This window comes from Mytilus galloprovincialis, chromosome 8, assembly GCF_965363235.1.
Source record: "Mytilus galloprovincialis chromosome 8, xbMytGall1.hap1.1, whole genome shotgun sequence".
NCBI classification, from domain to species: domain Eukaryota; kingdom Metazoa; phylum Mollusca; class Bivalvia; order Mytilida; family Mytilidae; genus Mytilus; species Mytilus galloprovincialis.
In genome coordinates, this window is record NC_134845.1 from 72119558 (window position 1) to 72191646 (window position 72089).

General features: G+C 33.2%; 1 protein-coding gene across 1 annotated transcript; it reads left to right on the forward strand.

The window, feature by feature from the left end:
- The first annotated feature begins 9628 nt into the window (after positions 1-9628).
- On the forward strand, positions 9629-57347 carry LOC143042518 (sterol regulatory element-binding protein 1-like). Its single transcript, XM_076214873.1, has 14 exons — positions 9629-9793; positions 11631-12217; positions 15011-15385; positions 19358-19469; positions 19707-20009; positions 22713-22897; positions 31950-32205; positions 32691-32857; positions 35947-36109; positions 43085-43412; positions 44990-45155; positions 47166-47339; positions 53283-53385; positions 56839-57347. The coding sequence occupies exons 1-14, from the start codon at positions 9715-9717 to the stop codon at positions 57054-57056; spliced, it is 3216 nt and encodes a 1071-aa protein (XP_076070988.1). The 5' UTR covers positions 9629-9714; the 3' UTR covers positions 57057-57347.
- Positions 57348-72089: the final 14742 nt, after the last annotated feature.

Below are 72089 nucleotides of genomic sequence, written 5' to 3' on the forward strand. Positions count from 1 at the left end.
CATTGTGACCAAATTTGCCCCAACTGTTCAGGGTTCGACCACTGTGGTCGTATAAAGCTGAGGCCTGCAGAGCACCTGGTTTATACTAGATACCCTAATGATGATTGTGGCCCAGTAGTTTCAGTAGAGAAGATTTTTGTTAAAGTTAACGACGGAAGACAACGACGGACACCAAGTGATGAGAAAAGCTTACTTGGCCCTTACGGCCAGGTGAACTAAAAATGTGAAGCATTCAAGGGTGAAGCTAGTGGCCTGATGAATGAAAAATCAATTATATAGAAAAACAAATGTCAGAAATCAAATAAAGTTTTGTTCATCCTATTTTGCTTATAAAGACTGGTTTTTTAAAAGTTAATAATGTCACCAAATCATTTCTAAAAAAGAAAAGAACAGTTATATGTATTCTTATTGTTATGCTCAGTTAATTATTCTCTTGCATTAAATAGTGTTTCAGTTATTTTCATATTTAGTTTTGACTGAGATATGCTAAAGCATCTGTATTTTTTTTCAGGTAACTTCTTCTGTGGCTGCATAAAATGATTGTGTGGGATAACTATAACAAAAAAAAAATGTAATTCACACAAAATTTGTGTATGTTTGAGAAGATTATTGAAGTCACCACGGAAGTTTTCACAAACCAACAGGAACAATATTTGAATGTCTTCACTGCCTAGCAAAATTCACCAGGAAATATGCAGCCAAAAAACATATTATGTACAACCAAACACCATAAAAAACAGCTACATGCACTCAAGACTTCATGGAGAAAACGACAACATCTATATCCACAGCAGGCACTATAGTCAAATGGATTACACCGGTAGAATCCCGCACTAAACAGGAAGGAGTAGGTTCAGTAAGACCCCTTTTTTGGCCCCAAAATATAGAAGTTTTACAAAATTGTGAAAATGTAATCTTTTGGCTATTTACTGGAAAAGTAGAATGCTTCTACATAAATCTGGGCTGTTTTTGACAATACAATGCACATTTATCGAGTACTAGTATCATTAAGTCATGCTAAATTACTGAAATCTTCACAATTTTAGCATTTTAGTTAAATTTTAGACGGTTTTCGTCTTAAATGAAGTGGCCGCATTTGTGTTCATCCATAATATTGAAATGAAAGTTGTATTTGATGATACTCATAACATATATAAAGGTTGAGAATGAACACAGATGCTGCCACATTCAATTTTGACAAAAACCATCTGAAAAGTGATGTTTTTTGGCATATTTGATAGATTTTTCATATTTAAGCTTGAATCGGAGCGTTTTTAATGACTAAATCAGTTAAAATCTTTCACATAAACTATTAAGTGAATCAATTGAAATAGACACTAAGGCGTTTAAAAAGTGTCCAAAATCTTTCGTTAGATGAACCTGAAATTTGAGGCCAAAATCGGCCCTTATCGGACCTACTCCTTTAGATTTGTAGCAGCACCATCTAAATACCAAGCATCAACTCCGGTTAACACACAAAAGACACCAGAAAAATCATCCATAGATGAACTGACTAAGAAGACTGTAACACCTCAGTGATCCAGAAGATTCAGATGATAATGTAATATGTGTGATCAGGACCGCAGAAATACAGTACAAACCTCTATGGTTATTTAGTGGAAGAAAAACAAACGTACACGACTACCAATAGCTATAAAACATACAAGGGACCAGTTCAAAGCTCAAGCCAGCAAATAGTATACAGATATAACTCTCTGAGGATAATTGGATGACACAAGTATTAACAGTAGGAGGAATATATATCATCTTCACCAGTGAAAAACTGTAGACAATAACATTTTTATTTCTACATTATTTTATTTTGAAAACTTTACAACTTTATTAACATATTCTTTTAACTCAATACATTCAATACATAAGTAACCCATAATAACAGAGGCAATAGATAGAACATTATAATTATGATGTAAAAAACTTGATACCATTTTTTTGTACTTGAGATATTTCTTTTGTTTGTACCTTGTCCTGATGACACCAATTTCGGCATCTAATCAGCAAAACATGTATATTTAAAAAAAATTGCAGATCACTAAAGTGTTGTTGTCAATCTTGTGGTATTCAATGTAGTGTAAAGGTTAATTCTCCATTTTCAACAAGATCGGAAGTTGTAGGTTAGCTTATATCTCTTTCTTTTTTCCATTAAAACCCATATTCTGGTAATCTGGTACCTACCTATGTCCCTTATTATCTAGACAGATTTTTTGTCAATTTTGGATAATGAAATGTTTTCCTGGAATTTAGTTTTGTAATGACGAGTTCATGGTTTAAATCATATCTATACTATTAAACGAGAAGACCTCATTATGTTTGTTAAATCTCTTCCTTCCCCAATAAATTATGCACTGGCTACGGTTACATGGAAATGTAACAATAATAAAAATATTATTGTTACATCGGAGACTAATTGCCGGAATGCAAAGTTGGGCAAGGAACTGATTAACTCAAATGTAACAATAATTAATGAGGCTACGGTTACATTGTGTTATTGTTACATGAAAAACAGCAATGTACGCTAAATTTATTAAATTTAAATCTTCTTTAGCTGTGTTGCTTAATTCTTTCATATGTACTAATTAATACTTGTAATAATGATAATTAATAAGTATTATTATTGTACAAATGATGTTTAAGTAGTTTTACATATTAATCTTAAAGGTAATAAAAATACCTCAGATTAGCAGTGTCAAAATTTAATTAATGCGAAAAATATAGTTTGTTGTTGAGAACTGGGGCTGATAAAGTGTTCACTTTTTGAAGTATTTAACTGCACACCTTCTCTTATTACTGTCATTATATTACTTTGAACAATGGATGAAGAGATTTATTTTACCAATTTAGTTTTGGATGAAAAACTTGGGATGCGTTTGAAACGAAAATGAAACAATATCAAGACACAAATTTCATACAGTTCTATAGCTATAGCTCTATACAAAAGCAACTCTAAAAAATTAATACATCAACTGAAGCAAAGTTTGTTAACTGCTAAGTTGGATACTGAAATCTGAGGTAAACCTAACATCCGTAATGGAGGGCAATGCAATCATATTGAAAGACAACATGAAACTACACCACATGCTTTCAACCAAAAGATCGGATGAGAATATCAACATTTCGAGAGTAAAATAGTATTTCTCACCGAAAGCATGGCAAACATTAAAGACCGACCGTGCAAGGGCTGTATAGCCAGTCAAGGTCGTTAAAAACTTCCATTTTTAGATTAAAGATTTCCTTATCTTCTAAAAGGAATATCGCAGAATTGAATTGCATGGTATGCGATACAGACGTTCACAGCGGAGGGTAGGAGGGGTCCTGATCCCGAAATCCCGGGCTTAAAAACATGAAGTCCCGAGGTCCCGAATTAAAAAAAAAATAAATCCTGACATCCCGAAAGATCAATCTCGATATCCCGAGCTAAAAAAAACACGCGATCCGCATCCCGAAAAAGGTCCTGCCCCCTTATTACTGGTGTGTGATGGCTGCTTGGACTGGATTCGTCAAAATGATGTGTCGGACTTAAACATGCTCCAAAAACCACTTACTGGATATTTATAAACTGTCAATGTAAATAAAAAAAAATAAAGACATTGTATGTATTGTAAATATAAAATAAATGTCTTTAAACTTTTATTATTTAGTACATATTACAAGTCCCCATCGTACATTGCTGTTTTTCATGCAACAATAACGCTATGTAACCGTAGCCTCAATAGTTATTGTTACATTCGTAATTAATCAGGTCCTCACCCAACCATGCATTCCGGCATTTAGTCTCCAATGTAACAATAATATTTTTATTATTGTTACATTTCCATGTAACCGTAGCCAGTGCCAATAAATTAATCATCATGCCTCAGTGTCCTATAGGTACCATGCATATATAAGTCACATTTGTCATCCATTCCTATGATTATTCAGTTTGGGTTATTTTGGGAGAAAAACGAAGAAAAAGACGACCAGATATTGTTTCTGTCATCAGATCAACTTCTAAGTCATACCCAAGACTTCCGATTTTTACCTTTAAAAGAGGGGGTAAAGGATTATTTTTTGTGCAACGTGTTTTGCCATTTTTTATTTCATGTGCAGCCGTGAAAAAGGTTTGTTATTCGCTGTGTTTTATGAAATCAATAAAAAGATCAACGTGCAAGAAATTTTTAATTGTTCGTTCATCATGAAATGGCAATTTTATTTCGTGTTCTTCCTTGCAGATACTGTCCTGGTATCTATGGTGAGCCTAATGTGTAACTGTGTTATATATTTGTTTTTCGTTCATTTTTTGTCGAGCCTGCAACTTTTGTTGCAGAAAGCTCGACATAGGGATAGTAATCCGGCGGCAGCGGCGTCTACGGCAGAGGCGTTAGCTAACTTCTTAAAAAGTTTATATTTTAGAAGGTGAAATGCTTCATACTTTGTATATAGATGCCTCATGTTACGAAGTTTCCGTCAGTCACATGTCCAATGTCCTTGACCTCATATCATGGTTCAGTGACCACTTGAAAAAAAAAATTCAGAATTTTTGTGATGTTGAATTCTCTCTTATTATAAGTAATAGGATAACTATATTTAGTATGTGCGTACCTTGCAAGGTCCTCATGCCCGTCAGACAGTTTTCACTTGACCTCGACCTCATTTCATGGATCAGTGAACAAGGTTAAGTTTTGGTGGTCAAGTCCATATCTCAGATACTATAAGCAATAGGGCTAGTATATTTGGTGTATGGAAGGACTGGAAGGTGTACATGTCCAACTGGCAGGTGTCATCTGACCTTGACCTCATTTTCAAGGTTCAGTGGTTATAGTGAAGTTTTTGTGTTTTGGTCTGTTTTTCTCATACTTTATGCAATAGGTCTACTATATTTGTTGTATGGAATGATTGTAAGGTGTACATGTCTAACGGGCATATGTCATCTGACCTTGACCTCATTTTCATGGTTCAGTGGTCAAAGTTAAGTTTTTAAGTTTTGGTCTTTTTATCTAATATTATATGCCAAAGGTCAACTATATTTGGTGTATTTTTGTGTTTCGGTCTATTTTTCTTAAACTATAAGTAGTAGTTCAACTATATTTGTTGTATGGAAGCTTTGTTAGCTGTACATGTCTGCCTGGCATGGTTCATCTGACCTTGACCTCATTTTCATGGTTCATTGGACTCTTTGTTTAGCTATCTTGGTTAATGGTAAGTCTATGTGATAATTGTAATAAAGCTTTACTAGAACACACCCGCGAAATCGCGGGCATCCAGAGCGTAGTTTAAAGTATGTAAAGTGTTGTTGGAAGAATTTTGTAAAATATTGAATGACTGGAGAATTTCAGCAAAAGTATCATAAGTCATATATAGGTTATTTGGGACAGGAAAATGCTTTTTTTTTTTTTTATCCCTCTTCCTTTATTTCAAAAATTTCCAATTTTTGGTTTTCTATCAATTTCAATATGAACATAGTTTTCATTTAGTATGTTATGAACATTTAAGTAAGGAGACTGTAATTCAGTGGTTGTCGTTTGTTTATGTGTTACATATTTGTTTTTCGTTCACTTTTTGTACATATTTTAAGGTCGCTAGTTTTCTGGTTTGAATTGTTTTACATTGTCAGTTCGGGGCCTTTTGAAGCTGAGTATGCGGCATGGGCTTTGCTCGTTGTTGAAGGTCATACGGTGACCTGTAGTTGTTAATTTTTGTGTCATATTGGTCTCTTGTGGAGAGTTGTCTCAACATGGCAATCATACCACATCTTCTTTTTTTTGTAATCAATGAATTTTGTAAAAGATTTAATGACTGGAGAATTTCAGAAAAGGTATCAAAAGTTCACATGAATATTTTTAGCGCTTATCTGTATATTATGAACATTCATTACTATATAAATATAGTGTATTTACTTTCAATTCTAAGTTTACTAATCGATCCATGGTGGTCATTGATATAGTATACAGACCCTCTTTATTTAATAAACTCTGTGACCGCCGTGGATAGTAATCTTGAAAATGATAGCAGATAGAATTCTGAAAATACACTTTATTCTTTGTATATGTATGTTTAAAGTATACAGAAAAACGCAAACCGGAAGTCTAATATGACTTAAAATTTTGTCCAATGACGGGACAATATCCGGATGCCTTTTTTCTCGTTTTTCTCCCAAAATAACTCAATCTGAATAATCATATGAATGGATGACAAATGCGACTATGCACTGTACCTATAGGACACAGAGGCGTGTTGATTAATTTATTGTGGAAAGGAGAGAAGCGACACCAAAAATGAGGTCTTTTCGTTTAATAGTATAGATACTTAGGACTATCAACATAATATCAATGATTAGTAAAGAAGGCGAGACATTTCAGTGTGTGCACTCTTGTTGTACATACATTATGCCGTTAGTTTTCTCGTTTGAATTGTTTTCGATTTGTCATTTCGGGGCCTTTCATATCTGACTATGCGGTATGGGCTTTGCTCATCGTTGAAGGTCGTATAGTCACCTAAAGCTGTTACTTGGTATATCGATGCCTCATGTTACGAAGTTTCCGTCAGTCACATGTCCAATGTCCTTGACCTCATTTTCATGGTTCAGTGACTACTTTTAAAAAAGCTAAGATTTTTTGTAATGTTAAATTCTCTCTTATTATAAGTGATAGGATAACTATATTTGGTATGTGCGTACCTTGCAAGGTCTTCATGCCCGTCAGACAGTTTTCACTTGACCTTGACCTCATTTCATGGATCAGTGAACAAGGTTAAGTTTTGGTATTCAAGTCCATATCTCAGATACTATAAGCAATAGGTCTAGTATATTCAGTGTATGGAGGGACTGTAAGGTGTACATGTCCAATTGGCAGGTGTCATCTGACCTTGACCTCATTTTCATGGTTCAGTGGTTATAGTTTAGTTTTTGTGTTTTGGTCTGTTTTTCTTATACTTTATGCAATAGGTCTACTATATTTGGTGTATGGAATGATTATAAGGTGTACATGTCTTGCTGGCAGGCGTCATCTGACCTTGACCACATTTTCAAGGTTCATTGGTTAAAGTTAAGTTTTTGAGTTTTGGTATTTTTTTCTAATAATAAATGCAATAGGTCAACTTTATTTGGTTGATGGAAATATTTTATGATCTATATGTCAGTCGCACGGGTTTTATTTGATCTTAACCTCATTCTCACGGTTCATTGCTCAGGGTTAAGTTTTTGTGTTTTGGTATGTTTTTCTTAAACTATTATGCAATAGGTCAACTATATTTGTTGTATGGAAGAATTGTTAGCTGTTCGTGTCCGCCTGGCATGGTTCATCTGACCTTGACCTCATTTTCATGGTCCATTGGTCAATGTTTAGTTTTCTTGGTTAATGTTAAGTTCATATGACAGTTGTAATAAAGCTTTATATTTACTGAGGACTATCAACATAATATCAATGATTAGTAAAGAAGGCGAGACATTTCAGTGTATGAAACTCTTGTTAATTTTAGTTTCTTGTGTATAATTCAGAGATTAGTATGACGTACATTATCACTTAACTAGTATATATATTTGTTTAGGGGCCAGCTAAAGGACGCCTCCGGGTGTGGAGTTTCAGTCTCGCTACATTGAAGACCCATTGGTGGCCTTTGGCTGTTGTCTGCTGCTCTATGGTCAGGTTGTTGTCGCATTGACACATTCCCCATTTCCATTCTCAATTTTATACATTTATCTTAGTGATATAGTAAATTGATAGAGTCAAATGTCGCTTAAGAATAGAAAATGTGCTTGATGAATTATATCTCAACCCTTAATACTATGATAATCGTTATCATAAGGCAAAATTTTGGTAGGGAACTTCAAACATCCCGGCCTGAAGAGGCCTTAGCTGAGATGTGGTAATGATATACATGGGCGGATCCAGACATTTTCAAAAAGAGGGTTTCCAACCATGAATTCGAAAGCATTGGTCGTCATAAAGAGGTAGTCCTGGTCTTAACCCCCTGGATCTGCCACTGATATGAATGTTTAGGGATCGAGCTACCATTTAATTTTTAAGGGGTGGCTTTGAAAAAATAGGCAGGACAGGAGTTCTGAGTAAAAAAAATTAGGCAGGATGAGACACTTAGGGAGCTACCATTTGATTTTTATGGGGGGGCTAGGATGAAATTTGAAAAAAATAGGCAGGACAGGAGTTTTGAGTAAAAAAAAAACAGGATGAGACACTTGCAAAAAAAAAAAGTCAGGATAAACTAAAATAAAAAGCAGGACCGAACAGAGTGAGAGAAAAAAATGCAGGACATGGGGGTGCTAGGATGAAAAATTTTGTCCTGCATTTTTTTTCTCAAGTTGTCCCATCCTGTTTTTTTTTTTACTCAAAACTCCTGTCCTGCCTATTTTTTTCAAATTTCATCCTAGCCCCCCCCCCTAAAAATCAAATGGTAGCTCCCTAAGTGTCTCATCATGCCTAAATTTTTTTAGCCCTCCCCCCGATAAAAATCAAATGGTAGCTCCCTTAGCAAAAATAGTCAGGATGACAATTTATATAAAAAAAGTCAGGATAAACTAAAGAAAAAAGAAGGCAGGACTGAATAGAGTGAATAATAAAAATGCAAGACAGAGATTAAAAAAATGCAGGACAACATTTTTCATTCTAGCCCCCCCCCCCTCCAAAAAAAAAAAATCAAATGGCAGATTCCATACTTTAAGTGGTGCACACAGACCTGAATATAGAATAATTTATAATTTCATTACTTCCATGTAGTATTTACCACTGAACATATTTTAGAAATACTCATATTATGTACTCTTTTTAGTTTAGTTCTAAATTATTTTCAAAATTTGATATTTTGATAAACAGAATTATCAACTATGTAGAATGAAAAATATATATTTTTCTGTAAATGGTAATAGAAAAGATTTCTCAGAAATGGTGCTAAAAATTAGGATAAAGCATAAAAGAGGGGGAGGACAGGGGTTACCCTTCTCCCTTATCCCACCCCTCTTCTCCTTTCTCCTACCCCTGTTCTCCTTTCTCCCATTAGAATAAAACATCTCCTTTTGAGATATTTTTTCTTGAAATATTAGAAAATTTTTAAAAGAAGAGATATTTTATTTTTTCTCCTTTCTCCAACTTTTTCTCCTTTCTCCCAGCCTTCCTCTCCTTTCTCCTACCCCCTTTCTCATTTCTCCCACCCCCTTTCTCCTTTCTCCTACCCCCTTTCTTCCTGTCTCCCTTACCCCTGTCCTCCCCCTCATAAAAAACAGCTTAATTTCAGCTGGAAATAGTTACTGATTTATTATGTCCAATGCTTTAGGGCGCCTGTATTTTTAATTTTCATCTGAACGGCACACATTACCATATGTTATTAATGAAAATATGTTTCCCTTTAATGCCATAGATTTTTTAGTTAAACGAAGAAGTTAACTGAAACTGGAAGAGTGGGTCGAGTTATCATGAGGCCGAGTTGTCATCCATCCAAAGCACGTCGGCATATAATGAAAAATTTGCATATAAAAGATAGGTGAAGGTCGTCATTCGAATTTCTCTGGACTTATTATCAAATTTTTATGACAAGTCTCGAGATAGTTATGAAAGTTTAAAGGTCATGTTACTAATTTATGACAAATATCTGTTGACGAAAAAATCACCCCATCTCATACTACATTTTTATTGGTTGAAAACTCGTGGCGCTATCGAACAACACGAAAAGGAAAACATGGCAATGTAGCGAAGAAGTAACCTCATACTGAAAATGGAAGGTTTACAAGAGAATGGAGTGGAGATGATTTCTGAAAATGATTTAGATAATGTTGCATTAAATGATATTGATGGTAAGTGGTTTTACATGCCGTCTATTCAACAATTACCTGCCATTGTTTACTTTTTTGACTATTTTGTAGGGTTTTGCCATCTTTTGCATGAACTGTTTTTCGTAAATCAGCTGTTTCAGCAATCTATGTATTGCTGTGGAGGGTATCCATACTTTCTAAATTTGGGTGACACTAAAGATTTGTTCAGGACTTGTAAAATCAGAGGGGAAGAGGAAGGGGTGTTTCCCTTCAGTCCTGTCACCTGCGTTTTTTCCCGTTAAATTAATTATTTCATGATTTGTATATTCAGCCAAGGATTTGTATAGTTCACTATACAAATCCTTGCTTCAGCGTAGTCCAAATAATTATGACATCTTGAAAGGTTATTACATTTTTTTTCTATAAGGCGTCGAAGAAAAAGGTGATGCAAGGCGTCAAAAAAGAAAATATAATAGCCTTTCAAGATGTCATAATTATATATTTTGGACTAGATTCATAGGCGGATCCAGGGGGGGGGGGGGGGGGCTGGGCCCCCCTTTTGTGGGAAAAATTTGTTTGATTATATAGGGAATCACTGAAGCATGACTGGAGTGCCCCCCCCCCCCCCCACTTATGAAAAGTTCTGGATCCGCCACTGAGATTCATTTTCAAAATTTTAATATGAAACAAGTAACATATATAACGTAACAGTACCCAAATTGCACCTATTTAGCAAAAATAGCAGTGGAAATCTTAATACTACTAGCAAGTTCAAGTCTTCTTCAAGTTCTTGTTGGCTGTACACATTTATTTACATGAACTGTAATGAGGGTGGTAAGAGGTTATTTTCGTGCAACGTGATCGCCGTTTTTTATTTCACGTTCAACATGTTTTTACTTTTTTATTTAACTTTCAGTCGTGCAAGACGGGTGCCTCATTCAACGTGTTCTGCTTATTTAATTTTATGTGCATCGTGATTTTCAAAGTGTAATTTTGCGTGCTCGGTATTTTTCAAATAAAATTCAAACACTTGGCAGGGATCGTCAAGAAATACTTTTTTAAAAGCCGTAAACCAATTATATCATAAATGTGTATACTACATGTAAATCGGGAATATCAAGTAAAACAGAGTAAATATATACAAGAAGACAGTGACTCAGTCACAAAAGGTTCAAAAAAAGGTATTCATTTTTCGTGCAACCTTCTTTACAGAAATTATTTCACGTTTTTTTCGTGCAAGCACCCCCCCCCCCCCCTTTTACCACCCTCTGTAATGTGAAGCAATTATTATAGTAAAAATTTTATCAGGCTACCTGCATTTTTAGGTAATCAACAGGTTAAAGGTGTAAATTATTGTCAATGATTGTATTTGTGTTGAATTTTGAATATAAACAACATTTAATCTTCATTTATTTTGTTATTTTATCTGCCATATAGTAAAGAAGACACCAGTTACTCAATACGTAGCACACTGCACCATACACAACATATAATGTAATCGTGGCGCAAATTAGTGGCTCTGTCCTCAAAATTTAGTCAACCTCTGATTCACCCTTTTTCTACGTCTACGTCGATCAAATCATATTTCCCACAGGAATAGAATGTAATAAATTGAATATGTTGAGATAACAGGAAACCTTAACACTAATCCTCGTTGTCAGTTTTGCTGTAGAAATGGAGTATGATCTCATAGACATGTTTAACCCCGCCACATTTTTGCGCCTGTCCCAAATGTTATAAGACTTCTACCCAATACTTATTACCACAAAACTTTCCGAAATCTATTATTTTTATTGTACTGTATATTTTTATTTGTATTGCTGAGCACATGCACAATGAGTTTGTTTTTTTGAATTTAAAGAAAGATTTTGTTTTGCAGATATTGTAAAATATATGTTCCAAGATGATGCCACTAACAATGATCCTTTTGCCAACCAGCTTAATAGTGGAATAAAACAAGATCAAGATTTTCTTAGTGAGAGTCAAAATTTTAGTGATTTGTCATATCTGGATGATCAGCTTGGCTTATCAAATGTTTCCGACAGTTCAAATGTACTCCTAAACGATACAAATCTGCTGTCAGGAACAGCAGACAATTTAGGACTATCCATTGACAATTTAGATCTTTTAGAAGTAGACATTAATAAACAGCCTGTGGTTAACATTTCTCATCCAACTCTTCAAGTCCAGCAGGCAGCATTGAGATTGCAAAGACAAGCACAGGTTGTTGCCCTTGCCCAACAGCAGTTGAAACAACAACAGCAAGCCCAATTACAACGACAACAGCAGGCTCAGTTACAACAACAGTTGAGGCTGCTGTTGCAACAGACAAGCAGTCAACAGCAGCCATTGGGTGTGATTCAGAATACTCAGCAGCAGACCAGTCAGAGCATCATTCAGACACAGCCACAGAATATTGTACAACAACAAACCATAAGTCCTGTCAATTTGCAACAACTGCATCAGGTTTGAAAGTTTAACGCATTTTTAAAATTTGAATTTAGAGTAAATCTACCGAAACAGAAATCTGGTTCAACATTAACTTGTCTACAACTTGCCCTTCTGCAAGTGACCATGTCCAAAAGTTAAAACCAACACATTATAGAATATATATGCCTTAATTTATGCCCCCCGCCAAAGCAGAAGGAGCATTTAGTTAACTCCCCTTCTCTTAACTTTAGTTTGCCTCAACCTAATGTTATAAAACTTGTACAAAATTCTTATTACATGAAAATACAGATCAAATTTAAATTTTGGTGGCGTCACTTCAACTGTTTAAGAGTTCTAGATCTGTTCCGTGTTCAATTGGAAAAAATGCTGAATTTGTCGAGCCTGCAACTTTTGTTGCAGAAAGCTCGACATAGGGATAGTGATGCTACGGCGGCAGCGGCGTTAGCTAACTTCTTAAAAGGTTTATATTTTAGAAGGGGAAAGACCTAGATGCTCCATACTTTGTATATAGATGCCTCATGTTACGAAGTTTCCGTAAGTCACATGTCCAGTGTCCTTGACCTCATTTTCATGGTTCAGTGACCACTTGAAAAAAAAGTTCAAAATTTTTGTAATGTTGAATTCTCTCTTATTATAAGTAATAGGATAACTGTATTTAGTATGTGCGTACCTTGCAAGGTCCTCATGCCCGTCAGACAATTTTCACTTGACCTCGACCTCATTTCATGGATCAGTGAACAAGGTTAAGTTTTGGTGGTCAAGTCCATATCTCAGATACTATAAGTAATAGGGCTAGTATATTTGGTGTATGGAAGGACTGGAATGTGTACATGTCCAACTGGCAGGTGTCATCTGACCTTGACCTCATTTTCATGGTTCAGTGGTTATAGTTAAGTTTTTGTGTTTTGGTCTGTTTTTCTCATACTTTATGCAATAGGTCTACTATATTTGTTGTATGGAATGGTTGTAAGGTGTACATGTCTAGCGGGCAGATGTCATCTGACCTTGACCTCATTTTCATGGTTCAGTGGTCAAAGTTAAGTTTTTAGTTTTGGTCTTTTTATCTAATATTATATGCCAAAGGTCAACTATATTTTGTGTATGGAAATATATTATGATCTATATGTCAGTTCCGCAGGTTTTATTTGACCACGACCTCAATTGCACGGTTCATTGCACAGTGTTTTGGTCTATTTTTCTTAAACTATAAGTAATAGGTCAACTATATTTGTTGTATGGAAGCTTTGTTAGCTGTACATGTCTGCCTGGCATGGTTCATCTGACCTTGACCTCACTTTTATGGTTCATTGGTCTTTGTTTAGCTATCTTGGTTAATGTTAAGTTTATGTGACAGTTGTAATCAAGCTTTATACTTAGGACTATCAACATAATATCAATGATTAGTATAGAAGGTGAGACATTTCAGTGTATGCACTCTTGTCTAACTTAAGTTTGCCTCAACCATATGTTATGATATTATACACAATACTTACTTATTACCACAAAATTCAGATCACGTGCAAATTCAGATAGCTCCACTTTAATCATTCTTATGTCATGGAGGTGCAGTTTTTGAAGGCCTTGGGCAATATCTTAAATTACCTCAAGATTTTTGCCAGTTAGTTTCTTCGCTGAATTAAGGAGACAAAATGTTGAACTCTTAATAAAAAAATTATGACCTTACCAGAAAAACAATGTTTAAGGCATGTTTATACATCCAAAAACTTGAGAATTTAAGGGATTATAAATAAAAATTTGAGAAAATTAAAGGAAGATTATTCAAACCTGAAAAGTAAATATGAATATATAACAAATTTACAAGTATACCAATAATGTAAATCTAATAAAGGATTATAACTCTTGAGAATTTTCCTCTTGATGGAAATGGAATTGATATGACTGCACTTGATCCTGTATTTTGTGTACATGTATATCATGTTTATCACTGGGCTTAATTCATCTTCTTTGTCTTGAATCTTATTATTTGTATTTCTAAGGATATAACTGTTGGTGACAGTTCAGTGGGTGTTCTGATCACTTTAAGAGGGTGTCCATTGAAAAACCAGGCAGTGGATGGCACATGAAATATTTTGTTTTCAAAATTTTTTCATCTATTTCATATCACAAATTCTTTTTTTCAGATTTTGTTTTTTTATTAACTGCAACAAATAAAGAGAAAAAAAAATGCACAGAAAGCACTGAAAGTTCTTTGAAAAGGGGAGATAACTCTTTTTGTACAAAATTTTGTTGCGTTGTTAGTGAACTTTAAAATCATTTTCTGAGCCATCCACTGTTGATTCAAAAATATCTTTGACATATATATCCTTTGTATGATATAAACATTGCATTGGAACCAAAAAATCAGTGGGAAAAAAATTATGTTGTGCCACCCATATCATAGGATTTGCCTGATATTTACTTGGACAGCCTCTTAATTTGTTACTCTGTAGGAGATGTTGTGTATGATACATTATTTACTATGGAGAATATGTTACTCTGTAGGAGATGTTGTGTATGATACATTATTTACTATGGAGAATATGTTACTCTGTAGGAGATGTTGTGTATGATACATTATTTACTATGGAGAATATGTTACTCAGTACTGTAGGAGATGTTGTGTATGATACATAATGTTATTTACTATGGAGAATGTGTCAGCCAATGGGTAACTTTTTTAGCAATTGAATTAAAATTTGTGCTAAAACTGTCAATGTAGGAAAAGTATCAGAATTTAAACTTCAAAAGAAAACTAACATTTAATGACAAATTATTAGTGAATTCAATCATTTTCCTCTTCATTTTCAGCTTTTATTGCAAGCACAGCAAGCATCAAAACCGTCCCAAAATGTTCAGTCGAATGCCAATACTACCAGCACCACCACTTTCAGCACCCATCCAACCATCATTCCTACTGTTACCATTAGCACTCCAGTCCCTTCCACCAGCGTTAGTCCATTACAAACTGTCGTCACTAATTCTGGTACAATATTAACAACGGCAAGCATTCCAATACAGGTGGTTGATGGGGACAAAGTTCCTATAAACAGACTTGGTACCATAGTGAAAGCTCCGAAGAAAGAGAAACGTACTACTCATAATGCAATAGAAAAGAGATACCGTTTGAGCATCAATGATAAGATACTTGAATTGAAGGATTTGGTTGCAGGAACTGATGCAAAGGTATATTGAAATATTCTGAACTGTACAAATGTAGGTGGTCAGAAATCATTTAATTTTATAAGACTGCAAAATTTTTGCGGTCGTATATTGTATCTCGTCGTCCGAATACGCATGGTTTCCGGATAATAACTTTAGTATACATGTAAGTAAATGGAAATCAATAAAATTTTAATCCAATGTTTATAACCACTAAAGGAAGGTTGGGATTGATTTTGGGGGTTATGATCCCATTGGTTTAGGAATTAGGTGGCTGAAGGGGCCCAAAACATACATTTATCTAGTTTCAGGACAATAAGTTGTGTATAAGTATTTCAATTACTCTGAAATTGTCCCACAAGGTTGGGATTTATTTTAAGGGTTATGGGGCAAACAGTCTAGAAGTTAAGGCCAGACTTTTTTTATTATCTGTTTAACGAGATCCCCCGACTCCACCTTTCCCGATTTTAGAATAAAAATAAAAGTAGTGCTTCTTACTTTTATTATTATTTTTCCCGCCGACTGTTTATAAATTTAGAAACACGCCAGAGGGAATCCCCCAGTTTTGATAAATGCGGGAGTTCTCTGAATTCCGATAATTCTATTTCTGTCATATATAAGAACTGAAGTGGAGTTTTTCTATATTTTACCGTTATGAAACTGATATTTGATACTGTACTCTCATAAAGAAATGGAGAACCATTCATCATATCATTTAATAAACGTTCTTGTTCCAAACCAAGTCGCGGGTTTGTTTATGTATTAATGCGCATCCATATAGTTTTCTTGATTTCAAGGGGTGTCAGATTGAGTGGTTGCTCTGGATTCCCCACTTCATTGATTAATTTGAAACTCATGGGATTCTTTCTATGTCTGTCTGCTAATGAGGGTTATTGTTGTTGCATAATTTTAAATCGTATGCATCATTTAAATTAAAATAAATGTCCACTTCGGAAAGGTTTACACCCCTTCAGCCGAAATGGAGTCTTCCATATTATCGTTTTGAGTTGTCTCCCTTCTGGAAGTATTTTCCGTCAATATCGAAATACAATACGACAATATTAAAAGAAAAATTAACTCGTTAGATGTCGATAAATGTCGTATTATGTTAAGAACGATCTCAATTTAAACAGAGAGTGTGTACGGAAAGGAGTCATTCCACTGACCCAAAGGAAATTAATATTTAAAGAGTTAGAAATGGGGTTCCTCCTAGAATTAACGGTGATAATACGAAGTGAAATAAAAATGTACCTTTTCTCACTCTCAGTGACTGCTGTTGAAAGTAAACTGGGAATTTATAGTACAAAAATAAAACACAATAAGTACATTGCTGATATACACTTGTATCCGGGATTGGCTATTTTTGAAGTTGAGTCACTATTCAGATTATTACATTTTGCATATGCAGTTGAATTAGTTTTGAAAATAATACTATCCAGCTGTACCAGGGGTGTCAAAAATGCGTGAGACTCGTGCATGTTCATGGTTTTTTTGCGGCAGTATCATTGAATCCATTGTTTTCCTCTTTAATCTTTTCAATTTTGGCCAAATCTCAAGCATTTGCTTAATGAAAAGTTGTCAGAACTGCTATACATGTGTCAATGAAAACTATGGCAATCGTATCCCTCAGAGCATTCTGCTCTTTGATTTATTAGTACCTGTATCCCTGTGATGAAAGTTGTAACTGGGAATTTTATCAATGGAAATCTAAAACTGAATAGATTTTTCAGTCCAAACTTTCTTAAGAAAAAACTTTAAAATCCTAGAGTACTGTCACAAAAAATGGAAAATTGCCCTAGCCTGCAGTTCAGTGGTACACAATTAAGATTTCCAAAAATATTGTAGTTCTTGTTAAATGACAGAATTCAGTTAAATTTTAGATAATTAACTATCAACTTTAATGGAATGTTTAGATTGAGAAGATGCAAATCTCTTCCATTGGTCCAAATTTAATCCTAAACTAAGGAAAGGAAATTACATGAAACAACAATTGATTTCAATATTGTCAACCTTTCTACATGTTCTAGCTGTTCTTTTTTTTCATTCTTTATATGAAGACTATCTAAAGATACCCCCCCCCCCCCAAAAAAAAAAAAATTGAATAGAAACAAGGGCCGTCTTTCCCCTCAGAGCTATTCAGCTCTTTGATTTTTTAGGGGATTTATATTCAACAGAATAGTGTACACAAAAAAAAAGAATTTTAAGTTCATTAGACCACATTCTTTCTGTGTCAACTTTTTAATCACAATCCAAAATCAGAGCTGTGTCAAGCTTGAATGTTGTGTCCATACTTGCCACAACTGTTCAGGGTTCAACCTCTGCTGTCGTATAAAGCTGCGCCCTGCAGAGCATCTGGTTATAGTATATTTGGAGAGTTCATCTTCAAGACATGTCATGTATGTACATGTATGACCCACCAACAATTAAGAAATAATTCATGGGGGCTTGAATATATCGTTATTTTACCACGGGTTGGCCCTTTATGACAAATATTTTACCCTGAGCGATAGCGAGGGGTAAAATATCGGCATAAAGGGACAACCCGTGGTAAAATTTAGATATATTCAAGCCCCCATGAATTATTTCGATTCTGATAAGACAAATATAGCAATTGTTTTGGTTCAAAGCGCACTAGATGGAGGCAAATATTTGCCGTTCCCACAAATTAACCCACTTTAAGATTGAAGGTAAAGAACGGAGCAAACAGATTTAGTGACATGCTCAAACTATTTACTATAATATATTTAGATAGATTTGGATGAATTTTAATGATAATTTACTTATATATCTTCTATGTATATAAAAAAGGGCTTATACCACATTTTAGTATTGTTTGTTTACGTTTCATTCTGGTGATGATTTTCGGTATCAGAAGCGTGTATTTTCCCGAAAAATGCTTAAACTATTACGTTATCATTCTATGACGTCGTGTACTCCATCCATAAACAATCATATGACGTGGGAGTACAATCAGAACAGCCCAACCAATATATTCATATTTTACCACGGGTGTGTACTCAAAGCGTTTGAAGGACGTCATGTTAGAATGTGAAATTTTTCCCATAATGTATTCATACTAGTATGCTTGATTCTAATAGACACATTATATTTGAATATCGAAATCAAGACGATATACATGTATGACCAAACAACACCTGGATTAAACAAGTGTGCAGCACAATTTTGAATTAAGGGCACCCTCTTATTTTTGTCTGACCTGCCACTTTGCAGTATATATTATATACATATCATAGTGAATGCAATTCACCAGAGGCGACGGCTTGAACTATTTGTATTAAACTTGGATCATTGTAGACAAAATCCTCTACCCCACCCTCTTAATTAGATGATTGTTCCTGTTATCTACCAAGTTGGAGGGCACTTTAAGTTTGCACCCTGTCCATCTGTCTGACCATCTGTCAGTCAGGCAAATCAGTTTTCCACACTTTTTTTCTTCATGCTTGAAGAGGTTGATTTGATATTTGATCAGTAGTTTTATAATGAAAAATTAAAGATATATAGTACAAATTTTGTTCTGGTTCGATGATTATGTGCAGAGTTATGGTCCTTGGAATCATGCTCAAAAATGTTTACTTGAAATTTAATGTATATATAGTTTACCCCATGAAACATAAGAGATCAAGTATAGCATTTTGTTCCAGTGTAAAGAAATGTTAACTGGTAGGAGACTATGAATTGCCTTGTAATGCTCTAAGAATGCTTGTTGTGTTGAATATTGGATAACCTTCAAGTATGCTTGTTTGAATCATACATTATATATACTGTATATGTTTCCATGGACATAAATATATACTGTATATGTTTCCATGGACATAAATATATACTGTATATGTTTCCATGGACATAAATTTTGAGTTATCATCAGCACACATTTTTTTTAAGAATATTTCAATTGTATATAATATATATACATGTATGTATTGAATAATGCCTGCAGTAAATTGAAGTCTTTACAGGAATTGCTTAATTTTACAGTTAAACAAATCAGCTATATTGAAGAAAGCGATAGACTACATCAGGTTCCTTATTAATGCTAACAACAGACTGAAACAAGAAAATATGGCTTTGAAAATGGGACAAAAGCATAGTAAGTATGATTTTAAATATACACAAGTCTTAATTAAATTATAAAAAGTCGGGCAAGCTATCAAGTTTTGATGCAAAAACATTAATGAATGGCTTACCCTTCTTGACAAGTAAAAGTTTACTAAGATTACTATTATTTTTTTAGTTTGTATATATTCTTTTGGTAGACATTTACTGTACATTCTGTATATTTATCTTTTTTTCTCAATTATAACTATGACTCTTTAACTTGTTTCAGATGTTGAAGACTTGCTCAAGACTGGAATAATAACTCCTCCCAATTCACTGAAAGGTTCTCCTGTACCCAGTCCTCCAGGATCCTATGACTTTGACATGACTCCAAGCCCTAGTTCAGATTCAGATTCATCAGACTCCGGTTCTGTTGTAGGAGGAATGGCAGACAAATCTAGATTTGCTTTGTGTGTGTTTATGTTTTCCATCCTTGCTTTTAACCCTTTTGGGTCTTTGATAGGATCTATAGGATCAGATGGAAGTAACCGTGGTTACCATCATGGAGGAAGAACACTGTTAGCATCAGATGGTAAGACAACAAATTATTGTTCACAATTTGAACTGTATAATCCAGAGATTTTTAAATGTAGAGCATTTAATTGACCAAACATTTATACTTAACATGCTAATTAACTACAGACATGACACATGAAAATCTGAAAAAAAAGATTGCTATTAAATATGTTTTAAAAATGGACACTTTGTTTAAAAAAGAGTTACATACAACTTTGTACAATAACTCAAAATCATTTTAACACTGGTAGGATAGTCATAAGAAAAAAAAATATTTTCAATTGAAAATTTTCACTTAAGTTAATAGAATGGGACCGCGCTGTGCATTGCCAATGTCGCAATTTGCGATTTTTTTTATTTCATGTGGCGACAAAATACCGCTGCTGGCGATATTTCTGGCGCCAACATTTTCCTATGTCAGTTTTTTATTTCTTGACAATATATATCGATCTTCATTTTAATTGGTAAAAGTTTAAAAAAGAATTGTATGAAATTTTACCTGGCGCCAAGTTTATGACTTTGTTTACGACCCCAAGCTAATCAACGGTTACAACCGGTGTCATAATCTGTTGTTACTGGTAATCCATTTAATGGATGGGTCATTAATTAATTCAAATAAAATTGGTCAGTCGGCATTTTGTCTATTTCATTTGAAGAAATGTTCATACGACAACACAATTTGCAATGTTTACCGTAGTTGCATGAAGAAAGAGAAACTGACAGGAAGTCAAAAATCATAGACAACTTCTTAAAAAAACAATCCTTTTACTTGTTTTCTATTAAAAGCAGCTGGGGTTTCATTATCTTTCATGTTGACTAGTACTTTCCACGTTTCTAGGTGGTACTTTTCAATTTATTCCATGAATATCTTATATAAAAATTCCTACATTCAGGCTGTACTTGTCAATAGCATAGGAGGGTAAAAGTACCAGTACCGCCCCCTAATGAATGGCCTGTAAAAGATAGCAAATTCAGAAATTTTTTTGTTTTATACTACCCTCAGTTATGATATGAAAATGACAAAATCGACCGCCATTGTTAATAATATTTTCTTCTTCTACATACTGTGTTTAATCCTCCAAAGAAGGAGCACACCTGTATTACAGACTAGTGGAATAGCTCTGGTAGAATGGATGGAGGTGATTACATACAGACACATAAAAACACATCAGCTTCCATTTCTACATTTTAATCAGACAAAGATTACGTCACAAACAAAAATACAAATTACAGGCATAAGGGGAACAACTCACTCTTATACACATAAACATAATCCGACCATACATACTGATGTACAACACCCAAATAAAGAAAGATAACTCAATTTAATTTTTCCTATGATTAAGATACCTACTTTAGACATGTCTACATAATTCTAGCTTTAGAATTTAAATGTTTAGGTCTTTTGAGTTAATGGAATGTAAGAGGGTCTTAATTAATAACAGTATGGGTAGGATGCCTTTTGTCATCTTTTTCTGTATTCTTTATTTTTAATACAAATTTTCACTATTCTGTAAATTTAAACACCTCTTATTTTGTTTTCTTCATTCAATTACTATTTTTTTTCTATTCTTTCTATTTTAATTTAAAGACATTTTCTCTATTCTGTAGCATATACTGACCATAAGCTAATTTATATTCTTCTACATATTAATCATGTTAATGCTGACAAAAAGAAAATAAAGTACACATGTTGTTTTATTGTATGTATATAAACCCTATGCAATAACTTACTTACTATTGCATGTTGAATGATGTAAAGTGCATGCTGAGTGCAAAGAAAATTAAATGGATCATAGAGTTTGCTCCAAGTTTTCAAAACTGGCGACAAAATATATGAGCTGGCGATTTTTTCTGGCTCGAATGTTTTGGGAGCCAGTGCAGCCCCTGATCTCCCTTTCAATTTTCAGATATAACCTTCCAAAGCTACATTTTATTTTGTTTGTTGTACCATAACTTGAATTTCCTTAGAATGTTTACATTAAATTTCACTAATTGTTGGAATTGATTAACCATTGTATACAATGTACACTGTTCAAATATTTTTTTCACCAATTGTCACGATAGTGTTCTGAGAATGCTATAGTAGTACGTAGTAGGCCTACAAATGTAACACTATTGATAGGATTGGTGAATGCAGATTTTCTTTTGAATTTGATTAAAATTCTTGTTTGTCATTCCAGAGTTTTTAACAGTCAAAATTGTACATCTAATTATGATAAAATTATAGCCATTTTGATAACTTCTGATTAAGTTAGTTTCACTGAAAGCTGCCACCTAGGATTGTACAATAAACTACAAGAACCCAATTATTTGTTTACATAAATCTGCAAGTTTTTAACCTAAGATGGTACTCACAAAAGAATCCTGTATGGCTTCTGATTGGATAATACAGGATCGGAATTACTGTTAATCAAATGCATAAAATTGACAAAATTGAAACAAACTTACTTGTAATAGAATGAATAGAGAAATATTTCGAAAATTCTGCTATTATTAATGTTGGAAGAATTTTAAAGAAAGGAGGAAATAATCATATATTAAGAACCAGAGCTATAGCATTGTATAAGGACCCAGTCACCATTTCTTGTAGTAGGTGTTGTATCTTATTTCTTAATCAACAACTCATTAAAAGTAGCTTGAGCTGAATTCAATTGAAGAAAATAAAGTGGCATGACCTAAAATTTTAAATATACCTGTATTATAACATTTTTTCCAGGGTCTGATTCTGCTACATTGGACTGGATTTTCCCAACACTGTTTATGTGGATGTTGAATGGTATAATTTGCATAGGAGTAATCACAAGGCTGTTCATATTTGGTGAACCAGTAGTTAAGAAGAACAGTGAAACTGCCATGATTTATCTACGACATATCACACAAGGTGACCTCTATCTGTCAAGGGTAAGTGGATTCTTCATACTTTGTTTATAGATGTCTTATGTTATGAAGTTTCCTGTTGTCATATGTCCATTGTCCTTGACCTCATTTTCTTGGTTCAGTGACTACTTAAATAAGTTCAAATAATTAGACTTAATTCCTCTTATTATGAGTAATAGGTTAACTATATTTGCGTACGCTGCAAGATCTTCATGCCTGTCAGACAGTTTTCACCTGACCTCATTTCAAGGATAAGTGATCAAGGTTAAGTTTTGGTGGTCAGGTCAATATCTCAGTTCCCATTGTCCTCTTTTGTCTGTTTTTCTAGTACTATAGGCAATAGATCAACTATATTTGGTGTATGGAGTGATTGAAAGCATGGTAAGGTGTATATGTCTGTCTGGTAATCAACTGACCATGACCTCGTGTTCATGGTTCATTTTGTCAAACTTAAGTTACGGAATTAATATGAAACTGCAAATATTCTAACAAATGAATAAGAATTTTATTAGATTGAGATAAATATTCATTTTAGTTTGGTCAAGGACAAGATTAGATATCCAAATTAATGTTCTGATTCAAACAATACACTATTTACGAATCAGTCTAATAATTATAATTAATGTCATTAGTGCTGTAATAAATTGTTAAAATCTCATTATTTTTATTTTTTGCTTGATGATTCTAGCTGTTAATCTGGATTATCACACCTCAATCAATGGATCAAATTGATGTCAAAACAAATCAGTGACAGGTTGACCTTGTTTCTAATGAAATTCGTTCAGGTTACAATTATGGGATTATCATGTTTTCAATCTAATTTTTTGAACAGTTTTAAACAGTTGTTTAAAAGTTTAAAAGTCTTGAACGGTTTTAAAGTTTAAAAGTTACAGAAGTAAAAACTTATTTATAAACTTCTCATAGAGTAAATCATCACTTTACAATATTAAGTCACATGACTGACCCACATGACTCACGATCACCTGATACATTAGAAAAAATGTCCGTTTATCTTTTCAAAACGAGTGTGGTTTTTTGTTGAGCCTGCAACTTTTGTTGCAGAAAGCTCGACATAGGGATAGTGATCCGGCTGCGGCTACGGCAGCGGCGTTAGCTCACTTCTTAAAAGCTTTATATTTTAGAAGGTAGAAGACCTGGATACTTCATACTTTGTAGAAAGATGCTTCATGTTACGAAGTTTCTGTCAGTCACATGTCCAATGTCCTTGACCTCACTTTCATGGTTCAGTGACCACTTGAAAAAAAAGTTCAAATTTTTTGTAATGTTGAATTCTCTCTTATTATAAGTAATAAGATAACTATATTTGACATGTGCGTACCTTGCAAGGTCCTCATGTCTGTCAGACAGTTTTCACTTGACCTCGACCTCATTTCATGGATCAGTGAACAAGGTTAAGTTTTGGTGGTCAAGTCCATATCTCAGATAATATAAGCAATAGGGCTAGTATATTCGGTGTATGGAAGGACTGTCGGGTGTACATGTCTAACTGGCAGGTGTCATCTGACCTTGACCTCATTTTCATGGTTAAATAAATAAATAAATAATCTTTATTTCAAGAGGATGATCCCATTAGTTAAAACTAATCTTCCTGAGAGTCCTCAAAATAATAATAACATATTTATAAGTACATAGAGTATTATAAAGTTATATTATACACAATATACAATTGTATTTAAATAATAATGAAAAAGCATATTAATTTGCACAATTGATGAAAAATTTGTAACATTTTGTTTTAAAAGATACAAGTGTATTACTCATTTTTATTTCATTTGGTAAACTGTTCCAAAATGAAAATGAGGTCACGGTCACATGACATCTGCCCGCTAGATATGTACACCTTACAATCATCCCATACAACAAATATAGTAGACCTATTGCATATAGTATGAGAAAAACAGACCAAAACACAAAAATTTAACTATAACCACTGAACTCTCAGGAAGATTAGTTTTAACTAATGGGATCATCCTCTTGAAATAAAGATTATTTATTTATTTATTTAACCATGAAAATGAGGTCAAGGTCAGATGACACCTGCCAGTTAGACATGTACACCCGACAGTCCTTCCATACACCGAATATACTAGCCCTATTGCTTATATTATCTGAGATATGGACTTGACCACCAAAACTTAACCTTGTTTTTGTGTTTTGGTTCAGTGGTTATAGTTAAATTTTTGTGTTTTGGTCTGTTTTTCTCATACTATATGCAATAGGTCTACTATATTTGTTGTATGGGATGATTGTAAGGTGTACATATCTAGCGGGCAGATGTCATGTGACCGTGACCTCATTTTCATGGTTCAGTGGTCAAAGTTAAGTTTTTGAGTTTTGGGCTTTTTATCTAATACTATATGCCATAGGTCAACTATATTTTGTGTATGGAAATATATTATGATCTTTATGTCAATCACGCAGGTTTTATTTTACCCTGACCTCATTTTCACAGTTCATTGCACAGTGTTAAGTTTTTGTGTTTTGGTCTATTTTTCTTAAACTATAAGTAATGGGTCAACTATATATGTTGTATAGAAGCATTGTTAGCTGTACATGTCTGCCTGGCATGTTTCATCTGACCTTGACCTCATTTTCAAGGTTCATTGGTCTTTGTTTAGTTATCTTGGTTAATGTTAAGTTTATGTGACAGTTGTAATAAAGCTTAGCTTTATACCTAGGACTATCAACATAATATCAATGATTAGTATAGAAGGGGAGACAATTCAGCGTGTGCACTCTTGTTCAATTATCATACAATTTTCTTCAACTCTCTATGATGAACACATACAAACAGTGAGTTATGACAAAAAGGAACACAGAGGCTAATTTAACCGACAACAAAAGATTTATTGTGTCTTTATTAAGACCTGGCAAATTTCCAGATTGCAAAACAGATAGACAAATTTACACGATAAATGTAGCAACAAACATATAAAATGTATTTTATTTGAAATAAACATGACAAATCAAGAACAATACGATAAATATTACATATATAACATGTAAATCATTAAAACAATCAAGGTTTTAGCAAAAATATTCCGTACTCTTCACTTCACTTGGCAATTTCTTTGTCAGAGTTATGACCTGAAAAAAAAGACTAAGAAAATGTTTGTAGTCATGTATATAGCGCACCCCTCTGACAAGAAACATGAACCAGGGTATAAATTATACATACCAAATCGGTAGTTGGTTTACAATCACATCAGCGTCATCCGAAGATGGATGGTTTCCGGATAATAACTTAAGTATAACAAGTAAATAGAAATCAATAAAATTTTAAAGACAATGTTTTATAACTTATAAAGGAAGGTTGGGATAGATTTTGGGGGCCCAAAACATACATTTATCTAGTTTCAGGACAATAATTTGTGTATAAGTATTTCAATTACTCTGAAATTGTACCACAATGTTCATACCATTAAGTAGAAGGTTGGGATTTATTTTAAGGGTTATGAGGCAAACAGTCTAGGAATTAGGGGCCAAAAACAAGCATTTTTGAAGTTTCGGGACAATAACTTATGATGAACTGTATGGATCTCTCTGACATTGTACCACAAGGTTCCATATAATGAAAGGAAGGCTTGGTGTCAGTTTGGGGTTAACATCCCTGAACATTTAGGAATAAGGGGCCAAACAAGGGCATTGGCTGAGGGCCATACCCTCACGTCAACCGTTTTATTCTAAACATTAAGGAACATCTCAGATTCTTATGTTTGTCTTGCTTTAAAAGGTAAAAACAAACAAAGGGATTGAACTTAAACAACTTTCCTATAATGTTCTTTTCATAATCTTCCATGTTTGATATTTCCCTTGACCTATATGCGTGTTCTTTACAACACAGAAAATCAGAATTAAGCAGTAATTATATTTAGTGTTTTTATCACTTGGCATCCGTCGTCGTCGTTAACTTTTACAAAAATCTTCCCCTGCAACTACTGGACCAAATTTAACAAACTTGGCCACAATCATCATTGGGTATCTAGTTTGAAAAATGTGTAAACCAAAGCATTTAGAGCAAATCTGACAAGGGGTAACATTGTTTATCAAGTGAAGATCTATCTGCCCTGAAATTTTCAGATGAATCAGACAACCGGTTACTGGGTTGCTGCCCCTGAATAAGTAATATTAAGGAAATTTTGTCGTTTTTGGTTATTATCTTGAATATTATTATAGCTAGAGATAAACTGTAATTAGCAATAGTGTTCAGCAAAGTAAGATCTACAAATAAGTCAACATGACCAAAATGGTCAGTTGACCCCTGAAGGAGTTATTGCCCTTTATAGTCTAGTCTTTTGAACAGCGGTATACTACTGTTGCCTTATTTTTTACCAATTTTTCGTAAATTTTTGTAATCTTCTACAAAAATCTTCTCTGAAACTACTGGGCCAAATTTAATCAAACTTAGCCACAATCATTATTAAGGTATCTAGTTAAAAAAAAATGTGTGCAGTGACCTGGCCAACCAACCAAGATGGTTGCCATGGCTAAAAATAGAACATAGGGGTAAAATGTAGATTTTGGCTTATAACTTTGAAACCAAAGCATTTAGAGCAAATCTGACAGCGGTTATTTATTTATCAAGTTAATATCTATCTGCCCTGAAATTTTCAGATAAATTGGACAACTGGTTGTTGGGTTGCTGTTCCCAAATTGGTAATTTTTAAAGAAATTTTGCCATTTTTATACAACCGCAAAAATTGAAAAAATTTTGGCCGTATATTGGTATCACGTTGGCGTCAGCATCGTCGTCGTTCCAATACTTTTGGTTTTCGCACTATATCTTTAGTTAAAGTAAATAGAAATCAATGAAATTAAAACACAAGGTTTATGACCAAAAAAGGAAGGTTGGGATTGATTTTGGAAGTTTTGGTCCCAACAGTTAAGGAATTAGGGGCCATAAAGGGCCCAAATAAGCATTTTCTTGGTTTTCGCACTATAACTTTAGTTTAAGTAAATAGAAATCTATGAAATTTTGACACAAAGTTTATGACCACAAAAGGAAGGTTGGGCTTGATTTTGGGAGTTGAGAGTCCAACAGTTTAGGAATAAGGGGCCCAAAGGGTCCAAATTTAAACTTTGTTTGATTTCATCAAAAATTGAATTTTTGGGGTTCTTTGATATGCTGAATCTAACTGTGTATGTAGATTCTTAATTTTTGGTCCCGTTTTCAAATTGGTCTACATTAAGGTTAAAAGGGTCCATAATTAAACTTAGTTTGATTTTAACAAAAAATGAATCTTTGGGGTTCTTTGATATGCTAAATCTAAAAATGTACTTAGATTTTTGATTATTGGCCAAGTTTTCAAGTTGGTCCAAATGGGGGTCCAAAATTAAACTTTATCTAATATCATATGCCAAAGGTCAACTATATTTTGTATATGGAAATATTTTATGATCTATATGTCAGTCCCGCAGGTTTATTTGACCATGACCTCAATTGCACGGTTCATTGCACAGTGTTAAGTTTTTGTGTTTTGGTCTATTTTTCAACTATAACTTATAAGTAATAGGTCAACTATATTTGTTATATGGAAGCTTTGTTAGCTGTAAATGTCTGCCTGGCATTGTTCATCTGACCTTGACCTCATTTTCATGGTTCATTGGTCTTTGTTTAGCTATCTTGGTTAATGTTAAGTTTATGTGACAGTTGTAATAAAGCTTTATACTTAGGACTATCAACATAATATCAATGATTAGTAAAGAAGGCGAGACATTTAAGTGTGTGCACTCTTGTCTTATATGTCACTGTTATGAAACTGATATTTGATATTGTACTTCTATAAAGAAATAGAGAACCATCTAGGTTGTTTAATTAACATTTAATATATACGTTCTTGCTCCAGGGTTTGTTTAGGTAATTATGCACATGCTTATAGTTTTCTTGACTTCAAGGGGTATTCAAGAAAAATTCACTCGTTCTGTCAATAAACATTGTATTATATTGAAAATGATTGCAATTTAAACCGAGGTATGTGTCTGAAAGGAGTCATGACCACTGACCCAAACGAAATGTATTTAGAGTTATGAATGGGGTTCCTCCTAGAATTAACGTGGGAAAATAGGTGAAAAGATACGAAGTGAAATACCTTCCCTCACTCTGAGTCTCAGTGACTGCTGTGGAAAGTAAACTAGGAATTGAAAGTACAAAAATAAAACACTAGTTTTCAGTCAATAACTTGTGTTTTAGTGTATAAACTCTCTGAAATTAAACCACAAATTTCCATACTACAAAGGGATGGTTATAAGGGGGTAATGGATCAAATCATTAAGCAATTAGGGGCAAAAAAAGGGGGGACAAGGGTTTTTCTGTTAAAGAACAATTTAGACAATTTTAAAGCAGTGTAAGGGAGGTAATCCAATTCCAATTAAAATTTAAAGAAGAGTGTTACATAAATGTTTGAATACTTGTTATACGACCGCAAAATTTGAAAAATTTTTCGTCGTATATTGCTATCACGTTGGCGTCTGGGTCGTCGTCGTCGTCGTTGTCGTCGTCGTCGTCGTCGGCGGCGTCCGGCGTCCGAATACTTTTAGTTTTCGCACTCTAACTTTAGTAAAAGTGAATGGAAATCTATGAAATTTTAACACAAGGTTTATGACCACAAAAGGAAGGTTGGTATTGATTTTGGGAGTTTTGGTCCCAACATTTTAGGAATTAGGGGCCAAAAAGGGCCCAAATAAGCATTTTCTTGGTTTTCGCACTATAACTTTAGTTTAAGTGAATAGAAATCTATGAAATTTTGACACAAGGTTTATGACCACAAAAGGAAGGTTGGGATTGATTTTGGGGGTTTTGGTTCCAACAGTTTAGGAATTAAGGGCCAAAAAAGGGCCCAAATAAGCATTATTCTTGGTTTTCGCACAATAACTTTAGTATAAGTAAATAGAAATCAATGAAATTTTAGCACAAGGTTTATGACCACAAAAGGAAGGTTGGGATTGATTTTTGGAGTTGAGGTCACAACAGTTTATGAATTAGGGGCCAAAAAGGGGCCCTATTAAGCATTATTTTTGGTTTTTGCACCATAACTTTAGTATAAGTAAATAGAAATCTATGAAATTTAAACACAAGGTTTATGACCATAAAAGGAAGGTTGGGTTTGATTTTGGGAGTTTTGGTCCTAACAGTTTAGGAATAAGGGGCCCAAAGGGTCCAAAATTGAACTTTGTGTGATTTCATCAAAAATTGAATAATTGGGGTTCTTTGATATGCCGAATCTAACTATGTATGTAGATTCTTAATTTTTGGTCCCGTTTTCAAATTGGTCTACATTAAGGTCCAAAGGGTCCAAAATTAAACTTAGTTTGATTTTAACAAAAATTGAATCCTTGGGGTTCTTTGATATGCTGAATTTAAAAATGTACTTAGATTTTTAATTATTGGCCTAGTTTTCAAGTTGGTCTAAATGGGGGTCCAAAATTAAACTTTGTTTGATTTCTTCAAAAATTGAATAAATGGGTTCTTTGATATGCCAAATCTAACTGTGTATGTAGATTCTTAATTTTTGGTCCAGTTTTCAAATTGGTCTACATTAAGGTCCAAAGGGTCCAAATTAAACTAAGTTTGATTTTAACAAAAATTAAATTCTTGGGCTTATTTGATATGCTTTATCTAAATATGTACTTTGATTTTTGATTATGGGCCCAGTTTTCAAGTTGGTCCAAATCAGGATTCCATATCAAGTATTGTGCAATAGCAAGAAATTTTCAATTGCACAGTATTGCACAATAGCAAGAAATATCTAATTGCACAATATTGTGCAATAGCAATTAATTTTCAATTGGAGTTATCTTTCTTTGTATAGAATAGTAGTTGATAATATATGTTGGAAATTTGCCAGACATGACTATGATGTCATTTTCTATTTTTATTTGCCAATAACTTTATGTAAATAACTTCATTGGAAATTTGCCAATATAAAATGTTGCTGATGAAGCTTTTTTTCCTTATCTTATCTAAAATGTTTTAGATAATGTATGTTGGAAATTTGCCAGACATGACTATGATGTCATTTTCTATTTTTATTTGCCAATAACTTTATGTAAATAACTTCATTGGAAATTTGCCAATATAAAATGTTGCTGATGAAGTTTTTTTTATTGTTTTATACAATAAACAATGTATATTCACTTTTACTACCAACCAATCTTTACCATTCAGTGATAACAAGCACTTTATTTTACATTTTAATATTTTATGATGTATTTAAAAGAGTAGTTATTGTTGCAAACTCCATTAGAAATTTGAATTGATATCAGTTTTGGAAAAAGGGAAACAGGGATGTGAAAAAAGGGGGGGGTTAAATTTTTCTCATTTCAGATTTCATAAATAAAAAGAAAATTTCTTCAAACATTTTTTTGAGAGGATTAATATTCAACAGCATAGTGAATTGCTCAAAGGCAAAAAAAAACTTTTAAGTTCATTAGACCACATTCATTCTGTGTCAGAAACCTATGCTGTGTCAACTATTTAATTTTAGATTTAAATAAGAAGAAATCTTTAATTGATTTGTAAAATCTTGACATTTGTTTTTTGTAAAAAAACCCATGTAATGTCAAAAATTTGATCACAATCCAAATTCAGAGCTGTATCACGCTTGAATGTTTTGTCCATACTTGCCCCAACTGTTCAGGGTTCGACCTCTGCGGTCGTATAAAGCTGCGCCCTGCGGAGCACCTGGTTTTGTATTCTTTTGGCAGTGCACTGTACACCAAAAAATTTGAAAACAAAATGTGGGTGAATGTCATTTTGAACATGTTTTCAAAATTTAACAACAAACTCCTCATCTAATCCTACAGCATTTAAGAGTAAGAGCTATGGGAGATTGGCTCAAAGTTATAATAATTTGTTCATAATTATGTGAAATATATTCCAACGGTCATTCCCTAATGAGTTGTCATGTTAAAAAATCTAGCTCATCGTTTTGGTTGAGAACAAAGTAGATTTCATATTCCAGTCATATGGAACTGTATTAAGAGTGGGAATATTTGCTGCTTGACTTCAATCAATGACTCTAAATATTTTGACTTTTGTTTTTCTATACAATTTTAGGCAGAATATTCCTGGGCTACTGAACAATACAGAAAGGCATTGCAATGTATTGGCAGACCTTTGCCTACATCAAATTTAGATTTGTTCTCTTCTCTTGCATGGAATTTATTCCGTCAAATTTCTCATCAGCTGTACCTTGGAAAATGGCTGTGTTTGAAATCTGGGTCAATTAGAAGACGTTCCAATGATGATGTGATGTTGTCTGCAAAATATGCTGCAGTTGTCTACCACAAGCTTAACCAGATGCATATGACAGGTCAGTTTCATCAGTTATGTTGTTGAAAAATGTATCATTTTCTCAGTCAAATTACAAATATTATAACATAGATATCTGGATATAGGAAGATGTGGTGTAAGTGCCAATGAGACAACTATCCCTCCAAATAACAATTTATAAAAGTAAGACCATTATAGGTCAATGTACGGCCTTCAACACGGAGCCTTGGCTCACACCAAAAACAAAAAGCTATAAAGGGCACCAAAATTACTAGTGTAAAACCATTCAAATGGGAAAACCAATGGTCTAATCTATATAAAAAAACAAGAAAGAGAAACATGTATAAATTACATAAACAAACAACAACTACTGTACATCAGATTCCTGACTTAGGACAGGTGCAAACATTTGCAGCGGGATTAAACATTTAAATGGTACCAGACCTTCTCCCTTTTTCTGAAACAATAGTATTACATGATGTCTTGAAGTGCTGTTTTTTTTGCAATTTCTTATATTTATTGTAGGTCATATTGCTGGTGGGAAGTGGACAGGTTTGCATATTGGTCTTTGTGCCGTTAATTTGGCTGAAGCAAGTGGTGATTCCATGTCCATGATTCAATTATCTGAAATATATGCCACGTCAGCACTCAGACTGCAAGTTAACCCACTATGGAAAACACTTTTTCTTTCGGTTAGTATATATAATCAGTATTAACTTGGTTTGAATATAAAGAACTCTAAAAAAAAACTACCTATAGTAAGAGTATAACAAACATTGCCTGTTCCTGACTTGATACTAGGAGTATAACAATTATTGCATGTTCCTTATATAATAAAGATAGTAAGGCAAGACTCTTTTTTTATCTGTTCAACTTTGGTCCAGTTGACACTAAAAATAAAAATAAAACCTTTAAAAGTGACCTTTTTTGTAAATTTTTTTTTAGAATTTCTTAAAATACAAGAACAATGAAATGAAAACAGACCAGTATATTAACCCTTCTATTAATATGAACATAAAAAACGTTTTTATGGCCCCGAGTTTTCGTTGCCATATTATAGTTATACCCTTGTCCGAAATTCTGATATTCTGTTATTCTGCAACAAACCATTATACAGAGTTTTTTTCTAAACGACTTCAGATATTGGGCTGATTTTTGGTATGTGAGTTTACCATGATGAGTTACAGATCAAGTTTAAGTTTTGTTCCGCTCCACTAATTTTTGACGAAATTACTGGCTTTGGACTTTAATAAATTGTTGAAAATCACAGTTATACAGATTTTTTTTCTAAACGCCTACAGATATTGGGCTGATTTTTGGTATTTGAGTTCACCATTATGAGTTACAGATCAAGTTAAAGTTTTGTTCTGCTTGGCTAAATCATGCCAAAATTGGGGGCTATGGACTTTGATAAATTGTTGAAAATCACAGTTATACAGACTTTTTTTCATAACGCTTTCAAATATAGGACTGATTTATGGTATGTGAGTTACCCATGATGAGTTACAGATCAAGTTTAAGTTTCCTTCCGCTCTGCAATTTTTTGCTGTAATTTTGGGCTTTGGACTATGATACATTTTTGAAAATCAGTTATACAGAACTTTTTTCTAAATGCTTTCAGATATTGGGCTGATTTTTAGTATGTGAGCAAACCATGACTAGTTACAGATCAAGTTTAAGTTTTGTTTCGCTCTGCTAATTTTGGGTTTACAACTTTGAAAATTGTTGAAAATCACAGTTATACAGACTTTTTTTATACGCCTCCAGATTTTGAGCTGATTCTTGATATGTGAGACTACCATGATGTTTGTGTCCACATGTGTTATTGAAATTGCACATTTTTCAACCTTTCGAGACAGGGCCATTTGTGTCGCTTTGACACATCTAGTTTCAGTCTGTATGTCCTCTAATTTAGATTCATGCATATGCAGCAGGCAAATATATCAACCTCCCTGCATATATACTAGAAATGTATATTACCAGTCAGAAAACCTCTAAGTGTATGTTTGATAACTATTTGCATGTATATACTGTATATAACTTTAACTTATAAATTGAAACAATGCATTAAAAAGGAAACATAAACATTAATTATAGAATAACTAATGGAAGAATTCAAATAGAGAAAAATATTCAACGAGTGACTAAACAACACATTAATTCACGAATGCACGTAGCGCATGAGTTAATTATCAGTGTTGTTCGATCAAGAGTTGAATATTTTTCGATATTTGAATTCTTTAATTTGTTATTCTTTTTATTACATTGCCATTGGCAAATGGCTTTTTTTAAAGAAATTAATGTAAAACATGAAAGTAACTGACTTTTTTCTACGCATTTACAATTCGTTCTGATCTGCCGTTATCGACATCTTGACAACGTTATTGTTGTATGACGTCAGAGAGTGAAATAACCACATTTATTTCACATGTTAAATTATCATTTTTTATTTAACTGGGAAATCAATGTAATTCATTGCAACCAATGTAGTAATCAAAAATTTTTAACCAAAAGTATGTTAATGCATGTGGAATGTGGAATTTTTCCTTTTGGGATCAATTTTTGTCTGTCAGCACTGCCATTCATGTGGCCTTAGTCATTATCGCAAGAATCTAGATTTCGGTCATAGCGTGTCCACTTCCCATTAAATACAGACTCTTATCTGTAGTTCTACAATATTATTCAATAATATGCCCAATAATTTAAATGTTGGACAAAGAAAACTTAACAAAAATAAACAATGTTTGGAAAGGAATATGACATTTTTAATGCAATACATAGATTACATATTTACTTCAGGTTAATTTCACCAAGTTCTAATGAAGTAATAGCTCATTTAGCAAAAAGTTAGAATAATTTGATGTACTCTCTCATGTAACAAGTACCGTGGAAAGTGGTTTTAAACAAATTGTTTTTATGAAAAAAACATGCCACCAGCTTAAAAATCATTGCTTTAGCCTCTTTTTTGAAGTCATAAATCATTTATGCCTTTAATTTCTTTACTTTAAAATTGCTGTTTCATGGACTTGGTAAAAATTAAATATTACCGATGAAGAAAGCGGGTATTGTAAACACTGGTAAACCACAGATTTTATATTTGTTCTGATAATTTCGTAACAGTCGGCAGGATAAATAAAAACAAAAGAAAGAAGCACTTCTTTTATTATGCCCCACCTACGATAGTAGAGGGGCATTATGTTTTCTGGTCTGTGCGTACGTTAGTCTGTTCGTTCGTCCGTCTGTCCCGCTTCAGGTTAAAGTTTTTGGTCAAGGAAGCTGAAGTCCAATCAACTTGAAACTTAGTACATATATATGTTCCTTATGATATGATCTTTCTAATTTTAAAGACAAATTAAACTTTTGACCGCAATTTCATGTTCCACTGAACATAGAAAATGAAAGTGCGAGTTTCAGGTTAAACTTTTTGGTCAAGGTAGTTTTTGATGAAGTTGAAGTCCAATCAACTTGAAACTTAGTACACATGTTCCCTATGATATGATCTTGATATGATCTTTCTAATTTTTATGCCTATCTATATTTTTTACCCATTTTCACGATCCATTAAACATGGAAAATGATAGTGCGAGTGGGGCATCCGTGTACTTTGGACACATTCTTGTTTTTATTCTAAAATCGGGAAATTGGAGTCAGCAGATCTCGTTAAACAGATAATAAAAAAAAGTCTGGCCTTAGAGTATAATAAACATTGCCTGTTTCTTAAAATAGTCAGAGTTAAACAAATATTGCCTGTATCTGGCTTGATAGTAACCCTTTTTTTCAGAGGTACTTTCTGGGCCGAGCTAGGAAGTTCTGTGTTTTGAGTCCAGATCATGTACCAGCTTCATTACAATGGCTCTCCCATCCAGAAGGACACAGGTTCTTTGTTGATCAGAAATGGCAGCTTGGAGGGAAGGACAGTCTCTTTACAGCATTATGCAATCAAGGTAAATAAATTAGAATGTTGAAATTTTTTTACTTGAAGTTTTAACATATTAAGTTATACTTGAATAGGGAATTAATATATGTAAATTTATGAGAAATATAAAAAGGATGAGAAATGAAAAGGTTTTTATACTGTTGCATAGATACCAACCATTACGATTTTTTTACGACCGCAAAATTTGAAAAATTTTTCGTCGTATATTGCTATCACGTTGTCGTCGTCCGAATACTTTTAGTTTTCGCACTCTAACTTTAGTAAAAGTTAATAGAAATCAATGAAATTTTAACACAAGGTTTATGACCACAAAAGGAAGGTTGGGATTGATTTTGGGAGTTTTGGTCCCAACATTTTAGGAATTAGGGGCCAAAAAGGGCCCAAATATGCATTTTCTTGGTTTTCGCACTATAACTTTAGTTTAAGTGAATAGAAATCTATGAAATTTTGACGCAAGGTTTATGACCACAAAAGGAAGGTTGGGATAGATTTTGGGAGTTTTGGTTCCAACAGTTTAGGAATTAAGGGCCAAAAAAGGGCCCAAATAAGCATTATTCTTGGTTTTCGCACAATAACTTTAGTATAAGTAAATAGAAATCAATGAAATTTTAACACAAGGTTTATGACCACAAAAGGAAGGTTGGGATTGATTTTTGGAGTTGAGGTCACAACAGTTTATGAATTAGGGGCCAAAAAGTGGCCCAAATAAGCATTATTTTTGGTTTTTGCACCATAACTTTAGTATAAGTAAATAGAAATCTATGAAATTTAAATACAAGGTTTATGACCATAAAAGGGAGGTTGGGTTTGATTTTGGGAGTTTTGGTCCTAACAGTTTAGGAATAAGGGGCCCAAAGGGTCCAAAATTGAACTTTGTGTGATTTCATCAAAAATTGAATAATTGGGGTTCTTTGATATGCCGAATCTAACTATGTATGTAGATTCTTAATTTTTGGTCCCGTTTTCAAATTGGTCTACATTAAGGTCCAAAGGGTCCAAAATTAAACTTAGTTTGATTTTAACAAAAATTGAATCCTTGGGGTTCTTTGATATGCTGAATTTAAAAATGTACTTAGATTTTTAATTATTGGCCTAGTTTTCAAGTTGGTCCAAATGGGGGTCCAAAATTAAACTTTGTTTGATTTCATCAAAAATTGAATAAATGGGTTCTTTGATATGCCAAATCTAACTGTGTATGTAGATTCTTAATTTTTGGTCCAGTTTTCAAATTGGTCTACATTAAGGTCCAAAGGGTCCAAAATTAAACTAAGTTTGATTTTAACAAAAATTAAATTCTTGGGCTTATTTGATATGCTTTATCTAAATATGTACTTTGATTTTTGATTATGGGCCCAGTTTTCAAGTTGGTCCAAATCAGGATTCCATATCAAGTATTGTGCAATAGCAAGAAATTTTCAATTGCACAGTATTGCACAATAGCAAGAAATATCTAATTGCACAATATTGTGCAATAGCAATTAATTTCAATTGGAGTTATCTTTCTTTGTATAGAATAGTAGTTGATAATATATGTTGGAAATTTGCCAGACATGACTATGATGTCATTTTCTATTTTTATTTGCCAATAACTTTATGTAAATAACTTCATTGGAAATTTGCCAATATAAAATGTTGCTGATGAAGCTTTTTTTCCTTATCTTATCTAAAATGTTTTTAGATAATGTATGTTGGACATTTGCCAGACATGACTATGATGTCATTTTCTATTTTTATTTGCCAATAACTTTATGTAAATAACTTCATTGGAAATTTGCCAATATAAAATGTTGCTGATGAAGTTTTTTTTATTGTTTTATACAATAAACAATGTATATTCACTTTTACTACCAACCAATCTTTACCATTCAGTGATAACAAGCACTTTATTTTACATTTTAATATTTTATGATGTATTTAAAAGAGTAGTTATTGTTGCAAACTCCATTAGAAATTTGAATTGATATCAGTTTTGGAGAAAGGGAAACGGGGATGTGAAAAAAGGGGGGGGGTTTAAATTTTTCTCATTTCAGATTTCATAAATAAAAAGAAAATTTCTTCAAACATTTTTTTGAGAGGATTAATATTCAACAGCATAGTGAATTGCTCAAAGGCAAAAAAAAACTTTTAAGTTCATTAGACCACATTCATTCTGTGTCAGAAACCTATGCTGTGTCAACTATTTAATTTTAGATTTAAAAAGTTTGAAGAAGAAATCTTTAATTGATTTGTAAAATCTTGACATTTGTTTTGTGAAAAAAAAAACCATGTAATGTCAAAAATTTGATCACAATCCAAATTCAGAGCTGTATCACGCTTGAATGTTTTGTCCATACTTGCCCAAACTGTTCAGGGTTCGACCTCTGCGGTCGTATAAAGCTGCGCTCTGCGGAGCACCTGGTTGCAATTTTGCAATCAAAACTACGCTATTACAGTCCAAGTCGAATAGTTACAGATTCCCCGTCATTGCCGTTTAATTTTGTAAAATGCGGATTTTTATCATTGCTTTTCCAGCCTGGTCCGGTATTTAGAAAATGCCAACGTAATGCTTCCAGTTTCTCAGGAGTTATTGACCTATCGCTTGGTAACTAACTGACTTCCGAAGAGGCAAACTTGCATTTTATGAAGTAGCTTTCCCCCCTTTCTGGAATACATACTTCAGATAACTTGTTTAAAGAAACATGTTTTTGCACATCACTTTGCAACCATTCGTCAGTAATTTTTTGGTAAATTCACGTTTTTGAATGATTACTGAAAAGTTTTCAAAATTACTGAAAATTCGAATGATGTCATTAATGACTTTAAAAAAATATACACATGGAAAAAAGTATTGCAACACCTTGATTTTTTAAAACTTGAAAAATCAGTCTCTTATTTTGGATGAAATATGATAAAATATTTGTAAAATAATATTGAAACGTAGTTAATGATAACATAGGCTTTAAAACGATAAAAAAATGTATGAAAAAAAAAGTTATATGTAACCAAAATTTTTATAACAAAATGAAGTGTTTTTTGTACAAAAAAATGCATTTTACAACTTTTACGGTAGTCAAACTTTACAATGTCAGACATTTCAAAATAAATCTTTAGATGATTGTTCACATCATGGTTGATCGTTATACGCCAAAGAATTAGTACTTTGTGCGCAGCCTCCATTCAAACAGATAACCGCATCTTAACGTCTTCCGATTCCTGCAATAAGTCGACTAATTTGTTGCTAAGCTAGCAGTAACCATTCTTGACAAAGGGTATTGCTTATTTCATGACTTGTTTGAAATGGGGTGTCCTTACATGCACTTTGCGCCCAATAGTGTCCCAAATACAAGGTTGGCAAAAAAGTGGTCAATACTAGTATTGACCATGCCAGCGGTAAATACCGGTAAATACCGGGAAATACTGGCATTTACTGGCAAATACTGGTCGATTGAAATTTTAGGTGGACAATACTATTAAAACCACTCTCTACAATGGTCAATTACTGTTAGCAATGAAATAATGAAAGTGTTAAAGTCAATCTAAATGTTCTCATTCCTATTTTTATTGTAAATTCTTTATAAACAGTGATTTACATATACAATTACTTTTTAGTACAAAAGCTAAAAACTGTTTAGTCTCTGCTAAGGGAACTCTTCAGGTGACTTTTGCACTGACTATAGCATTATGCACATGTATGCACTGGTTTTGTTATTGTATTCAAATATTGTATAAAAGTTCCAAATATGGTCTGTACGTTTCCGTTTGGAGTTAAAGTCAAGGTGGCTCAGAAGCCATAAGCATGCTAAGAGTAAGTTTAAGGTCCTTTGTACCTTCCATTTACTGTAGGAAAAGATGATTTCACAGTTGAATAAACAGGAAACATTTTATTGTTGAAGAGCATCTACAAATATCCCTTTTATTACTTTCAACCTATGTTTTGTCATCAATAAATTGGGGGCTGTTGTTTTAGTAATCAATTAACACACCTAGCACATGCCAGGTGATAGCCACTAGGGCACCTGTAACTGCATTTACCTGTATTATTTACCTGTAAAAAATATGTATTTTCAATTAAAATAATATCTGGATTTACAACTGTTGAAATAATTAATATGTCAATTCTTTATAAATCTATAGTTTATAATATCATAATTTATAATATAAGGACTAAATTTGGAGGTATAAGTGTTAAAGATGAATAAAACATATCAAATTCATTCATATCAGCTGACCCAGCTTGCTAAAGATTAAAAATTAAATATATTTTACTTTTAATAAAGTTTTTCCTTAAGTAAATAGTAAAAACCACCATGAAAATTTCAATTGACCAGTATTTGCCAGTATTGACCACTTGAAGAGTATTGTCCGGGGCGGTAAATACCGGTAAATGCCACCGGTAAATACCAGGGGTGGTAAATACCGCCCAACCTTGCCCAAATATGCTCGATATGGTCCAAATTCGGGCTACGATTGGGCCAAGGAAGATAAACCGAATTTCATTGGAACAATGGATCTTCCTCAACGACGCTAATTTCCAACTTTGGCGAGAGCTCTGCACTATATTTGATACGGGCATCTGTGTGTCTGTTCGTAGGCAAAGGTCACCGAAATGGTATTATGGCACGATAACCAGTAGCGATGAGCCGATCTCGAACAGTTCTTGTTTAAAGGCTCCTGTATGGTCATCATTCTCTTTTTAGGATTGTATTGTTTGCAATGGGTTTCCTTCTGACCAACCTTCATTATGCTTTATTTTCCCTAGAAGATGTTATAGGGGGTCTTCTTGACCTCGGAAGGTCTTTAACATCGTTTCTTGCCTGATTTTTATTCTCAAAATGACTTATGGTGGAATGGTGATGACCAACAATACGTGCAATTATCACAGCGACATACCTGCTTCCCTCATGCTGAATGTCTGCCATCTTGCTGCAGTTATTAGTTGTAGATGACCAATTACAAGGTGTCAATAACATAAATTTCTAAACTTGGTTATTTTAAGTGTTGAAAACAATGAGGATTAAAACATCTGTTTTAGTGTTTACGAGTACAGTACTTTCAGTAGCTGCATGTGCAGATAAGAACTGATAGAGTCGATATTTATTGATTAAACTTCAGGTGATATTTAAATAATGTTTAACTAATTCTATTTCAACAAATTATTTAACAAAAAAATAAAAAGTGTTTTTTTAATTTGAATTTCAATTTGGTGTTGCAATACATTTTTCCATGTGTATAGTTTGTTTTTGGAAAGATTAGAACTTATTCTAAATCTTTACTAAGGCACTGGCCTCCCTAACAACACGACAGGTTAGCTACTGTTACTAAATGTGTTCACACTGAAATATAGTTCCCTATGGTTCTCATGTATGTGCACATAATACACATATTAACTGAAAAAAATGGTATATTTTTGCAGCAGTTCATCCAAGAGTGTATGTAACTAAGGTGTGTTGATGTGCAGGCTTTTTTTATAACATTTTGATTAGGTAATTTGGTATTGATACAATACTATAATGATTGACAACTGTGTGTGGTCATTATCACCAAACAATCAGAGACAAGGTGGACCTTTGATTACAATGCCCCACCTCCTAAGGTGCCAATCAAATTGACCACATTACTTATCAACCTCAGTCTTACATAACTAGAACCTGCAATATACAACTTCAATATACAAATATTTGACCTCATAATTGAATACACAAATGTATATATTAGATGTTTGATATATATAAGGATGATAGATTTATTTATTGCCTATTACTTTTGATCTACAATACATAAAGATATTCTGTAAATTATGTCTGAAAGATAAATAATCAATGGATTAACAAGATCTTTTAAAAAAATAAAATATGAATATATATATAAAAGCTATTCATGTAAGACCTTTAATTTACTTAATAAATTTCCAATAATCATCTGTAATTAATGAACAATTTAGATAAGTTCACTTATTTTTTTTATCATCAGGAATTGGCTTGAAACAGTTTTAGAACTTAGAGTTAAAACAAACCATTATTTATTAATTTACTCCCCATCAATTATGTCTATTAAGTTTTATTTAATTTGTTTACGTTGAAAAAGTACATTTTCAATGCACTGTTTTGAGAAATACTTTAAAAATTGATCAAAAGGCACTCTACAACTTTTGATCTTCAATGTCATATAACCTATGTTTCAACTTACAAAATGCCCTAAAACAACATGTTTAGATTATTTTTGTTGACACTTTAAAGTTCTTAGCTGTTAGTCTAAATTTTATGTATTACAATGATAGTTGGAAGCATTTACTCGAAGAATTTTTGATTTGCAATTGAACATTATTTGGATAAGATATAAACTGCAGTTTAAATAAAATTGTGCAAATTAAGAGACCCATATTATTTAATTAAATGAGCTCATTTTATTCTCATACTGGAAAAGCACTTTTCCTTCTAAAAACCTGCTGTTAATGCAATTTTCAGAAATAGTGCTTTATTAATGAACAACAAATGGAAGTTTTTAATACCTTGACTGGCTATACAGCCCTTTGCACGGTCGGGTTCATTTTCCCCAACCATACATTAATTAGAAATTTTTCAAACTACTCTTCTAATCTTTCCATGAGTGATTTCCATCACTTTGATTCATTTTTCTCATGGGACTATAAACCAGGCTAACTTTTAAGGTCAACTACAAAGTAAAATGAAGGCATTTCCAGGATGTAAATTGAAAAAAAAGAGGCATAGAATGTACTTTAAAAATTGGGCTTTGACAGAACATCAAACATGAAAATTTGTATCTACATGTACCACCATAATTTGATCATTTTATATATTTTGAAAAATCAAGAAATTAGTATTTCAGATTTATAATCAGAATTTTTAGTTCTTACAAAATTAAGTCAACACTGGCAATTTATATAAATTAATTTAAATGCCTCCTAGGAGGTCCCTTACTTTGATGAATCTTGAAACAGCCCCTATCAATATGTTCTGAGGATGCATCTACTGTCTTTTTTCAGCTAATCCATTAGAACATGTGACCCAGGCTTTCAGAGAGTTTTTGGTAGAGAGGGCTCTGTACTGCTTACTGATGCCGGAGAAAAGACTGCCTGGCAACATGACACAGGAGTCTGAAGTTCTTTTATATACCCAGTTACTGGCAGAAGCAGCTGCTGGGCCATCATCAACACAGCTGACTGGGGGGCCTTGTACAGAAACAGACAATATTTCAAAGTGGTGGTCGGCCATTTTAACAGTTGGTATATTTTGGCTGTCCGGGGACGAAGACAATGCTGAAAGGAGCTACTCTCAATGTGATACCTTCCCTAGACAATTGCAGCAATCTGAGTAAGATTTAATTGTTACAAAATCTTCATGGACAATAATTGATAATAATCCACAGGGCCATACAAGTTTCTAGTTGATGCACTCAGCCATATTAATATTGGGTAAATGTTTGCTAATTTGAGGGAGGACATTTTAGCGGGAAAAATCGGGTGTTTCAGGACCAAAGTATAACCCATTTGAGCAAAAATTGTGATTATCAATGCCCATTTTAGAGCTAAATTTTAACCCATTTTATGATAAATAATAAATAAATGTCTTGATTCTATTAAAATAACCTTTTGGTTACTCATAAAAAGAAAAGAAGCAAGAGCAATTCCTAAGACACATTTGGTTTATAGAACAATAACTTAAGAAAGAATGGATCTCTATTGATTTTTTTAGGAACATTCAATACCACCAAAGGAAGGTTGGGATTGATTTTGGGGAAGATGATACTAACCGTTTAGGTATAAGGGGCACAAAACAAGCATTTTTCTAGTTTCAGGATAATGGCATGTGTATAAGTATTTTGATTGCTCTGATATTGTATCGCAATGTTTAATACCACAAGTATAAGGTTGGGTTTCATTTTTGGGGTTATGGTGCCAACAGTTAAGAAATTAAGGGCCAAAAAGGGGCCAAAAATAAGCATTTTTGTAGTTTCCAAACTATAACTTGCGTGTAAGTGTATGGATCTCTCTGACATTGTACCAAAATATAAGTTTTATGGTTTGCTACTGACCCCCTATGGATCCATAGAGGGTTAGTAAAATCTATAGCAGGTGAGGCCCGAGGGCAAATCCCTATGGATTTTATTCACCCTCTATGGTTTGTATGGGGTTAGTAGTTAACCGTATAAAGAATTTATCGCACACTTGACTTATTCTGCTGCGTTTTGTTAAATAATAAACAATGAAAAACAACAACATTAATCGATGACATTACGGTTAACGCATCATGAACCCCCTATGAAATTTACTAACCCCCTACAGTCTCGTAGGGGGTCACCACGTGACAGCGTTAATTGATAATTTACCTGCGATGCGATAAGGTTCCATATCATAAAGGGAAGGCTGGGATTGAGGTTTTGGGGTAATTGCCCAAAACATGCAGGAATAAGAGGTCAAAAAGGGCCAATAACAAGAATTTATCTAGTTTCCAGACAATAACTTGTGTGTAAGTGTATGAATCTCTCTGAAATTGTACCTCAAAGGAGAGGCCGAGATTGAGTTTAGGGGCGGGGGGATTTTTTTTCTAAATTTTTTAATTCATAATTTTTTTAAGTTCCATGAAGATATCTCCAATGGCACAGTACTGCACAATAAATTTGTAAGGACTTTGGTCATTTATTTTCTGTCAGAAGCCTGTTTTAATTTAAAAATTTTATCACAATCCAAATTCAGACAGTATCAAACTTGAATATTGTGTCAAAATTTGCCCCAACTGTTCAAGATTCAACCTCTGTGGTTGTATCAGGCTGTGCTCAGCGAAGTATTTTATTGGTTCATATGCAGGCTATAATAAACATTTGAAGTACACACAGTCCAAGACCTTAATTTGTTAACACATAGATATTTCAACTTGTATTTCTATTGTAGCGATCCTCTTCCTAAGGCTTTGTTGGTAGCTTTCAGAGCTAAGCGGAATGTTTTGAGAGATAGTCATAGCTCATCCCATTACATCAGACAGTGTGACCGAGGTGGTCGTCTCCTTAGAGAAAGTCTTAAGTTGTTATATACTAAAGAAAACAAAGACATTGTTAAGGTAGGTTGTTTACATGTAATACAACTTTATAACTGTTTTTGTTGTTTTTTGGGGGTTTCAATTGGTTAGTTTTTATTTAGAAGAAGCAATAAGAGATTTGTTTTTAACTTATTGGAATATCACTTTATATATAAGTTATAATATCTATTACACATCAAAGTTGATGTAAAAAAAATAATAATGGTAATTCTTTGAAACTACAGTTCTGTAAGAAGATTAATTTGATATTAAAGCCACCAGAAGTAAACAACCTTTAAGAGATGTATTCTACTTGCTGTTTCTCAGGACACCAGGTTACATGTTACTGTGGTGCATTGTAGTTGCATTGCATGTTTAATGATTTTGCAGTGCTTCTGCAATGCAACCATAGTGATTTGTTTTATCCATCACTTTGGAGAGGAGAGGGCAACAATGAGCCTCGATGTTGTTTAGGAAAGATGGCAGATAAGGGGAATAGGCAAAGGCAAAAATAAAATTTGCAATTATAGAAAAACATTAAAGTTACAAGAAAGGTCCTCATGCCTGTCAGACAGTTTTCACTTGACCTCGACCTCATTTCATGAATCAGTGAACAAGGTTAAGTTTTGGTGGACAAGTCCATATCTCAGATACTATAAACAATAGGTCGAGTATAATTTGTGTATGGAAGGACTATAAGGTGTACATGTCCAATTGGCAGGTGTCATCTGACCTTGACCTCATTTTCATGGTTCAGTGGTTATAGTTAAGTTTTGTGTTTTGGTCATTTTCTTATACTGTATGCAATAGGTCTACTATATATGGTGTATGGAATGATCACAAGGTGTACATGTCTAGCATAGATGCCAACTATTACGATTTTTCCGTAGTTTTTCCGATTTTGCGATATAAACTACGCTATTGCTTTCAAAGTCGAATAGTTACGGATTCCCAATCATCGACGTTCAATTTTGTAAAACGCGGATTTTTATCATTACTTTTCCGTCTGGGTCCAGTATTTAGGAAACGCCAATCTAATGCTTCCGGTTTCTCGGGAGTTATCAACCTATTGTTGGGTAACTAATTGACTTCCGAAGAGTCAAACTTGCATTTTATTAAGTAGCTTTTTCCCTTTCTCTACTTCTCCTTGACAAAACAAAAATGTTTGAGTCGAGAACATCTGAACAATTAATGAATGGAATACATACTACAGACAACATGTTAAATGACAAATTTTAGTGTACATCACTTTGCAACCACTCGTCAGTAATTTTGATTGGTAAATGCACGTTTATAAATGATTACTGAAAACTTTTCAAAAATACGGAAAATTTGATAGTTTGTTACTGATTGTGTCAAAAGGGGGTTGGCATCTATGGTCTAGCTGGCAGGTGTCATCTGACCTTGACCTCATTTTCATGGTTCAGTGGTCAAAAGTTAAGTTTTTTTCTTTTTTTCTAATACTATATGCAATAGGTCAACTACATTTTGTGTATGGAATTATTTTATGATCTATGTCAGTCGCGCAGGTTTTATATGACCTGATTTTCAGGGTTCATTGCTCAGTGTTAAGTTTTTGTGTTTTTCTTTTAAGCAATACTGCAGGTCAACTATATTTGTTTTATGGAAGAATTGTTAGCTGTACATGTCTGCCTGGCATGGTTTATTTGACCATGACCTCATTTTCATGGTTCATTGGTCAATGTTTTAGTTTTCTTGGTTAATGTTAAGTTTATGTGACGGTTGTAATAAAGCTTTATATTTAGGACTATCAACATAATATCAATGATTAGTAAAGAAGGTGAAACATTTCACTGTGAGCACTCTTGTTATTTAATGATAAGAATTAAGGGGCTTGGCTTCATCATCTGGTGCAAGTTCGAGGTTAAGTCTGGCCAGAAAATATGTCAAACTGATAGGTGAGCCTTGAGTTTAAAAGCAAGATTCTGACATTTCATCCTCTGAAATCTAGTACATGTCTTTCCTTAGCATTTGATCATGAAATGAACTTAAATTAACTGAAATAATAAAATGTTTTGCATTTTTTTCCAGTTAATTCAGTTATTGATATGTGATTGGTTATTGACATCAAGAACAGACATATGGGAGAAAAATAAATTATCTGATGAAACATATACTTGTTCTCAAACAGAACTGATAGCGTTCCAGCAAGATCTAGCCAGCTTACGGAGAGTAGCCCAAGATAATAGACCAATTTTATCAAAGGTAAGATTGATACATATTGCTATTATTTGAAGGCTAGAAGATCATTAAAAAAGACTATTGATCAAAAGACTGTCAGAAAAATAAAAATGATCTCTCTAACAGTTCAAAATGCATACAAATCCCATTCAAATTTGTGAGGTTGCTGATTTACTATCTATGAGACCTTTCAAAATTCTTTGCTGTTAAATTTATAAAATATGTCCTATAACTTTAGATCTTGCCTATAAGTCTATTCCCTTTCCCAAATCAATTATTTCATTCCCAAAATTACTGACTTTGCAAGTGCCAATGGTAAACTAGATTGGACAGTAAACATCAATAAACATGTTCATTGGTTAAATGATACTTTTGTTATACTGGGCTTGTCTGACAAAAGTAGTAAAAGTCCAACATTTTGTCCAATAAAAGTCTGTACTTTTAATTATATAACTAAATTAAATGACCATCAAAAAAATACATCATTAAGGTTACATTAAACACAACTTATTCAATTGAATTTATCTGGAACAAATATTAGACAAAACTTTGTAACCTAAGTTACCTTTTGAACAATTGTGTATGAGCTGATATAGACAGAAATTGATCTGATGCAAGTGCACGTTCACCTGTACATGTATAATACTGATTTAGAACATTTAAATACAAAATAAAATATGAACTATGGTAAAAGTTTTTGACATATTGATTTTTGTTTGCATAAGATCGAATTATATTTGTTGCAGCTCATATGTGAAGGATGTACTGTAGCTCATTCGTTAAGGACGTACTGTAGCTCATATGTTAAGGATGTACTGTAGCTCATATGTTAAGGATATACTGAGTGAAGTTTAAACAAATCCTGAATCTAAAATTGATACTTTAGTGAAGAGCATAAGTAAAGGATCAAATTAAGCTAAAAATATGGATAGGTTAAAGGGGCACCAGCTCTGTCAAATTCATGTGCACCGATTTTAATCAAATTCTCATATTATATTTATAACAATCTAAAACATTCATTCAAACTATTAAAAGTCTAAATAATAAACAGGGCAATAGCATGAAAATACATAGCTTTGTTTAGTGTGTATTTTAGTCCAGACTCCATCTAATTAATTATCAAGTTGACCTCTAAAGTCATGTAATGACCATATAAGCGATGTAAACATAAATATAGATATAACTAGTATCTCAATTGTTTGTAAAACAATTGAAAGGTCTTTCCTGTAAAAGTGATGTTTTCGTAATGTAGCTTGTACGACCTTTCGTTTGATATACGACAAGCATACCTTCTGAGACTTTCCACTTTTAACACTTAATGACCTCATCCGCCTACATTTTTGAGATCGGAATTATGATATATATAACACTGAGTAGATGAGATTTCATTTGATATGCGACAACGCCATGTTCTAGAAAGTTTGATTTTTGCACTTAATAACCCTATCCAATTAATTTTTGGGGGTCGGGAATTTGATATTTCAAATGTACACATCATGACCTTTCATTTGATATACAACAACCCTATCTTAAAAGAAAATTTATGTTTTGCACTCAATGACCCCATCCAACCCATTTTTGGGAGACGTCAATTTGAAATTTGAAATGTACACTTTATGTTCTTTCATTTGATATGCGACAACCTTACCATCTGAGCAATTTGATTGTTTGCACTAAATGACCCCACCCGTCCCCCTGGGATGAAAAGGTGGTTTAAAATTTTCATTTTTCAGTAGAGTTTAATAAGACCTTCAATTTGATATATCAGATGACCCCATTTGACAAAGTGCAAAAAATGATGCAATATCAAATATATAAATAGAAGTTATGAAACTTACGAAGTCAATGCAAAACTTGAAAATTTCAAATTGATTTTTTGGTGTTTTTTTCCATGGAATGTTTTTAGTATTTGGTCAATCATATAACTATGTTAACCTGTTCAATTTATAAAACATTTTAAGTGGTAAGCTCTTGTTGATTCAGAAATACATGCCTCCGCACGCAAAACTTCAAACTGCATTATCTCTTTAACGATAATAGATATCTCAAATCTGTTAAATGATAAATGATCTACAGTTAAAGATCAACATTATAGAAAAAGAATTGGAACAAATTCAAAGTTCACCAAGGTCACAATTAATCATCAAATATATGATGCAATATCAAACTTGAGAACCGGAAGTCGTAGAGACATGGGACTAGCACCATTCAACTCAGGATCACTTGACCTTTCAACTATCACAAGGTGAAGGTCATAGTAATATTTGAAGGTCAAGGTGAAATTTCATCATGACCTGATATTGACCTCAAATTGAAGGTCTTGAATTACTGATCATCTTTGCAGTTTATAGTAGGTTGATATCTGTTACCTTTAAAAAGATATACACACAATACTATACTTTTAAGAATCATCCCGTTGTAACTTTTCAACAGACGGTCAGACATGTTTGGGCTTATTGCATAAAATGTAGAGCTCGTCGAGAGGAACAATTTACACGCTGTATGTATGCAGCAAAGTCTTATCGTTTTCCTAATATGTAAGCTTGAAATTGCAGCGTAATTTTTTTTTGCACTCGGTGACCTTTGACCTTGGGTGCATATTAAAGGTCATATGAATTTAAGATTATTGGTGAAGGTTACAAGTCTCTATGACTTTCGGTTCTCGAATATAAATTTTTGAAAAAATATTTTAAATTTTTAAAGGGAAATAACTCCTTATAAGGGTTAATAACAAATTAATTGTTTATGTTTATAAACATTGCCATCTGTTCTAATACATGCTGTCACTTTCAATTCAATTGTATCTCTAATACTTTTAACAAAAAAATGCAAATGAAAGAAATTGCTTCAAGGGGATATAACTCTCAAAGTAGATGATGAAATCCTATGCAGCCTCATATGATAATACATCATGATGAGATCTACCTATTGTCCAAATAAAGTCATGATATCTTTTAACACATTTTGGGGGGAGCATGTTGAAAAAAATCAATAAAAGGGAGATAACTTCTTAAGGGGAAGGTGAAATCCTACAAAAGTTCATCTGGTAAAAGTTCATGTTGAGCTCTATTGATGGTTTAATTTTGGTATTGATAACTCCAATAGAAGCGGTAGGAGGGCGAGCCAAACAAATGCTGGAAGAAAAAAAAGAAAAAAAAACATTAGAAAAACAATAAGGTCTTTCCCATGTAGGGGAAAGACCTTAAATAGATTAGGCAAACACGTCCTGTTGGATTATTCTAGGTCTATTTAATTTCATATTATAGATGAAAAATAAATGTTTATCAGTGTTATTACCTGTATAAGAATGAATTTGTGTTGATCGAATCAGAGTCAATCAAATGATTTATCTTTGTTTCGCTTTCAATGTTGACATTGCTTTCCTTTAAATAACTTTACACATAACAATTCATGTGTTATCAATCTCAAGCTAAGGGGTTAAATTGAAGTTCACATGAATATGGATTCAATGAGGTCGAATTGTTCAATTGCAAGTGAATAATACATAATCAATGTTTTTATACGACCGCAAAAATTTTAATTTTTCGTCGTATATTGCTATCACGTTGGCGTAATGGTCCTGCATTGTCGTCCTCGTCCGAATACTTTTAGTTTTCGCACTCTAACTTTTGTAAAAGTGAATAGAAATCTATGAAATTTTAACACAATGTTTATTACCTCAAAAGGAAGGTTGGGATTGATTTTGGGAGTTTTGGTCCCAACATTTTAGGAATTAATTTGTTAAGGATGTACAAAAAGGGCCAAAAATAAGCATTTTCTTGGTTTTCGCACTATAACTTTAGTTTAAGTAAATAGAAATTTATTACCATTCAGTGATAACAAGCACTTTATTTTACATTTTAATATTTTATGATGTATTTAAAAGAGTAGTTATTGTTGCAAACTCCATTAGAAATTTGAATTGATATCAGTTTTGGATAAAGGGAAACGGGGATGTGAAAAAAAAGGGGGGGTTTAAATTTTTCTCATTTCAGATTTCATAAATAAAAAGAAAATTTCTTCAAACATTTTTTTGAGAGGATTAATATTCAACAGCATAGTGAATTGCTCTAAGGCAAAAAAAACCTTTTAAGTTCATTAGACCACATTCGTTCTGTGTCAGAAACCTATGCTGTGTCATGATCAACTATTTAATTTTAGCTTTAAAAAGTTTGAAGAAGAAATCTTGAATTGATTTGTAAAATCTTGACATCTTGACATTTGTTTTGTGTAAAAAAAAACATGTAATGTCAAAAATTTGATCACAATCCAAATTCAGAGCTGTATCACGCTTGAATATTTTGTCCATACTTGCCCCAACTGTTCAGGGTTCGACCTCTGCGGTCGTATAAAGCTGCGCCCGAGGAGCACCTGGTTGATTATGGGCCCAGTTTTCAAGTTGGTTCAAATCAGGATCCAAAATTATTATATTAAGTATTATGCAATAGCAAGAAATTTTCAATTGCACAGTATTCAGCAATAGCAAGAAATCTTCAATTGCACAGTATTGTGCAATAGCAAGCAATTTTCAATTGCACAGTATTGCGCAATAGCAAGAAATCTTCAATTGCACAGTATTGTGCAATAGCAAATATTTTCAATTGCACAGTATTGCGCAATAGCAAGAAATGTCTAATTGCACAATATTGTGCAATAGCAAGAAATTTTCAATTGATTGGAGTTATCTTTCTTTGTCCAGAATAGTAGTTGATTCAACTTAAATCATTGTTTTAAATTTTTCTCAATTCAGATTTCATAAATAAAAAGAAAATTTCTTCAAACATTTTTTTGAGAGGATTAATATTCAACAGCATAGTGAATTGCTCAAAGGCAAAAAAAATATTTTAAGTTCATTAGACCACATTCATTCTGTGTCAGAAACCTATGCTGTGTCAACTATTTAATCACAATCCAAATTTAGAGCTGAATCCAGCTTAAATGTTGTGTCCATACTTGCCCCAACTGTTCAGGGTTCAACCTCTGCGGTCATATATAGCTGCGCCCTGCGGAGCATCTGGTTTTAGCTTATTTTGACAAAATTGGACCATACTGGCTGCTAAAAGCTAATTATTATTTCATTATTGATTTAGCAAAAAAAAAGAAAGATATTAGATTTTTTATAGATCTAGTGCCCCTTTAAGGGCATACGATACAGTTACAGGGAAGGTAATGACGTTGCTAACGTAAAATGTTATTTTTGCGACGTCAAACTATGACATATCAGGAAAAGATGCATTTTTGGATTGATTTTTATCATTCAAACTGATTTAATTTGAAAACGAGTGCATGGACCCATATTTTTTAAAATAGCAATTTGTTTCATTTTGCAAGGAGATTATGTGACCCAAAATTTATAAATCTGTAAATAGCGCAATTTTTTTTATTTTGATAAACATGCAGCAAAAATTGACGTTTTTTTCCTCTATTCATGAACATTTGATAAATATAGAGTTATTTCGGAATAAAAATTGCATAATTTTTAATGATACTTATAAAATACAGAAATTACCGATTATTAAACAAAAAACAATTTGTGTTTATCTTTTTAAACAAAAAAGTTATGTCTTTCTTTCGAAAAAAAAAATACGGACACAAATCTGAATTTTGAGCAAATATACAAAATTTCGACCTCATTTTACTCAAAAAGTCGCACATGAAGGTATATTTTTTATCACATATTTGATTTAATCAGGTAAAAAATAGCCTATATGCCAATTTTCATCAACTTGTAAATACAGGTTCAAAACTGTATTGTATGCCCTTAAGGCATGAAATAGAGGAAGCCTTGGGTATACAATACAGAAACAGTATCAGAAGTCACAAAAAGGTCCTCTTGAGGTTAATTCCTGTCTTAATTTATTATAATCAAGTGTCCACACAAAATGAGCACTATTTGAAATCGTAATAATAGCAGTTTCACCATAATTGATAGCAACGTATAAGTAACATTGGTTACCCTTTTTTCAGATATTTTTACATGAAGCCACAGGAAGAATGATGGCAGGTGCCAGTCCAGGTAGAACACAACAGCTGTTAGACAGAAGTCTTAGAAGACGACATAAAACAGGAGGTAAATCAGATTTATGTGGACTTATTTTTATTTTGCTTGCGTTGTTTACAACATCTTCTTGGGAAACTAGTCCACCACAGAGCAAAATTTGTGAATTAAAAACAGATGTGGTATAATTACCAATGAGAGAACTCTTCACAAGAGACCAAATGACACAGATATTAACAAATATAGGTCACAGTATGGGCTTCAAAAATGAACATAGCCCATACAGCATAGTCAGCTATAAAAGGCCCAAATCACAAATGTAAGACAATTCAAATGAATAAACTAATGGCCTAATTAACAACAAACAACAACTACTGAATTACAACCTCCTGACTTTGGACAGGCACATACAGTATATGGCAGGCTTAAACATGTTAGCGGGCACCTTATTCTCCCCCTCACCTGTGATAGTGGTTTTTAGGAATCCGCATTGCAGTCCCAACCTAACCTGGGATAGTGGTTTGTAGGAGATCCACGTTGCAGGCACAGTGAAACATTATCTGATAGTAAGTCATGTTCTGTATAAGAAATGAAGATCCTGACGATTTCCTCTTCATTACACAATTGTACTAACACCACCGTGTATCATCAGTACAGCAGATATAGATACTAACCAAGCGGGCATGATCGATTTTGAACTTGCATGGTAACGAAAATCTTTGTTTGCTTTAGTCAATATTCAATGTACATTTCTCAACACTTGAAATTTTTGGATTTTTGATAAAGAATTAAGGGAGAGGGAATGAATGATGTGTCCTTCTTTTCTATATTTAAATATTTTTCGCATTGATTTTTCCTATTCATAAAACACCTTTGATATTCTTATAAGAACAATTAACTTGTTTATGTGCAAATAGTTGTGAATGTCAACACTAATTTTCAGTTTCGATACAGTTGTTGAGACATTTACATGATTTATCTGAACGAAACCTAATACAGGGCAAAAGTAAAAGTTACCAATCATAAACCTACCTGTGATTACTCATTCCTTGAAACTTTTGGGGTAATAAATGAGTATGAAAATAAAGTTTTTGTGTACGGTGTACAACAACTTAGCTATGCACTGTACATAAGGATTTATGTGGTCAGCTAAACACTGTACACAACGCTTCTTTCGGGATAAAATATAAAAGAATAACATATGTATGAAAGATTTTAATGCCAATTATTGAACCAGCTATATTTATTACACACACACAGTGGCTATTAGAAAAAGAGTTGCAATGAATATAGAATATATCGGATGAGATGAGGGCCAACATCTTTGACAAGTATTTTCACATGTTTTTAGTTATCGTTCTTGTTTTGGGAAAATAATGAGACATCTCTAATCATCAAGCTACGACCAAATCATTTCTTAAAACAACAATTATGTTTAGATTGAAGTACACATTGATATTATGTGAACAAAAAAAGATTTTCATTACCGTGTAAAATCCAAATTGCTTACGCCCGCTTGGTTAGTACCTATATCCGATGTACGATGATACACGGTGAACACTGTTCTCTTCTGATTTAAATTGTCAGATCACTTCCATGTGTTTCCACTATTGCATCTGCTCAGTTGAAAGGTAGTCACCACATTTAAACAAAAAAGTTTTTTACAAGGGGCATTTATCCTGGGGGAAAAGGGGAAAATGGCAATATCCTGATACAAAACTAAAAGAAATCCTAAAGTAGGAAGGCCTACAAAGATAACAGGTTATTAAAAAAATTCAGAGCTGTTTTAATCTTGTACAAATTGTTTATATTATATACAGAATTAGTTGACAAAATACACATTATAGTTAGCAAGCGAAAATCTATGTACTGGGGGAAAAGTTTTTTTTTTTTTCAAAATTCTCTCTGAAATTAAGTTAACCAGGGTTGAAGGATACTTGTATTATTGAAATCATCACTACTTAAAGCATTTTACTGACTGGGTCAGACAAAGCAGACGTTTTTTATGTTGATTAATGAAATGAATTTGAAGTCTTGAAAAAAATGACAAGAAAGTTCCACAAAACCTACACAAGAAGACTTAAAAACATGTAGAAGACTTCAAGTACAAAAATTCCCAACATGCTGGGATGCAATGTATTAAATTATACAAAATTTCATTTGAATCAACAATATTAGGAGATTTTTACTTTTATTTTGAAATCTGTTTTTATGTAGACTTGTGTAAATAAATGTTTTTTAAGAAAACATATGAAATATGGTGAAAGCTGGTACTGCTGGGTTGGTGTGGTCTGCTTTCATTATGAATCAAGTTATCATTGGTACATAGCAAGCTGGGTTGGTGTGGTCTACTTTCATTATGAATCAAGTTATCGCTGGTACATAGCAAGCTGGGTTGGTGTGGTCTGCTTTCATTATGAATCAAGTTATCACTGGTACATAGCAAGCTGGGTTGGTGTGGTCTACTTTCATTATGAATCAAGTTATCACTGGTACATAGCAAGCTGGGTTGGTGTGGTCTACTTTCATTATGAATCAAGTTATTGCTGGTACATAGCAAGCTGGGTTGGTGTGGTCTGCTTTCATTATGAATCAAGTTATCGCTGGTACATAGCTAGCTGGGTTGGTGTGGTCTGCTTTCATTATGAATCAAGTTATCGCTGGTACATAGCAAGCTGGGTTGGTGTGGTCTGCTTTCATTATGAATCAAGTTATCGCTGGTACATAGCAAGCTGGGTTGGTGTGGTCTGCTTTCATTATGAATCAAGTTATCGCTGGTACATAGCTAGCTGGGTTGGTGTGGTCTGTTTTCATTATGAATCAAGTTATCACTGGTACATAGCTAGCTGGGTTGGTGTGGTCTGCTTTCATTATGAATCAAGTTATCGCTGGTACATAGCAAGCTGGGTTGGTGTGGTCTGCTTTCATTATGAATCAAGTTATCGCTGGTACATAGCTAGCTGGGTTGGTGTGGTCTGCTTTCATTATGAATCAAGTTATCGCTGGTACATAGCAAGCTGGGTTGGTGTGGTCTGCTTTCATTATGAATCAAGTTATCGCTGGTACATAGCAAGCTAAGTTGGTGTGGTCTACTTTCATTATGAATCAAGTTATCGCTGGTACATAGCAAGCTGGGTTGGTGTGGTCTGCTTTCATTATGAATCAAGTTATCGCTGGTACATAGCTAGCTGGGTTGGTGTGGTCTGTTTTCATTATGAATCAAGTTATCGCTGGTACATAGCTAGCTGGGTTGGTGTGGCTCGCTTTCATTACGAATCAAGTTATCGCTGGTACATAGCAAGCTGGGTTGGTGTGGTCTGCTTTCATTATGAATCAAGTTATCGCTGGTACATAGCAAGCTAAGTTGGTGTGGTCTACTTTCATTATGAATCAAGTTATCGCTGGTACATAGCTAGCTAAGTTGGTGTGGTCTACTTTCATTATGAATCAAGTTATTGTCTCATTTATCTTCTTCCATCTCAGAGCTCTTTGATTTAAATAAAAGTAATTTTGTTTTATCTTCAGAATCAAGTGATACAGATGTTCCTGACAGAGAACAAGCTAAAGCTTTAATGATGGCTGGTTGTCATCTGCCAGATACAGGAGATAGGCAGACACTTATAAGTGAAGCTAGCAAGATATATGAGGCCATGGGGGACAAAAAATCAGTACAAAGTTGTCGTAAAATGTTGATGCAGTGTGAGGATCAACAGATCTCTAGCAGTGTTCCTGTTCAATGCTGAATGTAATTCATAAACTCTTTGGGGACTCATAAAAATTCATGATGTACATATTGACATTTATTTATTTGTTAGGGCAACTTCAATACATTGTAAGAAGATATTGTAAAACTATCAGATTGAACGCAGTTTTATAATAATGCCAAAATATTTCTCAAAATGGTGGAAATTATCATTTAAAATGGAAATTGTAAGGAGTTAATTGTTATGTATGATAGTTGTAATCACTGTCTTTATTGAAATGTTCCTTGTGATAAGTTTTTTTCATAATTATATATTAAATGATTTTTTGTAGTTTTGATAGTCATTTTATTTTGCTTTTAAGATTCATATTTACAAAAAAAAATCAAAAAGTTGGTCAACAGGTGAAAAATGCATCAATTTTGACAATTATACTACTTATTTCTTGACCTGGAAGACAAGAGGGATGCTGATAGATGTATTGAATGTAGAGTAGATCCCCCAGTGAACAAATTAACCAAAATGGTTCTTACTGTCGGAGTGAAACTGGTAAAAATAGGGCAGTGAAAGAACTTCAAAGAAGGTCATTTGCAAAAAAAGTACAATTTTTTTGGATACGATTGCTGTCTGTAGACTTTTACCATTGACTCCAGGCCAGGCCCTCACGTCAACCGTTTTATTCTAAATAATAAGGAACATCTCAGATTCTTGTCTTGCTTTAAAAGGTAAAACAAACAAAAGGATTGAATTTAAACAACTGTCCTATAATGTTCTTCTCATAATCTTCATGTTATGATATTTCCCTTGACTTGTATGCATGTTTTTACAACATGGAAAATCAGAATTAAGCAGTATTTATATTTAGTGTTTTAATATATTAAATGCAAGAGGTCTCTGAATTCCGATAAATCTATTTCTGTCAGAAAAGAACTGAAGTGAAGTTTTTCTTCTATGTCACTGTTATGAAACTGATATTTAATATTGAACTTCCATAAAGAAATGGAAAACCATCTAGGTCGTTTGATTAACATTCAATATACGTCCTTGCTACAAATCATAAGTCTAGGTTTGTTTTGGTAATTATGCGCATGTGTACTCTGGATTCCCCACTCCATTGATTAATTTGAAGTCATGAAAATGATGAAATCTTTTCTTTGTCTGTCTGCTATTGGGGGTTATTGTTGTTGTATAATTTTAAATCATATGCAACATTTAATTCAAAATAAATGTAGTCCACAACGTAAATATGTATACTTGCGTCAATTCAAAATCAAAATATGACAATACGTCGAGGAAAATTAACTTGTTCTGTCGATAGACGTCATATTATATTAAAAGTGATTGCAATTTAAACAGAGGAATGTGTACGGAAAGGAGTCATGCCCACTGACCTGAAGGAAATTAAATATTTAAAGAGTTAGAAATGGGGTTCCTCCTAGAATTCACGTAAGAAAATAGGTGATACGGTACAAAGTGAGATACCTTCTTTCACTCTCAGTCACAGGCACTTGTTTCTAACGATATGAAGGTTGACTATCCATATAAATAGATACATTGTTCATACACTTGTATCAAGGATTGGCTATTTTTAAAGTTGAAAAACTGTTCAGATTACGTAAATCAAATAGAGAAAACAGCACAGGCACTTGTTTCTTGTCAATGTGGATAGTACACCCCACATTGGCAGAAACAAGTGCCTGTGGAACACAGGTATATTTTACATGTGCAGTTGAATAATTTTTGAGAATAATACTAATATCAATGAAAACAATAGCAATCGTATCCCTCAGAGCAATCATTCTCTTTGATTACTTGACCTGCAACCAGAAATAGTCATTTCCTATGTGTATTTCAATAAAAAACACAATCAGTAGTTATATGCCTGTGAGTTTACACTATTTTTGGAAGTTTTAGGCCTCTGATCAGTGTGTTTCAGGCAACGAAGGGATGCCAAACCCCAAAAAAATCCAACGTTTTATCCTATATCAAATTTAAAAAAGAAGATGTGGTATTATTGCCAAATGAGACACCTCTCCACAAGAGACCAAAATGACAGACATTAACAACTTTAGGTAACTGTACGGCTTTCAACAATGAGCAAAGCCCATACTGCATAGTCAGCTATAAAAGGCATCGAAATGACAATAAAACAATTCAAGCGAAAAAACTAGCGGCCTTATTTATTTTGAAAAATGAACGAAAAACAAATCTGTAACCCATAAACAAACAACAACCACTGAATTAAAGGCTCCTGACTTGGGACAGGCACAAAGTTTGTATTTGATCTCAAAATTAACATTTAATCTGGGACACATGACAAAATATCCTAAGATTGAGATCACATACATACACCTTGAAATGAGCCAATGGAGACAAATAATGGTATTTTGGGTATGACAGTAATATAACAGCAAGGGTTCAATAAACAATAAGATAAGAATCGCTATAAAGGTAGAAAGATTGAATATTGGAGTTGTACAGTTTTAAACACACAAAACAAATATCTGAAACCCTTGATACATCATTTGCTAATTTTTTAATTGTCCAGAATCAAAATCATTATAAGGATTAACATCAAGAACATATGTGGTGTGAGTGCCAAAGAAACATCTCCATCCAAGTCACAATGAATAATAAGTTAAAAGTTACAGGTATAAGTTCAGCCTTCAACATTGGAGCATTGGCTATAAAGGGCCCAAAAAATTACTAGTGCACATTACAAAAGTAGTGAATTAGCATAAACCTCTAATGATACCTCTGGGTATAGAAATTGAGTGCTATAACCCCCATGCTAGGGGTGTCGGACTAGATTTGCAAGATGCACACATACACAGCTATATTCAGTCGGAATGGAAACTTTTGATCTGATCATTTACTCTTTTGAGGAATATTTGAGTGCTCTCTGTAGCAAGATTAAGTTTCTGCCTCTTATCTTATTTACCAGTAGACTCAAATCTACCTGGAAGATTTATTGATAAGCCGACATACTGCTTTGTCTGTCCCTCAGTGGTACAAATGCTTTTAGGATGATAACTTGAGTTACCCTCAAATCATTAGGCTTGTTTATAATTGGAACAAGCCTAATGTAGCATATTTACCTGACGATATCAAGAATTTGGTATTTAGTCAAATCTTAACCGGAAATTGTGATTCTAAAATTTATTAAATATAAATAACATGTCGAAATATTTAGGCTTGAAATAAATATATTTTTGGATAAGTTAATGCAAGCACAGGAGGTGTATAGTGTCTTATACGATTACAGGTTTGTAATGTTTAAGGATTCATGTACCCTTGTGTTGCTTCAATGCTAGACATATGGAAATTTTCATGATAGAAAATCCACAGCCTTTATCCTTGTTCTATCATATTTGGCAATTTGATGACCGATAGATATAGGATTATTACATGCAGTGCTAGCATTGATTTCCTTAAAACAAGTTTATTAATGTAGTTATTGGTTAGAACAAATAAAAATAAGGACCAAATCAAGTACACCTTTTAGGGTGCGCTCGAATTTAGTTACTCTGCACGAGGTTTTTTGGAATTTACAGGTTGGTTAGAACTTTTTGTAAAAAACAAACACTAGCACATCATAGAAAAGCAAGTGAGTAATCTATGTTTCAAATTTTATAACAGAAATCTCTGTATTAAAGGCTGTGGATTTTCTATAAAAATCATGGTTTATTTGCCACAAAGTACTCCTTTTCTATTAAATGCAATGCAACAGTAAATAATAATGCTTTGCATCAAGTTTCCCCCTATAGTACTGCAACTGACATCGAAAAAGACGCTTAGTTAACGAGTTTAATGGTCCGGAATAACACACGGCTGAAAATTATTTTAAATGATAGAATAATATCTATATTTTAATTTCCGTCGGGTCGTAAAAAGTTTCTATGGTCACATTTTTGTATTTTATCCCTTTAATGGGGGTACCCCTCAATTTACGGTTTTGGGTAGTTACCTTAAAATCCAAAAATATATTTTTTGGTTAAATTTCCCGCTATTTTCGTAAATATTTTCTATGCACATATCATCAAGGATCATCTGAATGATGAAGACATAAATATAATACCATCTCCAAATAAAACTTTCAAACTTAAAGTTGGCTGTTTTTTAGATAGAAATTTAACGCGTTTTTCTTTGAAAACGAGAAAACATATGATTCAAAAATAGTATTTGACATTTGAGAGGACAAAATATATTATTGCGATACTGCATGCGAATTTTGTTTGGCAAATTTCAAACAATTTGGCAAAAACATCATTTGTACCTTTTTTAATTACGGATATTTCCTATCCGTCAATCAGCTCTACCATTTATTTTTTTCCTTCACCATCAATTTGATAGTTTCGATGTGATTATGTAGATTTTGTAGGAGAAGTTAATTTATTTTTGAGTGATTTGAATATATATAGAAGTTCTTTCGTGTATTTTCTGTAAATAAGTTATATTTTTGTTAATAAAATTTTGACTTTATATAAAAATTAACCAAATCCTACGGATAAGAGGTTTTTCCGGATAATGACTAGTTGACATTGTGTGAAAATACATTATATGTCAATGTTTAACCTCAGAGCAATTAATATGCATGCAAGTGGTCGGGGGAAAAGTACTATTGAAGTTTCGCAGAGATTTGGTGTGTGACAAGGTGATGCTAAAACCAACTTCTCTTAATATTCTGCTTTCCGTAGGCGAATCATCAGTGATGTTATGAAACTTGCACCAGAAGGCAAAATTGGTGCGTCTTTAAATTAGATTGATTGATTGATTGTTGGTTGCTTAACGTCCAGTGGCAAATATTTCATGCATGTTCAGGACGAGAACAAGTTAACAATAAAAACAATAGGTAGGTTTTGTCATAATAGAGGCAATTCGGGATGATGATCGGGTAAATTTAGACTGCCACTGGAAAATGATGGTATATTGGATTGGGAGAGAAATTTTCCATTGCAACATGCAACCTACGGACTCCTCAAAGAGTTGATGCAAGGGTTTTTAACGTGCAAAGTACGTGACACTCCCTTTACACGAGGCATCGGATTTAACGTCCCCATTATGACCGGACGTGATTGCGAACTTGATACATCTCGCACAGCCAAACGGACGCCCAACTTCGTTTTACTTCCGGTCGGGAGAAGACCAAGTGACCATATTTCGTTTCCCAAGTCACCCTTAAGGAACTTTAAATTAGAAACAACAAAAATCCATATATGTGATCAAACTAATCGACATGTATCCTCACAACCTGACACTTATATACGATCTCGCGCTCAGTTTCTTTCTTGTAGTTTGGATATGAAAACAGGGTTTTTGTGTAAAAGAAAAACCTTTTAAAAAAACCCAGAAAACTACGCAAAACTGAGTCCTCTAAACGTGTTGACAGTCTTTTAAGTTGTGCTTATTAATGTGAGTACTTCAATAAGTACTTGGTTATCCATGCATAACCAAGTACTTATTGAAGTCAACACCTGTGCAATTAAGTAAAACAGTTACTGAAAAATTAGAATTTGAACTTGCTGTCAGTTCATTAATAACGATTGTTAGTGATGTGATTTGTTCTTCCATAAGAAAAAGCCTTTCTCATGTAGCACATCCTCTATATATACCGATCAATTTTACCCAAGATTGTCTCTGATGCTTACCAAACTGCACAACTCCAGAACTAACTAGATATTGTGACACCTTACAATTCAGACACAGTGGGGCCAAGGGATATGACATATAGAGTTTAGCTCTGAACTCAATTTAGAGGATGCCATATCTGCTGCAGGAAAATTGAAGTCTATGTTAAGACTTTCAGAATTACACCAAGGTGTGTCTGAAAATATCAAGGATACATTAAAAGAAGAACAATTACTTGCATATTTTGTGTTATAACTGCTCTGTCCAGACTTTGCAAATACACAATATGTATTTATCTATATAACTAGATACTAATTTTCACAAAATACACAACCTTTAAGATGCAAAATTAAAAACACTGTTTCAGCGCTTGAATTTTGTTTTTTTCAAAGATAGAAAAAATATTGAAATAATTTGATAAACTGGTGTTTTTATACTTTAGAAAATAATTCTGTAATATACTATAGTGAAATACTATACACAATATGAAAGTTTATGGATGTGAAAAGGTCAAGGCCACTTCTTCTTTTGCTATGTCTTAAATGGAAAAAAATCAGAAGGTTCCAAATCAACGCCATTTTGTAATGGCAGCTCTTCATATAAGTAGTCAAATTTGTCGTTTTAACATCGTTTATTGCATATGCTTATGATTGAATCATTTTTGTAGCATTCTATTGAATAAATATCAGAATATTTCTCCTTTTTGTCCTTGTGGTTGAAATATTGATAATTTTAGGTCTGACCTTTGACCTCAATTTCACAAAATTGTGACCACTCTGGATTTTTACGACCCAACTTTTCTTATTGTACACGTTTTCCTCTTTCCATCGATATATAATTTAGGTGTGTGTTCTTCCGGACCATTAAAGTTTTAAAAAATGAACTCTGGTTGCAGTACTACTAGTATATGTTCAAAATGGCCTGTCTCTATTATTCGTTATATCTGTAGTTTTGATACAATTGATGTTTAAAAAATTCGTACAAAAATGGTTACAGAAGGGTACATAAACCTTAACAACCATATTACATCAGTGTGTAAACACGTTAATAATTATGAGCTTTGAAAGTCAAGTAGTTCGAGCATTTTTCTGAGTAAGTGTTAAAAAATTTCAAACAAATATTCTTTACTGTGGTTAGAATTCATTAGTCGTCAGTATCTATAGATTAACAACTTGTGGTTATATTGATAATTTAGAATCTTCATTGAAGGTGGCGCACGAATTCGCAGCTAAATAACTCGATTGATATGTCATTTGAATACAAGAGTTATATTCCTTTGAACTATGAGTCATAAAGTCAATATGTTGATGTCTACCTTGAACAGGGTTATAATTATATTTTTAAATATATGTAATGTACTAGATACTCGTATTTTTCATTAGTTTATCAAAGACATTTATGTATATCTATAAAATTTTTTATTTGTTTTGAAATGTTTAAAATTAATATATACCAATATAAAGAATTATTTTGTTATATTATAAATATTTTTTTGTTATCTATAAGTATTCATACCGGGTTTATATGTAAAAAAAATAAGCAAGGTCAAATCTGCCTTCATTTAGAGCGATGAGACAAACTGCTCTAAATCACAGATCACATGCACTCGTTACAGAATAAAACTTTCCATTGTTATACAATAATATACCATTAAGGTATATAGGGGAAATATTCTGAAACAAGTGACTATGTCACAGAAAAAGCATCTTCCCAGTATTCATGAAATTGCTCTCTATTAAAGCCATATCCTGGAAATTATTAAAAAAAAACCCCACTTTTTTCCTACTTTTAATTTGAGGTACAATATGCCGGTGAAAAACATTAATTGTGTTGTCAAGAATGCACTGTTTCAAGTTGTGGTATGCACCAAAAACTGTCCAACAGCATTCGTCATTCTACTCGTAAAGGCATTTGCCGGTTTCTAAGATCGGTATGGTGTATACCATTATGCCAGAACTCAAATGAAGCAGAAAGCTGATGTAACTTATCTGCTTTACTCGATCCCTTAAGACAAATACATGAAAGAAGTGTAATAACGCCCAACACAAACACAAAACAGTACACCATAGCCACCATTTTATTCCAGAAGCTTCTAACTGATGTCGAATGCTAGAGTGTAAAAATTAATTGGGACCTACCCAAAACAATTAGAACTTTTCTGAAAAAGACTATAAATGAAAACAGAACTATATCATCTTCCTATAATGATTGAATGTAAGGAAAATTGACCAGAGTTATCTTACTTTAATCACGGAGAGGGGAAAGCAAACACTTTTTGATTTAAGCCTAATTAACATTAAAACAATTTTCCATTAACAAATAAAGTTACCTTATTGAAATATAAGGACTTTGTTAGCTAAATCTATTAATTTTATTAGATATTATGAATTTTTATGACAATAGAGAAACATGCTACCTAATGATTTGAGGGTATGTATGTCAAAGTTCAAAATTGGTAACAGGAATGACTTGTTAGCTCACCGTTCCTTCGAGAACGGTGAGCTTTAGCCATCACTTGGCGTCCGTCTTCGTCGTCGTCCGTCTGGTGTAAACTATTTCAAACATCTTCTCCTCTGAAACTACCGAACCAATTCCAACCAAACTTAAGCTGAATGATCCTTAGGGTATCTAGAATAAAGTTTGTGTTTTATTTTCTGTTTTGTCAACAACAAAAAACATGGCCGTCATGGCTAAAAATAGAACATAGGAGTAAAATGCAGTTTTTGGCTTATATCTCAAAAACCAAAGCAGTTAGAGCAAATCTAACATGGGGTCAAAGAGTTCATAAGGTAAAGTTCTATCAGCCCTGAAATTTTCAGATGAATCTAACAACCCATTGTTGGGATGCTGCCACTAAATTGGTAATTTTAAGGAAATTTATTATCTTGAATAGTATTAATGATAAAGATAAGCTGTAAACAGCAAATACGTTCAGCAAAGTAAGATCTACATATAAGTTCATATGACCAAAATTGTCAATTGACCCCTGAAAGAGTTATCGGCCTTTAAGGACAATTTTGCACAATTTGTTTATCATGTTTTTCTCACTTTAAAAAATCATTTTCTCTAAAACAACTAAACCAATTCCAACCAAATTTAAGCTGAATGATCCTTAGGGTATCTAGAATAAAGTTTGTGTTTTATTTTCTGTTTCTTCAAACAAATATTTCCGCCTTGGGTAAAAATAGAACATACGGGTAAAATGCAGTTTTTGGCTTATATCTCAAAAACCAAAGCATTTAGAGCAAATCTGACAAAGGATAAACGTGTTAATAAGGTAAAGTTCTATCAGCACTGAAATTTTCAGATGAATCTAACAACCCATCGTTATGTTCAGTGGCGTAGCTAGGCTATTTTTAAGTATACGCCCCAACAACGGCGAAGGGTTTTAGAGCCCAATCGGACCCAGGTTATAACACCTTCTAGCAGTGGGTTTCGAAAAAGGGGCATTTCTTTAATAAAAAATTGATCAATAGCAAGTTGAACACACAACAGTCTCCGGGACAAGTTTGCAATTCCGCTGAGTGCAAAAGTTGTCACCTTAATTTTTACCTTATAGAATACTTTTTTTTTTATCTTTTATATTTAATGTATTCATTGTGTTGATTTGAAATCTAATGGCCATTGGTGTTAGAGCAAATATCCAAACCGGTTACTTTAAAATATATTTAAAGGAACCGTGGGTTAAGGCCAATTGTTGTGCAAATGTCGTTAATGGATATGAAATGATTAATTTGCAAAGATGTTTAGATGCATTATGAAAATTTGTAAAGGGTTCCGTGAAATCGTGGTTCTCGCTAGATTGCCGCTTCCCGCGAAAATTGAATCTTTTTATCAGTCTATAATAGGATTTTAAATAATCAAACATTTTCTTTAGATTTTTTTTCTTGATCTGGTATATATTAACTTCTACCCAAGTCTCATGACAACATATGAAGGTTTTCAAAATCATTATGTAAAAAATAATAATCACAGAGAGTCTGTTAACTGCTAAAAGATAAGTCCGTATGTCAATTGAAAAATGAAAAAAAAAATATACTTTCAAAATTTTGCTTCAGACATTAATCACAAAAAAACTTCGGCAAAAGTTTCATAAAATTCAATGAAGGTTTAACAAAGTTATTGAAGTGTAACAAACTTGAACCACAGACTGTATATGCAAACAGAAATTTTATCTGTAGAATATGGGAAAATCAAAAATATGAATTCATCATTTCAAGGTCTGGATAATCTTTTGAGAATAAAAAGCTTCTGTCCATTAAGGTTTGACAAAATCATTTATATTAAAAAAAAAACACACACTTTTACACCATATTGAACCTAAATGTTGTCGCCTCAAATGAAATATAGGTTCTCTGACTTATATTTCTTGTTTTCGCGTCATAAATGTAGGCTCGACTGAAATTCAAAGCATATATCGAATCCCAGCTGATTATGAAATGCTTTAAACGAAAGGAAAATAAGAAATGTTCCAAGAAGATTCAGACTTCGACAAACAGAAAAATGAACAAATATATGATATATGGTACCATATAAACTCATCATAGATACCAGGACTTAATTGTGTATGTACGCCAGGCCAGACGCGCGTTTCGTCTACAAAGACTCATCAGTGACGCTGGATTACAAAAAAGTTAAAAAGGCCAAATAAAGTACGAAGTTCAAGAGCATTGAGGACCAAAATTCCTCAAAGTTATGCCAAATCCAGCTAAGGTAATCTATGCCTGAGGTAGAAAAGCCTTAGTATTTCAAAAATTCTAAATTTTGTAAACAGTTATTTATAAATGTAACCATATCAATGATAATTCATGTCGCACAAAAAGTGCTGACTACTGGGCTGGTGACACCCTCGGGGAAATAAATCTCCACCAGCAGTGGCATCGACCCAGTGGTAGTAAATAAACTCATCATAGATACCAGGACTAAATTTTGTATGTACACCAGACGCGCGTTTCGTCTACAAAAGACTCATCAGTGACGCTCGAATCCAAAAAAGTTAAAAAGGCCAAATCGCAATTACAAGGAATTGAGGAAAGATTTAAAAGACTTAACACCAGATTTTTTTAATTTATTGAGATTAATTTTTTTTTTTACCAAAATTCAAGTGTACGCCCGGGCGTTTTGGCGTAAACGTAGCTACGCGCCTGAGGTTGCTGCCACCAAAGGAGTAGGTTCAGTAAGACCCCTTTTTGGCCCCAAAATATGGTAGTTTTACAAAATTGTTTAAATGTAACTTTTTAGTTATTTTTTGGAAGGTATAATGCCCTTGCTACATAAATATGGTCTTATTTTGGCATTACAATGCACATATATCGGGTACTTGCATCATTAAGTCATGCTAAATTACTGAAGTCTTCACAATTTCAACATTTTAGTTAATTTCCAGACGTTTTCCGTCTTAAATGAAAGTGGCCGCATTCGTGTTCATTCTTGATATTGGAATATAAGTTGTGTTTTATGATAATACATAACATATGTAAAGGTCGAGGATGAACACGGATGCGGCCACTTTCATTTTTGACAAAAACCATATGAAAAGTGACAGTTTTTGGCATATTTGATAGATTTTTCATATTTAAGCTTGAATCGGAGCGTTTGTAATGAGTGAATCAGTTAAAATCTTTCACAAAAAATAATTGAATCCATTGAAATAGACATTTAAGTGTTTAAAAAGTGTCCAAAATCTTTCGTCAGATGAACTTGAAATTTGAGGCCAAAACCGGCCCTTACCGGACCTACTCCTTTGTTATTTTAAGGAAATTTTGCAGTTTTTGGTTTTGAAGAAAGTATGACAAAAAACTGCATTTTCAAACACTTAATTATTAATAAATTTGCTTTATATATAACTCGTCTAAACATCAACCCAACAATGTTAGATCTGTAAATTTGCTTTCGCAAATTGTTGGTTCTTCCCTCGCCGGGATTCGAACCCATGTTGTAGAGTTGTCACTGACTCAGACGTACTTATATATATATATATATATACACAATTTCATACACAACACAAAGTAAAAAGACCAAATATCCAGCCTCATGAAGACTTATGAGACACTTATGTACAAATATTTCTAAAATCAAAAAGTTGAAAGACTTTATTAAACAAGTCATTGTAGTCTAAATGTTCAAAAATTCAAATTCTAAAAATCTTAAAAAGATTTAAAAAGATTAACTTATCATCATACTGAGCTTTAAAAATAAGAAATAACAATAGACAAATATTTATTATCACAGATAAACTTACAAAAAAGTAAAAAAAAATCAAAAATGACTAAATAATTTGAGTGAAAATCACTGTTTATAAATATAAAATAGAAAAACATTAAATATTTTTGCTTGATAAATTTTCATGTGCTAAATAGTTTTCGTCTCTGAAAAGATTTAAAAATTGCATATGACAAAGAAATTTGTATATCTTCACAAGACATTATTTCGATAAATTTACTCTCCAAAGAATCGAACCTATCAATTAAAGTTCTAGCTTTAGCAAACAATTCAAATGTAATATCGTCATATAATGGGCAAAACAAAAAAAAATGTTTTTCACTTTCAACATCGTTGCTATTACATAGTCGGCATGTAAACTTAAATATTATCCTTAGAATATAAGTTCCCAAGGGACAATATATTAAGTAAAAACTATCCCTACAGATGAAATATTAGTAAATAATAGATATTTTTTACCTTTAAAAGTTGTCCCACTCTAAAAAAGATTATCTGCTATGAAGGATAAAATCAATGTAGATATAATATCCTAAGGATAAAAGTGAGTAGTAAATAATTTCCCATGGGATAATATTACCAAGAAATTTATCATTTCTAGGGATAATATTTCTACAAAATTATATCCATTTGGGATAATATTTCAGTAAAATTATATCCGATGGGATACAATGTCATGTAAATACTATCCTACTGCATCTTGATCAATGAAGTATTTTAACAAATGGCACATTGCTTTAAAGAAACAAGTAAAATGAGAATAGATAATCATTTGTGTCAAAATGGATGGAGAGGAGTATAACGTTTTGTACAAATATCTGCTGAATAAAGAATACCCCAAAAACAGCTCTTTAAATGAGAAACAAGCATTACGAAAACGTGCCCAAAGCTTCTTAATAAAAAAAAAATAAGCTGTACTACAGAATTAATGAAGGTAAGTTTTATATTTATATTTGTATAATCATCAATAATTAACAGTGTTTGTTTTAAAATATGTTTTGAATTAAATAAAAGAGATTTTAAACCCAAAAATAATCAAATATCGATCATTGATCAGAAGATGTAGATAAAATAGAACTATCCCATAAATAATATCCACAGGTTATAATACATGTAGTATACAGATATTCCCAAAATTTCCTACTACGGACTGTTTTTAATTTTTACGTAAAATGATCCGGGAGATAAAATGTCTGAATATTTTATCCTCTAGGATAGAAACTGAAATTGCAAAATTTTATATCCCACAACACTAAAATTATATCCATCATTGTGGATATTTTTTTAGTGTTGGGGATGATATAATTTGTGGCAATTTTCTATCCTAGAGGATAAAATATTCAAAGACATTTTATCTCCCGGATCATTTTACAGGGGGGATCAAATTAATTGTTACATCTAGATACAGAATCAAACGCCTTTCTCATATCTATAAAACTGACGAATGTAGACTCTTTTGATATTTTTCTGTTTGTTATAACTGAAGTAAGGCTATATATATGCTCTTCACAACTGCGGTTTGGACAAAAGCCATTTTGTTCCTCACACAGAATATCGTTGTCCTCTAACTGCTTACATAAATGTGAATTCAAGACACTACAGTAGATTTTGCTCGGTACGGATGTTATCGTGATTCCCCTGTAGTTTGTTGGGAGGCGTTTATCGTTTGTTCCCGGTTTTAATATAGGATTTACAACTCCAGATGTCCACTGTTCAGGCACTTTATCCAGTTCAAAACAACCGTTGCATATAACATGCAGTAATTCGATCGCACTTTCATTCTTTAGCACCTCTGATGGAATTTCATCATATCCAGCTGCTTTGCGTAATTTCTTATGTTCAACGGCTTTGACTATTTCACCACGAGTTATGTTATTATTAAGATCAGGTAAATCAGCTATGTTTCCCTCATTGACTAAATTATCGAGATCGTCAATGTTATCATTTCTTGCGTACAATGTTTCAAAATCGGACTTTCAAGTATTGAGAACGTCATCCCTATCTGTATTTACCGTACCATTCGGGTTCACGATTACCCATGGTATATTTTCCGTTCTTTCGTTTGCAATACCCAGTTTTCCTATATTTCTCCAGAAACCACGCTTGTAATTCGAATTCAGCTGCTCTTGTAAATCTCTTTCTTTCTGGATGTTGAATTTTCTTTTAAATTTCCGGTTAAGTTTATCGAAAGTTTTGCTTTCGTCACGGCTGGTAATTTACACACGCAGAACAAGTGGTTCTGCAATGAAAACCGAGAGGATTTTCCGGTTGTGCTTGAGTGGAGTAATTGTCACCGCTTCAAACAGTATGTGCATTTCTAAATCGCAATTTTCTAATTAAACTGATCAAAATATTGAAAATCGGAGAATGCAATGCTGTGGTAAATACTTTAACGAAGAGATACATGTATCATTTACTGTTGTACATGGAGTTAAACTCCTACAAAATCAGTTGCCCCACGAGAAATTGCCTTAAAAAGTGGCATTTAAATTTTGAAATAGTTCTATAAACTGATCTACAAGTTCAAATTTAGTTTTTGTTCGGTCAATGAGTATTAATGTCGTTTTGGGCGGCGTGTACGCTGTCCGGTGTTGATAGACGTCTTAACAAATCTAAAAACTACAAGTTTTTTAATTATTTCATGCGTGAGGGGATCGGTTCTGATTGAGGACATCGTGAATGCGTGAGGGGACATGAAATCATATCTTTATATCCAAGCTATGAGTTGTTGAAAGTTGCCCAAAGGAGTAGGTCCGGTAAAGGCCGATTTTGGCCTCAAATGTCAAGTTCATCTGATGTAAGATTTCGGACACTTTTGAACACTTACGTGTTTACTTCAGTCGATTCAATTATTTTCTGTGAAAGATTCGAACTGATTTTATCATTAAATATGTTCAAATTCAAGCTTAAATATGAAAAATCTATCAAATATACATAATATATCATTTTTTATATGTTTACCCTAACGGGAAGGATTGTGCCTGATGTTCATATGATGAAATCATAATCTTTCAGTCAGTTTAGTTGAAGTCTGGAGCTGGCATGTCAGTTAACTGCTAGTAGTCTGTTGTTATTTATGTATTATTGTCATTTTGTTTATTTTCTTTGGTTACATCTTCTGACATCAGACTCGGATTTCTCTTGAACTGAATTTTAATGTGCGTATTGTTATGCGTTTACTTTACTACATTGGTTAGAGGTATAGGGGGAGGGTTGAGATCTCACAAA

Excerpts from the sequence above, each read along its gene's own strand:
- LOC143042518 (XM_076214873.1), top strand. The coding sequence starts at position 9,715 with ATGGAAGGTTTACAAGAGAATGGAGTGGAGATGATTTCTGAAAATGAT. Across the intron at positions 36,110-43,084 it reads TACAGCATTATGCAATCAAG|CTAATCCATTAGAACATGTG; the intron begins GTAAATAAATTA and ends GTCTTTTTTCAG. Across the intron at positions 43,413-44,989 it reads AGACAATTGCAGCAATCTGA|CGATCCTCTTCCTAAGGCTT; the intron begins GTAAGATTTAAT and ends TTTCTATTGTAG.